Below are 71,045 nucleotides of genomic sequence, written 5' to 3' on the forward strand. Positions count from 1 at the left end.
TCTTATGGAAGCTCTGGCTATGTGTCTTTGTGCTTAGATTTAGTGATCTCACTGTGTACAATATTTTGAACTTTGTACCTTGAAAAACTGTCATTGCTAGTAGGAAGTGGGTTACATAATGGAAGTACATTCATAGAGCTCTAGTTGTCTGAAAAATACTTCATTGGTAATAGATTTATCCATGTTTATAGATTTTTCTTGGAATATACATCTTACAGATGCTGGAATATAGCTCATACTATAGTAGCTGCCAAGTTCCTGTTGTGCAGAAAAGCTTTTTGAGTGTTATCAGAAGTGTTAATTTTTAAGATACGGGGGGCTGTATTTTGAAGGCTGAGGGAAAAATATGTTTTAGATTAATCCTTTAGATAATGTTATGTATTAATATCTTATATTCCTGGAACTTTTGTAATATTTTAACTATCATTTGTGAATTCTATTATTTATTAGATTTAGGACTCTTCTCTACTAAGACATTGGTAGAAGCAAATAATGAACACATAGTAGAAGTGAGGACACAACTACTGCAGCCAGCAGATGAAAACTGGGACCCCACTGGAACAAAGAAAATATGGCGTTGTGAAAGCAGTAGATCTCATACAACAATTGCTAAATATGCACAGTACCAGGCCTCTTCGTTCCAGGAGTCTTTAAGGGTGAGTCCATTGTTCAAGTTAGAACTTAAAAACTGTGTACTAACTCTGGAACCAAATTGTATTAGTAATGGCTATTGGGAAAAAATGCACTAGTTCTAAGGAAACAGAGGCATTCCCGTCAACATGAAGAGCACAAATAATTTTACAAATTCCATTATGAATAGACAGTCAAACGGTGTTTAGGGTGTTTGTTCCCACCAGGTTCTTAATGTAGACTTAATTTTCTTAATGTAAAGCTCCTGGCTGTTACATGTTGTAAAAGCTTGTTACCTTTCAGCTTTTGTATAGTGATGTCAAAATGCATATTAAAACGCATAGAACTTCAGACAGTTTTCTTATTTGTATTGCTTCTAATTTCACACACGCTTTGAAATGATATTTCTTACTTCTTCATAGCATGCTTAATTAATCTATGCTCATACTTCTCTTTCAGCAAAATGGTTTAAAATACTGTATTAACATTTCCCCCCCTCAGAGTGTCTGCTTTGCGTATTTGTTACAGCTGGGCTCCAAACATAACATTTTCTGTTTAGTATAGAAGTTGACATACATTATACTTTATTGATACTAATTTTCAATATTTTTGTTGAAGTAGTGAGTGCATCCTTGTAATTAGCTGTGGGCATTCATCTAAGGCGTATGTTATTGAGTGTTGTGAAAAGATTAGGGTAAGGTGATACAAAAGAAAAGGTATTATTGACCAGTTGTTGATTAGATAATTGGGAAAACACAGGGAATCAGTTGTTGGTTGCAGTTTTCACTGCTGTTATACTAAAACAACAATGGTTTCATAAAGGGAAAAAGAGAAATTCTCAGTTCAAATTTCATGAGTTTGAGGAAAGGATTTAAAGCAAAAAAATGAATCTGTGGTTGAAGAAAAGAAAAGGCAAGGTAATTACAATTTGAGTGAGACTGGTATAGGATGAGGAAAAGGCAAAGGAATACTACTGGGAGGTGGAGAGCACTGAAATCATTAAGAGTGTGTAGATTGGCCTAGCTTGGGACTTGCATGGGATTTTCTGTGAAGATTTGTACCAGCGTTGTATTCTTGAGCATCAGTTCTGAGGAGCTGGAGAACATGGCATATGTATAATGTTACAGAAAAGTACGTTTAATAAAGTATGTAATTGGTTATGTACGAGCTTGTCAGCGGGAAAGTCTCAGCTTTGATTTGGCACCAAGAAGCGACTGCAGTATTTTCTGGTGTTGTGGTGGTTGTTGTTTATTTTTTCTGTTAGAAATTGGGAGTAAAAATATAGCATGTAAAATAATTTTCATAATGACAATTTTTCATTTTTCCTTTGGAAATCAAAACGACGTTGTTCTAAGTGCATGTGCTTCTTTTGCCTAACACTGCTTTGTCCTGTCCTTAGGTGACTTTTGTAGTGTTCAAATGAAAGCCATGTTTCTTCTTTCTACTGACACAATCATGTTGGCTTGCCTTAAGTGACCTTCTTTTTTTTCCCTCTAACAACTATTACATTGCTTTTCTAACATGTCTTTCAGGATTTCATAAATCCATCATCACTAGGTTCCTTTTTGTTTCTCTTTGTCCTTCATTCAAAGGATGAATAAGACTTTCTCAGGTACATAGGGCACTTTGAGACTTAACAACAATCCCATTCAGAGACAAAGATCTTTGGAAAGCATCCAGGCAGTTCTTTCCTACTTTTCATCTTACTCTTTCACCTTCTTTGTCCATCTAGTTGTGAAAAAAGAAGGTTTTAGAATAGGATTTTGAGCCCTCTCTGCTAAAAAGATAAAATTACATCATTTAATATTAGTTAGACTTTTTCCAGTAGTCATGGTCCAAGTACTGCAGTGCTAAAATAGCAGATGGCTATTAAAAATTCAAAAGACTTTGTATAATGGATATTATAAAATGAATTTTATAAATATTAGTCATCCTAGTTTCACGTCAGGAGACCTGTTTGATTTTGAAGGTAGATAAATGTTCTCGTCTAAAAAAGTTAGCAGTATTCATTTAGATTGGTTTCCTTTTCACCTGCATAATGAAGCAAACCAACACATTAATTTGCCACTCTAATATAGGCTAACAGAAATATTTACAGTGTAGAAACTCCTTGTTTCCTGGCCTGAACTTGACTGAATTTTTAGTTATGAAGAATTTTTTTCAATGTTTTTGACTAATAACTGGTTCTTATATATTTTAACAGTAATGCTCATATAATATTCCAGAAATAAATATTTTAAAAGTTGCACGACCATCTTGAAACAAATGTACTTAAGTCTGTTAGCAGGCTATCACTTCATACCTTTATATGCCTATATTTTATATATACACTTATTTTATATTTAAGTTATTTAAATGTTATCATTTATTTAAATTATTAAACATTTTCACAATTGTATTTTATAGGAGGAAAATGAGAAAAAGAGTCACCACAAGGACCACTCAGATAATGAATCCACATCTTCAGATAAGTAAGTGTGGTATTAATATGATAATTCTATAGCTGGTTTTATGTGCTGTTTTTTCTTTTTGTTTGTTTGTTTGTTTTTGATTATTTTTTTTTAAACACTGTTCTTACTTTCACATTCATCTGTTACATTTTTTGTATTTACAGCTCTGGGAGGAGGAGAAGAGGACCTTTTAAAACAATCAAGTTTGGGACCAACATTGACCTGTCAGATGATAAAAAGTAAGTCTGATTGCAGTTTCTTTTGCTCACAGTGGTATTCTACAGTGTGATACTCCTGGAAAACTAATGCATTCTTCTCAGAGGTCAGTTGGTTTGTTGATAAACCCAATTCCATTTGGAAGCCCCATTACTGCAATTAAATTGTTACCTTTAGTATTAAAAAGTTGTTATGAATCTGTCTTGCCTTAAAATCTTTTTTCAAACTTTTCTTTCCAGGATCTTTATTTTTTCAGTAAGCAACTTTAAGCATCCATCAGTCACTGTTCTTTCTAGTAATCCTTCTAATACATTCCCTTGTTTCATTCTGATGTTTTAAATTGTTTTCCTCCCTTCTCCTCCATCCCCTTTTGTTCCAGTGCTCATTCTTCTTGTTTCCATTTTCTGTTAGCTCTTGTTTCACTACCCAGGAACAGAGTTCAGTATAGGTAGCAAAAAACAGACTGATGCATGCATGTAGATAAGCCATGATACTCACCCAGAATTAAACACACACACACACAAAGGGGACGGGTGGAAACACAGAGTATTCTTTAGACTAGAGATATCTTTGTGAAGCCAAGAAGTGGAGGAAAGTAGCACAGAAAAACTTGAGAATGTATCAGAAATACCCTGAAAGTCCTTTTTTTTTTTTTCAATCTCTACTTGGAAATGTATGGAAACATATACTATTACATATAGGCCGTCAGTCCCACCAGCTGCAGTAGAAAAATTCTGATGTATTTCAGTAATTATAGCAGGAGAAAATGTTATAGTGTCGGAAACTGAGGAATAAGGCCTGCTTAAGATGCTGATAGGTCTTTTGTGGCGTCTTCTCTGGAATATCATTGTGTATACAGATGTGTGTTTAGAGATTGTTATGAAATTTTAAATATTGATTGTTTTTTTTTTCTAAAGAAAATTCCATCTGTAGGTACAAAATTGTTGCCAATAAACTATCCCTGAGAGCAGTGCTTTGGGTGAGAGAGACTTTAATCTAAGCACGACTAACCTGAGGCTCATAGGAATTGGTTTTGATACTTTAAATAGTTCTTGAAGGATCACAGACAGATGCAAGATCATCTGATCTGCAGTCTCAGCTTTTGCTACAAAAAAAATTTCCCCCTCAACTAACCTGTCATATGTGTGATTACATTTGGAAATATTTTGGAATCATGAGAGTAACACAGATACCTGGGTGACATTACTGAGCTCCACACTTAAGTTAGGAGATTTTTGTGGTTGAAGATATGTTTTCACTAATACAAATATTCTGTTCCATAGCATGTGCATACGGTTAACTTTATTCTTCGTCACAGCAATAGTGTTTGCAAGTTAAGGTGTGTTCAGTCTTCCTAGCAAATGCCATGTCGTCATTATCATTGGGATCTTGGAAGTATTTCAAAAACACTTCCTGACTGGGTTAGAGTGTGGGGAGAGCAAACTTGTGGGTTTGCTTGGAAAAGATATACACCAAGCTGTAAATTGCAAGCAGGATTTTCCAGTGGTATAGCAACTGATTGCATAACTACAAGATTTGGTTAGGTCACCAGGTCTTCTAGTTCACAAATAAATAAAAATTGCCATCTAAATTTCTGTAGCTATCAAGTAAGGTTATTGCATTCTGTAAACTTCCTTCTTTAAAGATGGTAAGTTACACAGGTTGTCTCCTCCTTCATCTCTAACACTAATAATTTTTTAAAAATATTTGTCTTTCCCAAACTCTTAGAAGAGTTTTAGGGATTCACAGTTTGTCGATTTGCTATTTTGCTGCAGGTGGAAGTTGCAACTCCATGAACTGACAAAACTTCCTGCTTTTGTACGTGTGGTATCAGCAGGAAATCTTCTAAGCCATGTTGGTCATACTATCCTGGGCATGAACACAGTGCAGTTGTACATGAAGGTCCCAGGAAGCAGAACACCAGGTGAGTATAATCTTTGCATGGAAAAACAGCAATAGAAACAAACAAACAACAACAACAACAACAAAAAAAAAAAACAGGTTCTACTGTTGTGGTGTTAACTGCACTGCAAATTTTTCTTATTTTCTAGCAGGTTTGAACAAGATAAAATAGCACACATTCAGAATTTTTTAATTTCTCATTTAACTTAGTTCTGCATGTGCAAACCACTGAATTTCCGTGTAGTGGAAGTTTATGGATTTCTGCAGTGCTTGGTGGTTGTACTTTTTAAATTCTCGGCTGCCTTGAGAATAAGACCCTGTAATGAATAGTGTTGTGGTGGGGCACTGTTGTGGGTTAACCCCCAGAGGTCACGAAGCACCACACATCCTGTCACTGCCACCCCTCCCAGTTGGATGGGGAAGTGAATCACAAAGGTAAAAGTGAGAAAACTCTTGGGCTGAGTAAAGACAGTTTAATAGGTCAAGCAAAAGCTGCGCACACAAGCAAAGCAAAATAAGGAATTCATTCACTACTTCCCATTGGCAGGCAGATGCTTAGCCAAAATTAACTCAGTCCCAGCCAAAACCAGTACAGGCACTGGACTGAGACTTGTGGGATCTGGACTAAATTTCAGAATCTCTTTGTGCTGAAGTACTTCTTTAGATAATTCTATTAGGGATTATGGTTCAGTTTTCCAGCTGTCAAAAGAAGATAAAATTCTGGTATTTCTACATTGATTTTGAAAGCTCTTTGGGACAGATTTTCTTGCCACTTGTCTGTTCAGTGCCTGAAGTCATGGAGTTTTGCTCCTGACTGTCAAGAGCTGTCACAGAACACAAAATAGAGGTTTTAGCATCTTGAAGCATTTATTTCTACTAAAGGGGAGTTGCTTATGTGTTGGCCAGTTTCATAAGATTGGTAATTCCAATTTTGCATTTTCCACAAACTAACAAAAGCAGAATTCTCTTGTCATTGACAACTTAATTACATTTCTTAATACTGTGAAGCCCCTAAACAGTGCAACAGGTATCATATAAAAACTTAAACTGTTTTTAAACTGTTTATATAAGTATATATGTAAATCTATGTAAATATATAAAAATAAATAAAAATTGTAAAACTTTTTTTTTTAACTGTTTTTTTGTTTTGGTTTGGTTTTAGTAACTGTAACTAACTTTGCATTTTCATGGTGTTATTTTGATAGCTCAGCCTTACATAACGTGTATTTCTTTTTCTCTAAATTTCAGGTCATCAAGAAAATAACAACTTTTGTTCAGTAAATATAAATATCGGTCCAGGTGACTGTGAGTGGTTTGTTGTCCCTGAAAGCTATTGGGGTGTCATGAATGACTTCTGTGAAAAGTAAGCTGGGCATGCTGTTCTCAATTTTTATTGAGTTCTCTGTTCCTTTATCAGACCTAGTGGGAAGGGGGAAAGTACTCACTGGGGGTGTTAAAAGTGGGTATTTTATGGGTTTTCCATGTAGTTTGAAAAGTCTTTAAAACAACTCAAAATGCAAAATCTATAATGTCAAAATAGAGCATTTGTGCAACGTACAGAAACATGGATTGCCTTAGGTGCCCTGTGATAGTTTTTCTCTCAGAAAATAATGTTGCCACATCAGATAATCTGTCTCAGTCCTTGCTGTTTATCTGGACATTTTATTATGCATGTTAAAGCTAACCCCTACTCTTAACAAATGGTGATGCTTTCATAATGGCTTTTAGGGCTGTTGTAGTAGGGTAACGGAAAAGAATTGGGGGGTCAGGGAGCTGGGTTTTTGGTTTTGTGTTTTTTTGTTTCTTTTTTTGTTTGTTTGCTTGTTTTTAGGAGTGATGGAGTGAAGTATTTTCCTGGTGATGCATGCTGTTAGTCTTGATTATGATTAATGTACATGTTGTACTCTAGCAAGTACCCGGCCATGCTATTTGGCACAGCTTCTTGCAGCTTCTAATGGCAGAGCTTAGTTTACCCAGATTCTAGAAGGCGTCATGGCATGCTTTACATACACTTACGAGTTTGTAACTTGCTTTAAAAAGTTGAGGTATACTGAACATTGGGTAATACTGGACTTGCTCCAGAATTAGAGCTTGTATGTCCTGCTTTGTGTAGAGTGCGTGCTTAAGGAGAAGGAGAAAGGAAAAAAAAAAAAAAAAAAAAAAAAAAAGAGGAGGAGTAGGTGTGTCCCCTCCTCATGCCATGTTCGTTTGATCTTAAGGGAGATTTTTTTTTTCTCATCTTGCAAAATTAGCTGATCTAAACTGTTGACATTTCTTCAGAACTTCTTCAGAGCTCTGCAAATTCTTCTCAGTGTCTGTGTATTTTCTGCCTGTACACTGACAACTGTTCTTATGTCATCCACCTTTACAAAGATAACTCGCCTCAGAACTGTAATTCCACTGATGCAATTGCAATGTCTCTGATGGCAGTATGCTTGTTGCCCTTATGGCAGTGCCCTTCTAAGCGTGACAGAGAATCTAAGACCTTGGTAACCTCTTAAACAGTTCAGAGTGCCTGATAGAGGCACTGAATGGTCATTGAAAACTGAATTGCCAATGTGCAATAGAAAAATCATCTAAAATTGAGATGAGAAAGGGAGAGAAATGTGTATTTTGCATAACCATACTAGAAGATAAGATTTCATTGTTGGGAAATTCATATGGAGGCCTTTTTGTCCTGCTTCTCAGGACGGGTATAGTATTTCTTGTCTGAACATAGCATAGAGTTGTGCCTAGCAGTTGAGGTAGTACCAACAGGTCATTCTTGTGTGCATGCTTGCAGTGACAGCATGAGTACATGTTTAACGTTGCTTGAAACAGAAAGCATTCATAAGATGTGTATATCAAATTAGTTGCTCTGGTTAAAAAGAAAACTACATGCTGCACCGATGTCACACTAGATCTAACCAAGAATTTCTCTTCCTCAGCATTATTAATACTGGGAAATTTAAAGGAAAATAGAACTTAACTGGAAGCCAGGAACTGACTTCACACGAGCAGAAGGTTAAATATTTCAATATATGGCAGGGTGTAAGACGTTGAATTAGGATCTGAATGAAACTTTCCATTTGTCTAGTCCTACTGGGTCGGTAATTAGTTGCAGATAGCATTTTTGATGGTGATCACTTTTTACAGGTAATTTTATTGTGGTATTGACTACTAATACATACGCTGATAAATGCTGAAAGTTGTTTCTCCTCTCGTTTCAGGAACAATATGAATTTCCTAATGGGGTCTTGGTGGCCAAACTTGGAGGATTTGTATGAAGCCAATGTCCCAGTTTATAGGTTTATTCAAAGACCAGGGGATTTGGTGTGGATAAATGCTGGCACTGTTCACTGGGTTCAGGCTATCGGTTGGTGCAACAACATCGCTTGGAACGTTGGCCCTCTTACAGGTATGGTTGAATAGTGTGTGTGCTGAAGTAAGGTCATACTATTCTATATAAGCTGTGGAACCTGCCATTTCTTAATAATTTAACAAGTTTGCTAGATTAAAAAAAATGATTTTTTTTTAACATTTTGGTGTCTTGAAGCATTAAATAATTTCATTGGTAAGAGGAAGTGAAAACAGCAAGAATGCAGTCATTGCACTCCTCTATCTAATGGACTTCTAGAAATTACAATTGCATAACAAACACTAGCAGGACAAAGTGTTGAGATGAATTCATACACTCTGTTTTGTAGGCTATTTTCTTACCTTTCTCTCCCCAAACCTGTTCTACCCAAAAGACTGTGCTACAGCTTACTTACAAATTGAGGATTTGTCTAATCTCATTTTTTCAGGACAAGAGATACCTAACAGCTCCTTAGTGAAAGCATCAGTAAACACAAACAGTTGATTAAAATATATATATTTAAATGAAGGAATGTAAGATTTTTCAGGCCTGCTGCTCTGGAAGCCTTTATTTTTGAACCATGGTTTAGGTAGATTTTTAGGTGTGAAGATGGGAAAAAGTTCACAGCAAAAATAAGGAGATTGTTAGGAATTTGGACAGAATGTAAAAAAAAACAACACACAAAACAAACAAAAAACAACAAAAAGAAACACACTGTTTTCTTGAATAGTTTAAGTTGTATCTTTATTTCATTATGGTGCAATAAATAGGGTGTCTCCAGGATTATATGATCAATTGATACAGATATCACATGTTCACTCACAGTAAGTTTTGCAAAACATTTTTTAAAAAAGTGTGGGGTGAGTAGGCTGCTTAATGAAAAAGTCTGACTCACTGCACAAACCTCTCAAGGTGCAGTCTTCCTTTTCAAATTATATGCTGTAGCACTGTAAAATGATAAAGAATATGCAGACATTGCAAAAGTCTGCAAGGTGTAGATATTTCAAATGTAGATATTTTTTATCTCAAATGTTTGAGAAATTATTTAAGTAACCCTTTTTGAATTCGTGTTCTTTGTTCAGCATAGAAATCAAACAGTTGTAAATTCTTGTTTTCACAGGTGGTTGTTGCTACTGTGGTATTATGTTCTTTCAGCTTCTGAAATATAATAAATAAATGTTTTAGAGATTATTGTTTTTTTTTTTTTAATTTAAATATAGTTGCAGCGAATAGGCTGTTTAATCTCACCCTTAAAAGCCTAGATTTTAAATATAATCAAATTATTTTGGATTAAGTTGGCTAATTACTTCTGTGATTTTCTATAGCCTGTCAGTACAAATTGGCAGTGGAACGGTACGAGTGGAATAAACTTCAGAGCGTAAAGTCCATAGTACCCATGGTTCATCTTTCATGGAATATGGCTCGAAATATCAAGGTCTCAGATCCAAAGCTTTTTGAAATGATAAAGTAAGTTTACTGTTAACATTTCCTATATCCATTTCCTCTTCAACCATAAAACAAGAGTTAATCTGTAAATAGTCCTCTGTAAGACTTCTGTTCCTGAGAATCAAGCCAAAATGATTTCACAGTCTGTTTTTTAAAGAACCCATTTTTAGATACTGATTGTAATACATTATATTTGATGATACTGTGACATAGCTTGAGAATGATCTAATTAACCTCTGTTGTTAAATATGCAATAGACTCCAATACAGCGGTTTACAGAAGCAGTTGACTTAGACAACAAAACTTGTTCAGAGTATATACCATAAGAAATAATAAATTTAGGTTATCAGTCGAAATATTAGAATCATTACTTACTTTTACAGCAAAGTTAAATTTAATTTTACATTTCTAGAACCTCTCTTTAGTTAAGGCTCACACACTGTCATTTGGAAATCCAATATAAATTTTTAAATAAGGCCAAGTAGGAATTGGAAGCCTCCTTCCCTTTGCTCGCTCTTCTGAACAATGAACTGATCTCTAAAATGATACTTGAGTATAGGCACATTTCTCATACACTTACTCCAAAATGCAGAAATATTCCTGACTCAGAGCATCTTTAGTAATGTTTTTAAGAGTGCTACTTCAAGCAAATATAAATCATTAAATCCAGGGTGAGGAATAAATGGACATTTCAGCATATATCATAGGCTTGTCCCAAAGAAACTGGAGGAATAAATTCCAAAATGAATGATTCATCATGAGAATGCTATGGTTACAGCTCTCTGTTTTTCTTCAACCAACCAAAAGAACTTCTGGCTTAGGTACTTAGTCCTTTCAGCATACTGGATCAACAGGCATTGAATCCTTCTATCATTTGACAAGTAAGATGGTAACTATAAGGCACAAGAGTGTTGCAGGTTGAAGACAGGTTTGTAGTAACTGCATAACTAGGTTTTGGAATGGCACTTAAATATGAATACTTTTTTTTAAAACACATCAACAAATATCTAGATTGAAGAAAATATTTTTTGAATGTTTGACAGTCTTTCCCCTAAGTTATGAGCAATCGTAGTCAGGATGCTAGCTGTTAAAAAGGGAGAAGAGAAATTGAGTAGTCTACGGTTAGAATTGAGAAATGGGAAAGGAGTAAGTGTTGGGAAGGAGGAAACCAAGAAGTCCATTTTAAAAAACAAACAAAAACTTATTTCACAGGTTATTTATCTTCCCAAGCCCAGCAGGTATTGTAAATGTCAGAAGAGCTCTGGAAGGTTTTTGGCAAAATAAGATTTTACAATAATTTGGGAACTGTATTTTGCATTCACACAAGGGTGGTGGGATTTTTTTGGCCATGGTTTAGGTTTAAAAGGAGAAAAGCATTACTAAGCTAGGCATCTTTCTCCAAGAGAAGATCTTAAAATGTTGTGAAGAAATACAGGGAACAAAATGGATGTTTCCTACTGTCTTTATTTGGTAGCAGCTGAGATTTTCGTAGCAAGGTACCTACATTTTGGATGTACTTTACAAATAAGGTTGCTGAGAGCTGATTGAAAGTTTGGTCTTAAGTACACTTGGTATTTCCATGCTACTGGTTTACTTAGATTAAGCTCTCCGTCTAAGTTGTCAACCAAATCCCAAGTTTCATGCTTTGCATGCAAAGGAGGGGAAGAAGACCCAATGATGAGCTCTAGTATGTTACATCTAGGAACAGTAACCTCAGATAACTCTTCACTGTGGTCTCTGCCCTACTTATGATATAGCTGTAACTAGAAATGGGTGTCACCAGCACACACAGTCTAATATACTAGACTGTGGCCTTACACAGACAGTGGAAATGCAGGAATTGTCACAAATCCCCATACGATAGGAAAGCAATTGCATAATTTTCCCTGGAAATGCTTGTATGGAGGAGAATAGTACCAGCTGGCAAGTAGCTATCATCATTTGCAGCCTAGATTTTACTATATACAAAATATAGGCTTTTGTGTGTTTATATTTGTGTCTATGTATGTGTATAAAAACATCTAAGGAATAGTGGTTCCTGATACAGCTGATTCAATTTTAAGTGGAATAGCTAACTGTTCATTTGTCATCAGGAAAAAAAAAATGTATCAGTGACATGGCTGTCATCTTTTCTACCGAAGTGGAGGTCCATATATCTCAAATTATGACATTGAAGATATCACAAGCATTTAGATAGCTTGACTTCTGTCTCTGGGGCTTCTTAGGTATCAGAATATCACAAAAGAACAGCTTTTGGAAAACGATAAAAAGTAGTTTGTAATTCCAATTTGAAAGATAAATACAAGTGTGTCTCACTAGGTTATCTGAGAAGAATATATATAAGTATTCGGAATTAGATTAATGATGAAAAGAAATAGAATAGCAGTAGGAAAAAAAATCAAAAAAAGCTCTTTGCTTTTCGAAGGAATTTGTAGTCTCCTTGTGTTTTTAGGTAATGTACATTTTAGTGCTGCCTTGCTCTAGATAAAAGACACAGAGCAAAATCTGAAACTTTCTCATGAGATGTTTTCTAAAAATTTTATGTTAACAGTAAAATCCTGGGTGGGAATGCAGACAGATAAAATGATATAAACTTGACTGAGAGAACACAACCCTCAAAAAAAGAAAAATTAACAGCAAAACTTAAATGGAAAGACAGAAGGACTTCCAAATGCCTCTGAGGAAGAGAAAAACTTTAGAGAGAGTGGGAACATAGCAAAAAGGCATAAAAAATAATTTCAAAGTAACTGAAATACTAAGTTCTTTTACAAAAATAGTTTTATAAATGTAAAACACCAGGACATGGGAGAAATGATTTTGCACAGAATCATAAAGCCAGATCACATTTCAGTGTCGGTAGGGAAGCCAAATAGCTGGAAGATACAAAGAGGTCAGTTTTGCAATGGTCTCCACGCATCAGAAGCTTTACTGGTTATCTAAATATTAGAACAGGCTTCTCAGCACACTTTCAAAATCTTCTCTTAAATATTTGAATTTGACTGGACATGATTTACTCATACTCTTTATGCCATACCTATTAAGAGTATTAAGAGTATGAGGTCCAGGTGTGGCAGAATAAAGCAAGCCTACAATACTAAAAGCCTATCCCACTTGCACACCATGACTCCATTATGCACCTTTTTTGCTTTCTTTGGGCTTCTCCTACTTTAGGAAATCATGGTATGGAATTTCAAAGTGATACTTTGTGTGCTTTCTCCCATTCTTTGATAGCATGAAATAGTTAATATCTACATTTTCAAGTGCCATTACTCAGATCTGAATTTCAGCCAAGGAGGAGTAATTCACCTCCTAGCTATTGTTTTTGGCTTTGGTTGCAATTTTGGCAAACGTTGCAGTGGTGTTGTTTGTGGATTACATTTTGAGCAATTCTTTCTTCGCAACCGTAACTCTAGAAAGGTCTTTGAAAATAACACTTTGAAAACTCCTTGGGAGTCACGAATGGAGAACAATGGCTGCAAGTGGGTAGATGTGCTTCTCGTTGCTCTTTGACGTACCCAAAGACTGTTCCAGATGACAGCACAAGAAAATGGTAGCTTTTAAGATTATTTCAGATTGAGCTGTATTGCATAAAAGAATACTATACCAAAGATACTGAACTTGTCAGAAGCATTTCTAGCTTAGTCTAACATTCAAGTGAGTTAATGCATGATCTATCTCATACGGTTGGCCTTACCATCATGAGTGCCATTAACATCAAACTTGAAAAGTGCTGAAGGAGTTACATCAAAGTGAACTGTTAATTTCCTTGAAAATCGGTATATGAAAATAAGTTTAACTTAAAAACAAGCTTTTAATTGTGCATTATTCCTACAGTAAGGGTATAAATGAAGCTAAAGACTTGTTTTTAGTGAAGATGAACAATCTGAATGTAAAACATTGAGAGGAAAGTATCTGAAAGTAAGCCTAAAATTCTATTAACTACTTGGAAACACATGAAAGAAACATTTGAAGAAATACAGAACATAGATATTACATGTTGAAGGCTTTAGAATGGGAGAAGGATCAAGTTGAAAACATTTTGATAGAACTCTTGAGCACTTTGTTTTCTGTCCAATGTTTATTCTTCCCCTTACATTTTTCAATCTTACTTCTGCATCTAATGAGCATGTAATGTAACCACCCTGTGGAGGAGAAAATTAAAGGCTGCAAAGGCAGTGGCTCAAATAAATAAGATAGCTGAGAGCTAAAAATTACTGTAAATAACATTGTAATTTAGAAATCTGGTGACCTATTTTGCCAGCTTGTTTTTCAGTGAATGTATGCTGCTCATACAATGCTAGAAAACAAGTTACGTTTTCTGTATACAGTTCTCTTCTGTACTTTCTCTCTCTCTGTCTCTCTCTCTGTCTCTCTTAATCCTCAGCAGAAGAATGGCAGAGAATTGTTGGTTTTAATTTGGCCAGTTCTTCATTCATAAGATGTATTTAAAATTAATTTTAGTACATTTTAATTTTTTCTTTCCTTGAAGGAACTTCCTTTTCTAATACCAACCTGTCCATTCCTGTTTCTTTTACATGGATGATGATGGCTTTTGCTAGATTTTTTTCATACTGTGTGTAGAGTGATTCATGTCAGAACCTAGATTTCCAGACTTTGAATAACTGAAAATTTGGTACTGTTCATGAAGTAATTGAGTTTTTAGGACGTTAATTCTTGCAGGCTGTTTGGATAGGCTTATAATCATTTACGCAAATGTCAAGTTGGTAGTTCAGACTAACTTTTTGCTGATACATTTATAATTCAAAATAAGTTGCATGCATTTTTAAGACCACAGTATTTTATTATGTTTTAAAACGTCCATTCATTCCAGTCAAAAATGAAAGATACATACTGTTGCAGGGAAAGAGCCATTACAGAAATTAAATAAATTTACTAAGAGGTCCATAATCATGTGGTCTAACTTCTGCCTAAGTTATGTGTCCAGGGATTCTTATTAGCCAGGTGTTTTCTGAAATCCCCAAGGAAGAAGAAACTCCAGGTACGGGGTCTGAGATGAAATGTAGTCTGTTTGAATCTTGCTTATAAAATGGAACGCTAAACTGAATGTGCAACTGAATGCCAATGTAGTCCTCCCTCTGATCCCGATTTTTGCTTGCAGGTATTGCCTGTTAAGAACTCTCAAACAGTGTCAGACACTGAGGGAAGCTCTGATTGCTGCAGGAAAAGAGATTGTCTGGCATGGGCGAGCAAAGGATGAGCCAGCTCATTACTGTAGCATTTGTGAGGTCAGTAAAAGCATGTTGGGCTTGTGTACTGTTGTAACATTTATTGAAATTTTGACCCATCTTTTGTTGTTGCTGTAAGTTGCAGCATCTATTGTGTGCTCAAAGCATACGTGTGATGCAGTGCTATCTTCAAAGGGTTTATTAAGCTATTTTGCTAGATACAGGTTGTATTTTACTTCCGTCTTTTCCGCAGTACATAGGGACTGTTATTCACTAGGTCAAATTTCAATTCTTAGTTCTAAAAAGTTGTTACCCCTTCTTGCCTATAATTTGATCTGCTGAGCTTCAGTTTGAAGGTATATCTGTCTTTATGTCAGAAGTCAACAACAGTCCCCAAAAAGGGAGAATTTAAACTTATTTTCTTTACAGGACATACCTTTTTATTGAAGTTTTTGATTCTACTTTTCTGTTACTAGTTCCTTTAAAGTATTGGATAATAGTTCTCATGAAGCTTAAAATAAAAAAGTTTCCCACTCCTTGAAATTCAGTTTCAAGTTATTTTCTGACCGAACCTGTTGGGCAGGATGCATGTATGACTGAATAGTAGGGGAATAAATCATGACTTTTTGTGCAGGCAAATTTAAAAAAGGAAAACTAGAGATAATTGTTATAAATACCCACGATACTGAGTGACCAGTATTCAGAGCAAATCCTGCTTTGTTAATATTGATCAAAAAGATTCCTATAGAGCTGTTAATGCACGCATCCAAAGTGTAATGTTAGCAGTGGTTTTGGAATATTTCACCTCAGTGCAGGAGCCTTAGGAAGATGGACTTTTCCTGAACAAATGTAATTTTTCTCACTATATGCTCAGGGTAAGGGTGTATATCTTAAACCATGAAGGCTGTATTTGCTTTAACTTCTTAAAAACGAAATTGTAACAGTTGACTTTGTTTTCTGTCTTAATAGGTGGAAGTCTTTGATCTGCTTTTCGTCACTAGTGAGAGCAATTCTCGAAAGACCTATGTTGTACATTGCCAAGACTGTGCAAGAAAGATAAGCACGAACCTGGAAAATTTTGTGGTGCTAGAACAGTACAAAATGGAGGACTTGATGCAAGTCTATGATCAATTTACATTAGTAAGTCAAATTAATAAGTGGACACATAAATACATTATTTGTAAAGCAGTTGTAGACTGTCTTGGTACTCCTCTGTATGAGTACCGTGGACTTTCTGATTCAAATGGAGGTATGGGTTGTATGTGATATTTACAGAACAAAACGCTGCAGAGTCAGATTTGTGTGAAATAGTACAGTAACTTACTGCAGAACATAACCACTGAGTTTTCAGGAAAAGTATGATGTTACAATTCATAAAGTTGTGGCTTTAAAAATCCAATAGAGATCACCTGAAGACCATAACTGGATCAGATGGAGATGGGAAGAATCAGGACAGTGAAGCTTGGAGAAACTAGCACCAGGTTCAAGAGCATCTCTAATACATTGGTTGTGGTATGAAGTCAGTATAGCAGCAGAGCATCCTATGCACTCAGACCCCTTCCTCCCCCTCCCTCACCCATCCCCTCCCAAATCAGCACTGTCCTTCTGCTTAGCAAGTGGATGCTCTCAAACAGTTCTGTCTTTGGCTTGGGGCCTCCTTTGCATTTCAATTTAAAGCAAAAAGCCTCTTTGCCATTATAGCTTCGTGCTATACATGGCAGCCTCCTGCTTTGAACTGTGTCAGCACAACTGTCCTAACATTTCACCCAGGTTTCATTGTTTCAGGCAAAGATGGCTTGTTTGTAATCAGAGTGAAAGCGATGCTGGATTTATTTACGATAAGCCTTGCCTTCCTGTCAAAGGAGACAAACATTGGACAAAGCGTTATGAGAATTTCATGTTGAGTTAAATACAGCAGCCCAGAAATGGCTGTGCCTTTTGATTCATTTCCAGGTGCTGCAGAAAATGTATGTTTAGACAATTACTTCATGTTACACTAGCATGATTAAGTTGCAACCTTTGAGCTAATGCCTCGGGGTTCAGCAGTAGAGGCTGGTGAGAGCGCAGGACCATGTCCTCTGAATTTAATTCTCTTCATCGGTCCTGCAGAGCCTGAGGTGGTTGAACTTCAGTTCGTACTTTTAGAAACCCATTGTCATTATAGTTTGTGAAATACTGCAATTTTGAAGCGATGATCTGTTACAGAAAAGCAAATAAATAAACACCTGCTCTCAAATACACCATCCAATTGAGTGGAATGGGAAAAGAAGGCTTCTGATGGAAAAGGGAGAAAGGAGGGAGACAGGGAAGGGTATTTTGTTGTCTGTGTTGATAATATTATGTAGGCAATGGTGGTGATATAACTGTGCCTAGAACAAGGGTTCTCAACCTGTGAGCAGCTCCCTGATCTACCAAAGCCTATACCTGCAGCCCTGAAGGGCATTCAGAAGTGTTCTGCAGTGAAATTGATGCACACTATCATTTCTTTTAAAGGGGGTTACAGTTTGATTGAGAAGAGTCATAGCCTTAAGGTAGCATCTCCCAGATCTAGGAGGGAGAAGAGTAGAGGTCTGTGGCAAGTCACAGGACAAAGATCATCTGAGTTGACTCGATGATCTTGAGGTCTTTTCCAACCTAGAAATTCTGTGATTCTGTGAGATGGCACAAGCCTAACAGGCTCTGTGTTTGGGGTAAAGTATCAGGAGTGAACACAGAAATTAACTAGTGTCAGTGTTTCATAGGTGGATACTAGGGTACAATTGACAGCGTCCTTAGGGACTGTGAGCAGCTTTCTAAAGGGTTCCCACATCATGACAGAACCGATGGGCAGGAAAAGAGAAGAAAGGAGAAGCTCTATCAGAGGTTCAGTGTTTTTATGGTAATGCTACAAATTGCAATATTGGGAAATAGGTATCTTCTAGACCTCGTCTCCTGAAAGCAGGCAGGAACAAGACACCTCACTTCCTTCACTCTTAAGGCACTCTGGTTTTGAGTTTCAGGATTAAAAAAGAAGCTTTGTCCCCATGCCAGAGAATCCAGAGACCCTTTCCACAGATATCCTAACTTCAGGATTATATGTTACTGTGTAGGTGGGGGGTAAAAATGCAGACCGCAGAGTTTTTGGATAGCCACAGATGGATGACCCGCCCATCCCAGTGGTAAACAGGTTGAGAATCCCTGTTTTAGAGTACATAGCCAGACCTGTAGAAGCCCACATGGAGCTCTTTGCTGCCACAACAGGACTTGTTCTGGCAGCTCACATAGTATCAACTCAGACATCCTCCCAATCTGCAGTATAGGCAAAATCCTAGTGTGAAGCAGTCATAAAAGTATACATTTTATTGAGTTAGTTGGGAAAACGTGCCAGTACCTACTTGATAAAGTCCAGATGTATAAAAACAGTAGTGTTTGACTTCAAACTCTCATGGCTATCGTTTGGACAGATCTTGGTTAAATGACTGAGTTCTGCACCCTTGTAGAAAAGGTAATTTAATGTTTTCTTTTTCAGGCTCCTCCATTGCCATCCTCCTCATCTTGACATTTTTTCATGGACATTAAATGAAAACTTTTCTGATATTCAGGAAGTGACCCAGTTCTGCACCACTGATTTTTGTAGCTATCCCGTAAGGCTGCTGGCTGAAAGCTGTGTCTATGCAACCTTCCAAGTGCGGAGTGTCAACCAACTGGACAGGAGAGAGCACTGCCTCCTACTCCAGAACTCAAAACAAATAAAGCTCATCCAGCTGTACTTCAAAAAAATAATTCCATGTTTTGTATATATCTGACAAAACTGGCAACATTATACAGACTACTGACTTGAAGACCACCTCTTTTGTATTTCTCTGTTTCTGGGCTGATGAGTTGGTTTCAACCATTTTTTCCCCTTCAGAATTTCCCTTGGAAAAAGTACTAGCTTAGCTGGTCATTTCTTTGTAAGGTAGTTAGAAATTTTAAGTCTTTCTTTGGGCAACTTTTTTTTTTTTTTTTTTTTTTTAATGTGAAGAGTTAGGTGATATAAATTTTTTACTGCTTTTATGTTTTTCTGTCTTGTTTTGAAACCATGACGGTTACACTTTTGGTTCCTAAATAAAATTTAAAACAATTAACAGCCAAGTCACAAAGATAAATGGGTTGCACATAGACTAAGGAATAAACTTCAGATTTGTGATTTTTGTTTCTAATCTTGATGTAAATTTACACTATTTATAAATACATATTTATTGCTTGAAAATATTTGTGAATGGAATGCTGTTATTTTTTCCAGATTACCTGCCATTGAAATTTTAAGGAGTTCTGTAATTTCAAACACTACTCCTATTACATTTTCTATATGTAAATAAAACTGCTTAGCATTGTACAGAAACTTTTATTAAAATTGTTTAATGTTTAAAGTTTTTCTATTGTTTGAGTTTTAAAAAGATTTTATGTACAGTGCCCAGTTTTTGTTCTTTTTTTGAATCTGATTATATATATTTTATATATACTCTTGTGCTTGTGTATATATATAATATATATAGAAATTCGAATATAAATATGTGTATAAAGATTTAGAGACTAAATTTTTCTCGGTTTAAGTTTTACATCTATGGTAGATTTGAGGTGTCTACTGTAAAGTATTGCTTACAAAAGTATGATTATTTTTAAAGAAATATATGGTATGTATCCTCAAGACATAAAATGACCTTCAGACTGGTTTATTGTTAAATTGCACTTTTTGCAATAACAGACCAATAAATAGTTGCTGCCAAAACATAGTAGTAGAAAATAAGTAATGGCTAAACTTTAAAGCTCTTCGAGAAAATGCCGGGTTTGACAGGAAGTTTGGCACTAGTTTCAGAGGAGAACTGAAAAAGGCGAATTTGAGTTCGGGTGGGGATGGTATCTAGAATTCAACCAAATTGCAACTTATATATTACAATATGTTCTATTAACAGTTTAAGAAGTTAAGACTGAATCACCTTGGTGTCATTGCTGACCCAGAAAAAGGACATTGTTTTGTGGTATTCTATTGTATTTTCACATACTTTGTAATACAAATTCACTGGTAAATTTTTGAAGCACTAGGTTTATTTAGGACAAGTTTATAATATATCATTGTAACAGTTTGCAGTTTTAATTATGGTATTTATTTTAAGTTGCTCCTTTCTCATTAGCTTCTTGAAAATGCATTAAATCTAAATTTCAAAATTGATAGCTTTCTTATCGATCAGAGTTGACTGATGCAGAAGGTTCTGCATCAAACGATTTCTCATAATTTCTCATTAGTGGGGTATGTTAGTGATTGCATTGTTAAATTTTTTGTAATCAATGTGAAGTGTTAAAGGCACAGAGCATGCTAATAGTTTATTTTGAACAAAAAGGATTGCCTCTTACCTTTGTAGCTTCAAATGAAGGGTGTTTTAATGAAGAATCAGTACAGCTTGTCTAATGCTGTTACAACAGTTTAGTTATAAATGACTTTTTTGCTAGTTCATACAACAGGTGGACAAAAGGGTATAGAGATTCGAGAAAAGTATAACAAATGCTCTTTCCAGCAAAATTATCAGCTAGCAGTTAGGAAGCCAGTATTTACAGTTCTGTAAAGATGTAAGTCTCAGCTCTTGATAACAAACTCTACAAATCATAATTTTTTACTTATGTATTTTATGCAGTCATAAATATTGTAATCTTGACAAACCATGCTGCAACTGAAAAGCTACTCCTTTACAGTAGTCTTAAACCCAAATAAAAGCAAGATAACTTACCTCAACTAATGGTAAACAAACAGTCCTCATTTCTCAGTGCTATAACAGAGTATTGCTAACTAGGGAAAGAGCTATTGCGTGCTAATCAAAAGGGCTTTGTACCTTTCCTCCCCTTTGCAAAAGAGGATATACCATTACCAAGGGAAAAAAAAAATAAAATCATATTTCACCAATGAACAGGTAGACCAAATCAGTAGAGCATCAGGCAGTATTGCTCACTCTGCATGAAGGTTTTGTCATGGATTTGAATTGCTGCAGGGCTTTAATATTTTGCAGTTTTAATACTTCTTAATTACACTATGCTCCTAAACTATGGACAGTTTTGATCTATAAGCTGCTATGATTTAGAATGCTTTTGTTTCATTTTATTAAAAAAAAAAAAGCACAAGTTAATATTTTATCAATTGTAGTTATTGTGAAGCAGTTCTGCTTCTTAAATTATGACACACATGATGCACGCGAAGCATTTGTAATCTCTGGATATTTCCAGCAGTTTGGGGGTGGGAGGGGAGGGGAAGGGAGGTGGGATTCCTAAGCAAAATGGAGGGGAATAACTCACCCTAACTCACCTCTTCAGTGAACCTTAGGCTGTTGTCCATGAGCTCCACAGCTGAGCCTTAACTGCAGGTGAACCTGATTTGCTTATAGCCACAAATTACTGCAGCAGGCAAATTAAAGATCAAAATATAAAAGGATGGACGTGGCCAAAGATGTGACACTTGTTGAATTTTGGAAGGTACAAGACTAACAGAAGAGAGGCATTATTAAGATGTGGTTAAAACTGATGAGATAAAAATGGGTGTTTATACACACACACACAAACAAAAAGTAATGAAAAGTTGGATTAAGAGGGGAATTAGAAATAAATAGCAACATTTGCTACACAACTCCAGATCTGAAGTATGTTCTGGGGTAGCTTGACAAAAAAGAGATCCCGTATATGGGGAGGAAGGGATAGTCGCATCTTTCTGAGCTTCATTTAAGTTCCTCCACAAATACATTCAACATAGCATTTGATTTTTAAGTTTTCCTTCAGATAAGCAATTTGGGATTAGCATCTCAGCTTTTTTGGAGAAGTGAAGTCTACAGGTTTCCATTTCAGAAGGGATGTTGGTAGCTATGTAAGTGAGACCAGTGGTGACAGGGCTTCTGAAAAGCCCCTGTATTTATATGGCAGGTAACTTGGTGATCCCAAAGATAAGGTATTGTGAATCTGTACCTTTCTACGTGGAGGAAGGATTTTGGAAGTTGTACTAAAATGGTTGCTTTACTGAAATTAGTGCAGGTTACTTCATTTCGGTATGGTATAGGATAGATTCGTGGAACAGAGGTGGGTAAGGACTGGGGACTCCCCAGGTGATGACGTCCAGTCAGAGGAAAAGGTAGCTGATTAAGGAGGTGGAAGATGCAAGGATTCAAACGGGATGTTTTGGAAGAGAGTGCTCAAGTACAAATTTTATTTGGCATGGGGGACTAGCAAGAGGGCTTTTAGGCCCAAGCACACATAGGTCAGCGCCATTTTGTCTGGATCTGTAGCAAAGGGCCAAGGCCCATCAATCCAACGACAGGGATGGTGCCAGCAGACAAATCTACGAGGTGGGGAAGCCTCGTCTCTTCCACGGCCACGTTATACAGGGTGGGAACCAGGCGGCGGAGGAGCTCAGAGGGTGGATGTTCACTTCTGGGGGAGGCTGATGGCAACCAGCGTTGGCTGCCTGGGTTGTGGCCACACTGACAGGAAGGAGAACAGCAGGTGATGATGCCCAGACAAGTCCAAGCTGAAGCTCAGGTTCAAGCAAGCTCAGTGCAGGGCTTGCTACCTGCAGGGCCCCGCGGAGGAAGGCACGGGGTGCCAGGGAGGAGGCTGCAAGCAAGGCAGCAATGTGGGCATGAGGCCCACTGGGGCCCTGGGCAGCCTCATTTCGAGGAAGTGTGACACTTTTACCTAGAAGTTGGGGAACAAATGTGTCCTACACGTTTGGTAACTAGGGAGAGGGTGTTGTTTTTTTTTTTTGAGGGTGGCTTTTTGGGGGATCAGGTCTCCTTGTCAATGCCAGCAGCTACGTGCAAAGCTGCAGAAAGCAGCAGGTGGAGAGGGAAAGCAGCCTCCCCGCTGCACCGGGGGCCGAGCAGATGCTGTGGGGGGTTACACAGGGTGCAGCACCGCTGAGTGAGGTTCACCAGGCCTAAACAAGGGACACGGGGACAACAACTGATCCAGCAGGAGCTTTGGCCCTGGCTTCGGGGTGGTATCACTATGCTGGAAGAAGTGAAGCGGGTGTAGGCAGCCTTGCTGCGGAGCAGGCCGGGCTCCCCCACTGCTGTGGGGATGGGGATGGGGCTGTGGGGGTTGTTACGAGGAGATCGACCATTTAATGGTCCAAAAAGAACAGGTATGGGTGAGGTGCGTGCATCTCTGTTTACTTTGGGAAGCCATAAAGCAGGGAAAAGGCACCTCTTCGTGATGAGAGCAGGAAGGGCTCGGCTTCCAGCATCACGGTATGGCAGCAATGGCAGCGGTTTGCAGGTAGCTGCTGGTCTGCTGATGCCAGGGGCCTCATTAAGGCCTTAAAACACAACTGCTGCTGCCCCTCCTAGGGTACAGTAGGGTGTTGGGTATGTGCAGACAGAGCAAGTGTGGGGAGGGTGGAGGTAGGATGGAGATGGGTCTGGTTTTAGAGCCTGCTGCCTCCCCCCGGTCCTTCTCTGAGCTCCTGAAGGACAGTGGTTCCTCTCTGGCGGAGGGCAGCGTGATCAGGTTTTTGACCTGATCTTTCCCAAAAGTCACACCCGTCCCACCATTTTTCTTGTGGAGGGTGTTGTCAGGCCCAGGTTATAGGAAACGGCGCACAGTTTGGGACTGAAGCTGGTGAAAAGAAAATCCAGGTCAGAGCAGGCAGAGGAGAGCAAAGCTGGGGCATCAGTTAATTGACAGGTTGGTTAGAGGTTGAACAAAGTATTTGAAAGGGAATTTTAATCTGTTCTATTTAAAGACATGGAAATTTTAGGTTTCTGGGGTTTATTTTCTCTAAAATGCCAGTGGGCCACCCCACAGACTGTCTGACCTTCGCAGCAGTTCCCTGGAGGATGGTGGAGGAGGTGGGTGGCTTTGGTCACCTCCTGTCTGCAGGCAACTTTCGGGTGGCTTCGGAAATGACCGGACCCAAACCAGACCAGGAAGGGCATCACTTGGGATGTGGGAAAAAAAAAAAAAAAAAAAAAAAAAAAAAAAAAAAAAAAAAAAAAAAAAAAAACCTAATGCACTTCACTGAGAAGTCTAATGCCAACTTGAAGGGCCCACCAAGGTCCACCACACACTCACATCCCCTGGGACCAGATCAGCCCGAGCTGCAGGCTGAGCTGGAGGGGGTTTAGGGCTGTTGCTGCTTCATACTCAGCCCAGGCTTTTATCTGATAATGCTTCCCTGGCTGGTGCAACACTGAAAGTGTCGTGAGAGCACACGGGAGGGTGGTTTTTAGGTGGTAAAGTGATCGGTTGTGCTCGAGGAGGCAGAAGTTCCTGGGCAGATCAGCCTGGGGATGTTGACACAGAGCCACCAGAGAAGGGTACAGATACCTGATACCCAGCTGGCAGATGTAAAATACATAAAAATGGTTTCAGTGACAGGTTGACAGAGTATAACGTTACTGAGAAATGCCCACGGGGATTCAGCACGGTGGTGCCCTATGGGGGTGCCCTCCCAAGCACTCACATGGCATGATGCTATCATGCTTTGTAGTAAGATACTGTACTTTCCCCAGGAACCAGCCTACAACAGACTGTGGGCTGCAGACCCCTTGGGAGAGAGAAAAAGACCTCATCTCCACATGGGTTATCTATGTGGACAGTCATCATTATCCATCACGGTGCTGAAGTGCAACATAAGATTTTGGTATTCCCGAGCAAGGATGTGAGAAATTGCTTTGTCTGTGTGCACTGTGTGATGCTAGTACAGTGTGGTTATAAGCTAAGTTGCACTCTGACATCTAAATCCTATTTCAGCATCTTTCAGCTTTTACCTGTGTGCCTCAGGCAGGACTTCTGCAGGGCTATGCCAGAGACACAGCAGAAGACATCTCCTGTGAAAAAAAGAAAACGAAAAGAATGGGAAAAAATAATCACTGCTGTTATGAGATGTACTTAGAGGTAATAGTAGAACTTTTTATTTATTTATATATTATTTATTTATTTATTTATTTAAAAAGGTAGGAAACCAAGAAGGAAAGGAACAAAGTCCATCAGGGAAAAAAGTCTGGGCAGGCAAAAAAATTATTTGAATGAATGCTCAGTGAACCTCCCTCCATCTTGGTTAATGGATAAACAACTCATGTATTTGGTAGTTCACAGTAACTTTGAAAAACTGCTTTGGGAACAGCTACAAAGTAAAAGGCAAAGGTGGGATGAGCTTCCCAGCATAGAACAAAATGAGCTGGCAATTATCACAAGTGCAACTTCAGTTCCTAATTTTCAAAATCAGTGTAAAATGCTGTTTACAGAGATTGATGGAGTCTTCAGCAATTATGGCTGCGCTATGAAGAATGCCACAGATAATGCTATCGATGGCTTATTTACACAGTTACAAATTGGAGAACACAAGACGGCCCATGAATGAAGTGCTGCTGGGTTTGAATAGGTACTTGATTGCCCTGTGCACGCCAGGAGCTGGCTGCAGCCTGCCAGTCCTCTGGTCCCCGCCGGGAAGCTGCAGGTGAGAGCCCGAGGGCCTGCCAGCATCACCCCGGCTTCCTTCCCCTCTGCCTGCAGCCAGGAGGTGTTTTGGGCATGATGCTGGATGACGCATGCTGTGTATTGGTGTGGAGACTGCGTTAGGAGCAAAATAAAAATAAAAATTAAAAAAAAAAAAACTGTGTTCTGCTGAGAAAGGATCTTGGGAAGGGATAAGAAGGTTTGTGCTGGCAGATTTTGGCACCTGGATGGAGGGGTGGAGAGTTTTGCTTTGCTCTTTCCTTTCCTCCTTGCCAGTTATTGCTCGTGTTTGGCACTTCTGCCTTTGGAGCAAAGCCCTAGGGAACTCGTGAGCTGCATGGGTGGTGGATACAGGGCAGTGGTGGATATATGAGTTCAGAAAGGGGGGGTTCTATGGCTGGGGAGGAGGGAAGCGCATTTCTTCCCCTTTTCTGGATGCTGGGTGGTGTGTCTGCTGTCAAAAACTTGAAAGCACAGAAGAAAATCCTACACAAAGCAGGAGAGCTGCTCACCGCTCTCTTTTTTTTTTTTTTTTTTTTTTTTTTCACCTCCTTCCTAGTGCAGTTGCTTTTGTAAGCTATTGGTCTGTCATAGAAGAAAGTCTATTTCCTTCTCTCTTCTGGCAAATCTTCCCAAACATCTTCTATGCCTTCTGTGCTTTTTAGTGGTTGTGCTCATCTCTCCTCTCCAATATACACATCACTTTGTCTTCACTTTTACCTCCGTGCTTTTACCTTTCTCTCACTGCCAAGCATCCTTAACATAGGCTTTTAACATAGGCTAAGCCTTCACTTAGTGCATTTAATGCTCAAAAGGGAGCTAGAATTTGGGTTTGAGGAGCAGGTTGGCATCAAGAGAATGCCAGGCCAGAGGATATGATGAAGAGGTTATCTCAGTACTGTCCATAGACCTGTGTCTGTCACTGACAATGGCATAGCCACTAGGGTAGAAGACAAAGAGTTTGAGGCATTTCTGCGTCTGTTTGCAAGGTGACTCACTCAGACAGGCTGCCTGACAAAGCATTTGGTGCTGTGAAGTTTTAAAGCCATGAGGGCTTCATGTCCCTCCAACTCTCTTCTACATTAGTTTCATAGAATCACAGCACCACAGACTGGTTTGGGTTGGAAGGGACCTTAAAGCCCACCTGGTTCCACCCCCCTGCCATGGGCAGGGACACCTCCCACCAGCCCAGGCTGCCCAAAGCCCCATCCAGCCTGGCCTTGAGCACCTCCAGGGATGGGGCACCCACAGCTTCTCTGGGCAGCCTGTGCCAGGGCCTCACCACCTCTGAGTAATGAATTTCCTCCTAACCTCTAATCTAAATCTGCCCTCTTTTAGTTTAAGACCATTCCCCCTCGTCCTATCATTACCTACACAAGTAAAGAGTCTTTCTCCAACCTTTTTTATAAGATTCCTTAAGTATCAAAAAGCTGCAATGAGGTCTCCCTGGAGTCTCCTCTTCTCCAGGCTGAACATCCCCAGCTCTCTGAGCCTTCCTTCGCAGGAGAGGTGCTCCAGCCTTCTGAGCATCTTTGTGGTTCCTTCATCAAGACTCTGTTTTAAATGTTGGTTTAACTTGAATTACTGTGCAGTTCTGTATTTATTTTTCATGGTTTGGCTCTTGATGTGCTCAAATGCTCTGAGGAGTAGAGTTCCCTTCTCACTAGACACTGGTCACATCTTTATCTGCCTCCATCCTTTCCCCCATGTTATTGACCTGAAAATCTGTGCTCTTCACCTTCCCTTCTTCATCTGGAGCTGTGTGCTCTTTCTGCACACGTCTGCAGTCTCCCTGTGCCCTCCCTGCAGGATGTGCTGTATCCTGCACATCAGCCCTGCACATGAGGCTGCCCCTTTTGTACCACGCTCCCCCTGCACTGGAGAGCGTTTCATGCCAGTGTCATAAAGCCACCGCTGAGCAGAAGAGACCCGAGAAACGTGGTCAGAAAGGACAGACGTGCGGTGACAGGTTAAAAGAGTGAGGGAAGAAAGCACCAGGGAAGGCGGGGAGGTTTCTGAGCCACCAGGTTTCACGTGAGAGGAAAGCATGTGCTGTGAGCCTGAGGTTAAACTCCAAAAAGCAAACAGACAGCTGATGGAGACCCTTGGACCAGTTTGAGTCTATCAGAGGAGAGAAACTTGGTTTAATCCAAGTGAAGCCACCTTAAGCTGTTTCAGATGTTGAAATAACAGGTCTCTTGAGAGTCCCTGCCCTCTAAAACTATACCAGATTCGTTTTCGTGTCACTGCTTGCTTTTGGTTGTGGCAAAGGTTTGTTCTGAATGAAAATTTCCAGACACGCAAAGTGGCTGTGCTGGCAAACCAGCATTTTAATAGATCCGAGATCTCAAAGCTCCCATGCGCTATTACCCAGCTCTTGCTGCCTCCCACTCCCAACACTGATATTAAGATGATGTCTCTGGATCAGGATGAGCTTTTTTCTCTCAAGTTTGGTGGTTTTCTTTTCTTTTGTTTCATTTCTTTTCTCCAAAAGGAGGTATCAGTGGAAAATTAGGGTGTTTCCATGAGAAGGCAGTGAGTCATTAGTAGCTGTGTTGCAATGGCTTTATTCATAAATACTGTTAAATTATTCACATCTTTAATTTTATGGACATCACTGAACAAAGGACACTTTTTTCCACCCAGGAGGATGTTTCTCTGGTCATCGGAAGCGTGTATCCAGCCCTGAATGGGGCTGTCACCTCAGGAGCCCCCACTCCAGCCCTCCTTCCCAGCCATTCCTATGACCTTTAAAACTCATTTGGGCTGACATATCGGGACAGATCTGTGTTTGGGGAGGAATATGAGAGCAAAGATGAAGAGAGTTCTGCTGTTATATCCTCCCACCTCCATACAACCCCTGATGCTGGGATTTCCTCACAGGGAAGTGTTTAAGCCACAGTTTTAGCCTCCTGCTCCCTGCCTCCACAGGTGCCCCTCTTCAGGCTTACAAATCCTAGGGATTTCCCCCAGGGAAATCCCATGCCCGTGCCCACCTGGTGATCTTGTTTTCCTCTGTACTACGCTGAAAAGCCAGACTGCTGCTCTGCTCCTGGTTTTCTCCATGTGATGAGCAGCCCCCTTCAGCGGGGTCATATCCACCCCATGCGTCCCTGCTTTGGCACAGAGTCTAAGCACAGTTCCTCCCTTGCACCTTATTCCCACCAGACCCCTTATTTGTTAACTTCCCTGCAGAGCAGCATCAAAGTCAGTAGAGGTGAGGTTGGTGACATCTGCCACACCACAGCCTCCCCCAAACATTGGCTTTTTACCCCCAAAACTAGGGAGGCAGCAGTAGGTTTTACCTGATTTCGCTTTAAACAGATGAGCTGAAGCTACTATTCCTACCTCCTCTTTGAGGCACTGCTTGTGAATATTTTTGCAAGAAAAAAACTTGATTGCACTCTCTCCCACAGCCTTCTCTTCCTTGAGCCTCCCTGTGCTGGGATTGCTGGCTGGCCAGAGCAAGCCTTTTGGCAGTCATTCTGCTTCTAGTGTGTTTGAGAAAGGGTTTATTATCAGCCCCCATGCTGTTAGCAAGTAGCTCCTTAGATTTTTTTTATTGTTTTTTTTTTTTTTTTTTTTTTTTTTTTTTTTTTTTCTGGGGCTGCTTTATTGTAGTCTTGCATCTAATTTGCCTAATTTCTGCATTTGATTTCTGCTATTTGAAGGGTGTCTGTTTGCTTTGAATCGCTCTGTTGTGCTGCTGTTTAGCCACCTGGGGTATGTGTATATTTATTTTTTTATTTATTGCCGGTACACATTTACTCTGAGCTTCTAATGTGGCTTTAAACAGATCCCACTGTTGCAGGGCTCTTCAAGGAAAACTTGGGCAGACATCACAGCAGGCGAGGCTTTCCTGCTGCGCTCCACAGGCAGCTCAGAAAGTTAAGTCACGAGCAGCTCACGGATTTCCTTGCAACCTGTGTACCCATCCTCGGGCTCAGATCACTGACCTGCTGCCTGGTATCCCTCCATCCCTGCCCAGCACAGGACATGGATTTGGGGGCTGCATCTAGGGCACATGCCCCAGAAGAAGCCAGCTGCTGTCTCAGAGCAGGAGTGGGATCACTCACAGATCCAGGGCTGGGAAAAAAAGGGGACTTTGCAGCCTCAGCTTTTCCAGTAATTCTTGATTTTTGCCTCTCTAGTTACTAGTGGACAGTGACAGAGGACCTCTGGGTTTCTGTCAAATTTGTGAACAATCTTTCTCATAAAATCCCATGAACACATGTGTCCCTGGGTATAACAGTCTTTTGAAGGCTCTGTTCCACTTAGAAAAGCTCTGATTGTTTCTATTACATTTGGCCTTTTTTACTTCTTCCTTGAATTGCCAGTTAGAATATTTTTAAGGTAAATATATATGTATATATATATATATATATTTTTTTTTTTTTTTTTTTTTGGTGGAAGCTCAAGGTCAGATTTTTGTTTGTGGGCTCCATTCAGAAGCTACTCTCCTCAGCCTGCCTTCCCCTGTAACTTTATATTGCGGTAAATACAATCCTTTAGTCATGCAAAAGCTGTATTTTTAGCATGCTCTGCTTGGCTCCTTTCTCAGGGAGCACAACCATGAAGTTCTGTCCAGCTTCACAGGCCCTGCCCTGCTCTCCCTCAAGTAGCATGGTCTCTCCCATTAGATGACACACTCGGAAACTCCAATGCTACTGTTGGAAAACAAAACAAAACAAAACAAAACAAAACAAAACAAAACAGAACAGCCTTAACTTCTGAGAGCCCTTCTCAATGCACTTCAACAAAGCAAGCTGTGAGATTTCCTCAGCATTTTGTTCTTGGTTGCTTTCTTTCAGCCACCCTTGTAGACACAGAGGGAAACCCGTGCAAACATTTGTCCCCATGAGTGAAAAAGGGAAGCAATACGTAATTGGTTTCCCAAAATCTAGACAACTGTTCCCATCCTTTGCCCACCTGCCGAAGGGATTTCCACTTTGAAAGGCCAGTGGTGATACAGAGGTTCCCTTCTAAAGTGACTCCTGAAGTGGTTACGAGTGCTCTGGCTAGGCAAATGTTTAATCCCAGTACTTTCACCCAGTGGCATCATTCTTCCAGTGCCTTTTTCCTCCTGTCCCTCAGCAGTACCTGCATTGTACTCAAATCCCTGTTTTGTTTTTCTAGAAGAAATAGTGAAAACATTTAAGGGCACTTTCTTTTCTCTGTCTCCAGCTTGAGGAGGTGGGAAAAATGAGTCAATGTTTACAGCTGCACTAGCCAGAGCAGAGTGAAAAACCAAAGGCGAAGCTCTCTCATGCTCTTTGTATACCAAGAACATGAAGAGAGGAAGGGTTTTCTCATCACCGTGGAAAGTCTCTGATTATTCGTAGTGGCTTGATTATTTTTTTCAGAACAAGAAAAAAACACTATTTTAAGACATCACTAGAGGAATGAGTTTGACAAGCCTTTATTCAGGTGAATGTTTGAATTTTGAAAGGAAAAAGAAATGTGGCATGACTGACAAGGTCCTTTTAAAACACATAATACATTGAACTTTACATGACACTTCTGTGGGTGTTAGTCTAAAAAGATATCTTTACGTGTAACTTAGCAAATGAACTGTGTAAGGCAAGGGTTGTAGCTATATGCATTGTCGCTGAGTAGTACTATAGGAGTGTGAAACCTGACACACTTGTTCTCTTACATCCCCACGGAAGAGGCTGGTGTATTCTTGTTTAAAATACCTAAAAAGTTTGCTTTAGACTAACCACTGCCATTTATATTTTGTGTGTTGGAAAAAATAGAGCGTGGTATTAAAACCACTAATCCCAGCCAGTCGATCCCTAAAGAAGTGAGGGGCTCAGACCTGGAGAGGTGCTACACGAGGAGCTGGTGGAGGTGAAGGAGGTGCAGCTGTGGCTCTCACCACAATTCATTGCCTATTTTCCTCGTGAGGAAATATTTGACTGTTGGCTATCCCTAAGTTTAGGAGAGGGCTGGGGGTCACATAACCAGGCCCTGTCTCAGCCTGCTGGTAGGAAGAGGTGAGAAACTCAGTGGTGGGATTTTAGTAGCCCTTAGGGCAGGAGCAAGGATTGCCAGCATCACTGGGGGCTACTTTACAGGGCAAGCAGCATTCTTCAGCCCTAATTAGACACCTGTGGAGAAAGGATAACTTCTAATTGCTCCAAAGAGCAAGGATGTAAAATGCTGCAAGTAGATCTATCCCAGAAACCCAGGGTTTCTATCTGTAATGAGAAAAATGGCTTATTCCTGTTGCCTTTTCTGTTCTAGTGGTCTATGCGCAGATGGGTAACCCCACTATTTTCTTCACTGGATTCAGACACCAAACAGCTACCTCCAGCCTCTCCTTTTTCAGGAGGTCTTGTCTCCATGTGAGATGTGTGGACCAAAACTCTAAGGGCTGACACCTTGTTACACCTGGTATACATAATATAATCTTCACTTTTTCTGGACATCTGGGTAAACCTTGCCCTTCCTAGCAGGTCTCTATTCAAGTTTTTCAACTCTTCCTTGAGGAGTGGTGCTAAAAAATAGCCAAACACCGTCTTGCACAGACAATCCCCATGCAGAGGAGAGCAGATGATTTGGCCATTTTCTCCAACTGATAAGGAAGAAACTGGGTACCTCCATCCCCCTTCAATGGACTTGCCATGAGTAGCTGTTTCCATTTCATTTTTCTTTCATGTCTGTTTGCTTGCTTTGAATTTCAGGATGACTACCAAGCTCCTTTTAGCACTGAATTAAAGAAACATAGGATACAGTAGCAGCTAGACTCACATATTAATCAAATTAATGTGTCTTGGTAAACCAATTCAGAATACCTTGGTGCTTGCTGATGTGATTTTGTAATGTCTCATGACATTCAGTATTTTTGTAAAGGCCTTTCTTTCCAGATTCATGTTATAATGGGGGAAGCTAAGGTTTCACTTAGGAAGAATTAGCAATAAAGTATCTAGAGCACCTGGCTGTAGAGAGTAATTGGCAAATGGGACCCAAGTGCATCCTAAAGTCTCAGAAAACCAGAAGGCAAATAAAAAGCACGTGCAAATAACTGTTGTTGGCTGAGCTCGCTGGAAAGGCCCTCGCATGAAATGTGCTTGTCTGAAAGCTCCTGCAAATAGGAGTTGTTGAGCACCTATACCAAGTTCTCCAAGATGCTCTGGTGCTTTCTGGATGGCACCTTGTGGGAAGCCAAGAGGGACAGAGGGTGTAACCTGGGGTAAGAAACTGTTGCCCACAAAAGCTATGGGTTAGGAAACCATTCCTCTCTTTTACAGGATATTTTCTTTCTGTTGGGGCATAGCCCTGAGCCTCCAAATGCCAGGACCAGTTGTAATGAAAGTGCCCCTGCTAGAAGGTTTAGGGGTGCTCTGTGGGACACGAGATACCTTGACCTCAAGTACCTGCTTGGGTTTCCCTAGTCATACTCCTCATGTCCCTTGCCCTCTGGATGTGCAGTGTCCTGGCCGAGGCAGCAGGCTGGGGAGGTGCCAGGAGGTGTCTGAAAGGACAAAGCTCAGCAGGCACAGATGTGATATTTGGGAGCACAAGGCCACCTCAGAGGCTCTGCACAGCCTATGATGAGGTGCACGACAAAGTGGCCTCATTCAGCACATGCTACCAGGTGCTCTCGTCAGCAGAAATGCATGAGGAGGACAATTTAATGCCATTCATGGCTGCCATTCCTTCCAAAATGGATTTTTTTTGGGGGGTGGGTGTGTGGGGTGGCAGCACTGATGAAATGTGTGAAGGCAATGACTGAACATGATACTTAGAGCAGTGGTGAGCTGCGGTGGGAAGATTGCTTGCTATGGGCTGCCACGCTGAGAAATGAGAGTATTAAAGTATGCCACTACATGAAACACGGCAGAATATACAGTTTTATGAACCAGGACTCTCTTGACATAAAAGCTTAAAAATATGCAGGGTATTGGACAGCAAGAGAGACACCTAATAAACACGTGGACATAAAGGCAGCTGCCAACTACCCACAGATAAAGGAAATATTTGGGCTGCTTGTGGGACTGGTGGAGGACCAAGGATGGCCGCGTTTCTTCTCCTGCTGTGGAAACCAGCAGGCCTGACGCGCTCTACGTCGTTACCAGGAACAGCGTGCAAAGACTTGCACAAAGCCTCTGTCAGAAATAACTCAAATGCAGAGAGGAAAAAATTACTTGAGAGTTCTTTTGGGGGGGATTAGGTTTAAAATAATTGCCATTTATAAATTAATTTCACATCCTTTTGGAGCGTGGCCTACTAGCTTTTCAAGGCCTGACTGAAGCTGGCAGACAGAGTGGGCACTGCTTCCAGGGCCTAACTGCCAAGAGAAAAGAAAATATTAAAGGGAAGAATTGGCAAATAAATAAATAAAAGGCCAGGGAAATACGGGGAAATAAGTTTTAGTTTAGGAAAATGATTGCTTTCTGAGCCATGGACTGATTTTATGGCTGGTGTATTAGTCACGGTCTTATGTGAGCCTGGCCTTTGTAATCTATGTCTGAAGAGAAACGGGTGGTAAGCACAGCTTCCAATGCTGTAATATTTTTAAATCCATGATTCTGTTATTTTTAATCGCAATAAAAAATATAAATAAAATCATATCAAAGCCTATTGAAGCCAATGGGGAGACTCCTCTAAGCTTGAGTAGCTTTGAATCAAGCCATGTGAAAAATGGATGCCTCTTGCCTGAAAACCCCTGCTGCCATTTTGCCACCTGCATCCAGTCGCAGAGCAAGACAACGATTCCTCCATTTCTCACACCCAGCATTTTAGGGTCACAGGATATTGGGGCCTACTCAAAGCACATGTGACACCCTTTCAAAGCACATGTGACAGTCCTTTTGCCTGATTCCAGCTCAGACTGGAGTCATGGGGTAACTGTGAAGACTTCTCCGCATGCTCATGGTTTGCAAATTATTTCTCCTGGGGCATGGGTGGAGCAGAAAAATTCTTCCCCTTAGAGCATTTTTTTTGTCATTTTTGGTTACCATGAACCACACTGCCCTCAAGCACTGAGTGGAAGATGACAATGAACCACCCAGGGGGAAGCAATGTGTTATTAATTATTGAGAGTGGTGGTAAAGCAGGAGCTTTACCTGCCCCGGCGAGGGGTGGCTGACTGGGAGGACTCACTGGAAGGGAAGGGGCCCGGTGCCAAGGCACAGCTTTAGGTAAAACCACAGACTGAAAGATCGAAGATGCAGACGGATTCCAGAAAAACTGTTGAAAACAGATTGTTAGTCAGCCTTATGGATCCAGCGAAGGACATGTTTTTTGTACTGGAAGAGAGCCATGATGTAGAAATAGACTGAAATCATGAAAGAGGGCTCAGGCTGTATATTTAAACATTTTTGCTGTCGGACCATCTGGGCCTGAAGCTAAATTTACTTACAAATTATTTCCAATGTTTCTGCTTCTTGAGAGGTGAAAGGTGTATTTGATATTTTATGCCAGGAGGAAAAGCAAAATAAATGTCCTGGGGCAGATTTTGCCAGCGGCAGAGCCACATGTGTTTTTGGATGCCTGATGTGCCACAATACCTTGCTTTAACCCCAGGCCTGGTGCTCTGCACACACTGAGCCCCTCCACAGCCAACGCTAGATCTTGTCTTGCTTTCCTGCTCCCGGTAACTCTGCACAATGATTAGCAATGCAAATGCACTCACATCTTTTTCTGGTTTTAGGCCTGTTACTGATTTCTTTTTTGAACCATGGATACGTGAAGACTGTTTCCGTGATGAAAATACTTACAGGGGGATCCAGAAAGTCTAGTTTCTGACTCAGCTGAGTCAAATTTTTGGTGACTCTTGCACACCTGAATCGCAGGAGACAAGCCCCAAACCCCGGTGAGGTCTCACAGCCCCCTGGACAACAGGGAAGTGTCTCTGACACCCCACAGGGACCACATGGGATGGGAACCAACAAAAGCTGTGTTGTTATCAATGTAAGGACAAGAGGCAATGGACACAAACTGGAACACTGCAATTCTGTGAAAGCATGGATTTACCAAGGGGAAATCATGCTTAACCAATCTGACAGCCTTCTCTGATGGGATGACTGGCTGGGTAGATGAAGGGGAGCAGTAGATGTTGTCTACCTTGACTTCAGCAAGACTTTTTACAGTGTCTCCCATAACATCCTCATGGTCAGGCTCAGGAAATGCAGGGTAGATTGAGTGGACTGTGAGGTGGATGGCAGAACTCAGAGGGTTGTGCTTTGTGGTGCGGAGTCTAGTTGGAGGCCTGTAGCTAGCAGTCAGTACTGTGTCCAGTCTTGTTCAATTTACACATCAAAGACCTGGACAGTGGAACAGAGTACACCCTCAGCAGGTTTGCTGATGACACAAAGCTGGGAGGAGTGGCTGATACCCCAGAGGGCTGTGCTGCCATACAGGGGGACCTCGACAGGCTAGAGGGATGGGCTGAGAGGAACCTTGTGAAGAAGAGACATGGAGCTACTGGAGCGAGTTCAGAGGAGTGCTACGAAGATGATTAGAGGGCTGGAGCATCTCTCATAAGAGGAGGGGCTGAGAGAGCTGGGCCTGGTTAGCTTGGAGATGGGGAGAGTGAGAGGGGATCTTATCAATGTGTATAAATATCTGAGGAGAGGGTGTCAAGAGCATGGGACCAGACTCTTTTCAGCGGTGCCCAGCGACAGGACAAGAGGCAAGGGGCACAAGCCGAAGCACAGGAGGTTCTGGCTGAATATAAGAAAACACTTATTTACTCTGAGGGTGATGGAGCACTGGGACAGGTTGCCCAGAGAGGTTGTGGAGTATCCGTCTCTGGAGGTATTCAAAACCCGCCTGGATGCCATCCTGTGCAATGTACTCTAGGTGACTCTGCTTGGCTAGATGGACTAGATTATCTCCAGGGATCCCTTCCCACTTCAATAATTCTGTGGTTCTGGGTGATTCTCTGGTTTACTATTCAGGTGGTCTCACACTTAGGGTAGACTAATATATCATCTTCTGGACATGTGGTTTCTACCCTTAAGGTAGTTTTCCATTTGAATGGTTTTGTTCAAATGGTTCCCTCCAGTTTTCTTCAGAGAGAAAAGTGTGAAAATATTTTCTGGACAATCACATCTAAGAGTTGTTAGTTGTTTTTGTTTGTTTGTTTGTTGTTCTTCTTGTTTTAATCCTAAAACCTTTAAAGAACCTTTATTAGACTCCAATTATTGCCCATCAATTTGGGAAAGACTAAAAGTAACTGGGGATTAGAGAAATTAAGTCTCGAGAAATGCTGGGTCTTTCAGCTTTTTAATGCTGCTGATTGTATCTTTCTGTTCTGTGTTCCATAAAAGTAATAAAGTTTAAATATTCTGTAGAAGTGATCTGTGATGGATGGTGGTAAGGAACCGATCAGGTGGCTCAGTTTGTCTATAGCATTGGAGCATTAAAAATCCCCACAGGAAAAGTCTTAAATATTTCCATCCATCTCACATTATGTATATATCATCTCGATCAGAAAGACATTCTTGGTAATAAAGCTCCCCTATCTAGCTAGCTGTGAGCATGCTGCCTTCAGAGGGTTTCTCTTTAATGTATGGCATGGAAAACTCTTCCAAGGCCAAAATACGTGAAGGAGATTTATTAATCCTGTAGCCCTTGTCATTCATGATAACGTTTATAATCCATAAGCCTTACATCACATCTAACATCCCAAGTAACAAATGCATCTCTGGGAGATGAACAATAAATCCTGCGTGCACTCGGCTCCCTCCTCCTCCATCTCGATGAGGGTGTCCTGGAGTTGGTGCAGCTCCATCCAGCTGCCCTGGCTCCTCCTTGCTTCCTGCACTGGAGCCAGGAAACGTGTCCCATCCTTCTTGGGCAGCCTTCCTCCAAAGCCATCAGTATTTGTCGCTGTATTTGCAGTCTGGGTAGCGGTAGGCAAAGCGTGAATCACAAGACCGCAGAGGCTTCAGGAGCTCTGCCAGCTTTGCCAACGCCTCATTGACACCCTGGTCATCAGCAAGGCCATCCGCGCAGTGCTGCAGGAAGCTGTCTATTTTCTCCTGTACAGGTTGCAGGAATTTCCCCTTCAGGAGCTTAGGCAGAAGCTCTTGACACACCATGACAAGGCTCTGCTTCTCTCTGATGGAGTTACAGGACACAAATGCAGACTGGCAGTCCACAGTCAAGCAGCTAAATATATCTTTGTACTCCTGTTGGCCGTCGATCAGTTGGCTCCCTGTTAAAGACCATGAAAATTGTTGTTAGAAAGACGGGAATAAAATCTCGGATAATCACATATGTCTGTGCCCCTGTATTAATATAGGGTTTGTTGCTGTCTAAAGGATACTACTATCTTTCACCACAATGTATGCTGTGCTGTATCTGTGTAAGGGCTACTTTTCCCCTGAAATACATGTATTTTTCTGAATGACAGAGCTCTGCTGAATTGCCTTAGAGAGGAAGCAGAGAGGGATTGTTGGGTCAAACTGGTGCAGAGGAAATGAGAGGAATCAGAGCAGCAACCTAGAACATGGAGTTCCTACAGAAACTACCACAGTCAAACCTGTAATTTTTACATGTTACCCAAAGTCATTAAATCGCAAAAACAGCTCATCTGGCTGGAGCCAAGACAACCATAATAGCTGGTGGGACAAGAAAAAGAAGTCTGGTGGAAAATCCTCTGACAACTATTTCTGCATATTTGAGATGTGCTCAGCTGAACGTTTGAGCTGAGCAAAGGTCTTCTGAAAAGTCGAACATTCAAAATGAAAGTGTTAAATTAGTGGAGGAATGTCAGTTAATAAATAAACAACAGCAGGTGAAAGATCTGTTTTGCCTGTCACACCGAGCTCTCGTACGACAGACGCGCAGCCCCAGAGCCTGCTGAGTACCTTCCTCCTTGTCGATGATGCCCAGCGTGCTGGCATCCCGGATGAACAGATGCCCGTTGCTGAACACGCCGAAGGTGCCAGCGTCCACGTGGGTGAAGTAGAAGAAATAGTTGAGGTCGTTGGTGCCCATGGAGCGGAGGACGGCGAGGAGCTGGAGGGCCAGGTCGGCCGCCACCTCGGGGGCCGCCCCGAAGAAGTCTCGCAGGGGCTGGGTGCTGGCGCTGACCACCAGCCGCCCGCAGGAGCCCAGGTACCGCGGGAAGGGCCACCCCTCCACGTCAGGGAAGATCTGCCGGGAGAGGGGAAAGTGGCATCAACACCTGGCCCTGCTCACTGCACTCTTTGCCATGAGCCCATCTCCCTCCCAGATGGCTTTGAGCGCATCCTTTGGACTTCCCAAGCAGCCGTGCTGGGGTTGTGCTTTGGTTTCTGGAGCCAGCCCACCACTGACCCTCACCACAGCGAGCCCCAGCAGCCAAGGGAGGCACTACTCTGCCCTACGTTTCTCCCTTTTTCTTTTCTTTGGGTGATTAAGCAAGAAGAATCTGATATTTCAAGATCTGTTCCATGAGGGAGACTAACCAGAGAGTCCAAGGCAATAATAGATTTTAAATTCATGAAATTTTTAGGCAGAGAAGAGCTAAATTTAGGTTTCTTTATGCGACCTTGGATGGCTCCTTTATGAGCACTGCATCGCTGAAGTCACAGCCTGAAGGTGAGGTGGGGCCAGAGCAGTTTTTGCTGATTGGCAAGACCGTGCCCAGCCATTTTGGAAGTCAGATGTGCTGGATGTTTGCTGCTCGGGGGAGGGTTTACCACATTTTTCTCACTTCTGCAGCACTGAGAGCTGCACCCTTGTGCCCCAGTGGGCTGTGGGCAAAGTGGCCAAGGGACCCCCAGGAGACTCCCCCAAGCATGAGCACCATTCCCCTCACTGGGCACAGTGTGGGCCCTCAGTGGTCTCAAGAAGAAGGAAGATGTTGCCTTCTCTCTGCTTCATCATATCTCAAAGGGTTACAAGCAACAGCAATGAGGACTGGATGTGAGGTGGCCGTGGGGATGCTCCCATGGAGGTACTCACGCAGTGAGAGTGGAGGCCACATGCCAGGAGGGGACCAGAGAAGCTCTCTGCCTTCAAACTCAGAGCTCAGTTGTATTCGGGATCGTACCAAACACCTCCTCAGAGCTGCACCCTGTCGTAGAGCCAGCTACCAGAGGTGTGCAAACATTAATAACAGCTGTGGCACACTGAGACTGGGAAAACCATGCTCCCCGAATCCACGTTCAGTCCCAACACTGTGTCTCAGTCCTTATGTGTTAATGTGTGCTCTCTTGTGCTTTGGATTTTATAAAAAGGCTGTGATTTTAAGTAATACATTAGCAATGCAAACATGACACTGAAACATCAGGGATGTGTAAAAACCTGGCTTTCACAGCGTGCTGCTGCAATAACCCATCTGGGCTCTGATTTATTTCAGGGGCTGGGCATCCGTGTCTCTCAGCAACTTCACAGGCTGGTGCAGGGAGTACTGCAGGAGCCTGTGTGTCTTCAGCCACCCATCTCCTCAGAAGAAACACGCTTCAAGAAGGTCGGGGAGCGTGCAAAGGGCAGTCCTGGCAGCAGCGACTGGGGCATGGCTCATGCTTGCAAGGGATGATGCTTCCAGCCAGGGTGGTACCTACCTGTAACAGGATGGGGTGTGAATTCACCGACAGCGTGTACAGGAGGCGCAGCTTGTCCCGGTCGGTGAGGTGGTCCATGTAGATGCTGCCGGCGTCCGGCACCTCAGCGTAGCGCCGCACTATCCGGTCCAGGAGGCGCTGGGATGGGCAGCGCAGCATTGGGCTAGACAGGCCCTGGAGAGGGAGCAAAGCACAACATGGGCATTTATTTTCCAGCCTGAGATATCAAAAGGTGTTCTGGTACGGGGGCAGCTCTCTGCTCTGCAGCACCACTAATGGGCACGGGCACATGGGGGACTCCACAGCAACTCCCTCCCAGGAAGAACTGGGGCAGCATCAGCCAAAAATACCCATTTGAGACAAATTCTGGAAATGGCTCGCAGTCTTCACAGCATGACCCTGGCCACCACCAGCCCCTTGTCCCTGCCTCACCAGGCAGCGCCAGCCCTGCCAGCCCTGCCGGCCCACGGCGGCCTCTCCCATTGCTCCTCCAGTGAGTCACTTCCCTCTTCAAATAATGTCTTCAGATTGCTTCCCTCTTTGCCTAGCCTATAAGCAGCTTTCTTGGAAATGCTCCCCGTTAAGGTCAGTAAACACGCCTTAAAACTGTAAATAAACATTGTACATGGGCACAAGCACAGGGTGCGTTATCTCTCTGATAAACTTGCGCATTAGCTCTCAAAGCCAAATTTGAGTATCCTGAGCATGTTTTCTTGCAAATGCCAGCAACAAGTAAAGAATTGTTGGGCCAGTGGCTTCAGCCATCACCATATTTCACCTTTCAAATTTGTGGCCTTGATTTGTAAAATTGTAACAAGCGGTCTACATCTGGGATAAATGGCATCTATACTTAGAACTTTGTTGTAGAAAAATACCTTTGTTTTAAAGTTTTAAAAACCAAGGAGAGGTGAGACGGGGAGGAGAATTCCCGACAGCAACGCAGAAATGCTGCCCTGCCTTTCCTCTGCTGGGGAGGGGAGTTGGACTTGTGCAAAACCTCTTCCTGCCAAATGATTCAAGTAGCCAAATTTGTTCTTTTGGATTTAGTTTCTCATCTGATGTCTGTGAGGCATTCGTCAGAGGACAGGGCACTTGAGCTCACGTTTGCTGCCTGCCGTTCTTCACGCTGGGAGCAAAGATTTGACTCAGGATCTCCCCAAGTCATTTGGTAGCTCTGAGGTAGGTCTCGCGCAGCCCTTCCTGCACGAGCTGTTCATTTGGCATAAAGCATTGATTAACCAGCCATGAGAAAAAAAATAATAAGAAGAAACAAGAGAAGGAGGAGAGTGCCACTCTCCTGTGCAGATGCAGAAGGAGGGACAGGACCTCCTGTGCCCAATCTTTTGCCTCCCTGCTGGTTTCAGGGGGGCCCAACCTCTCTCTCCTTGGCCATCAGTTGCATGGAGCAAGCCCTGAGTGGTCAAAACTACCTGAAAAGCCCAATCCCTACTAGAGTGTTGATTTGCCAAGACCAAAGAACACTTTTTTCCTCCCACTTGTCAAAAATAATGTTCCTCAGTTCTAGCTAGAAGCCTTCGTACAGTTCTGTACGTACACATACAGTGTGGCCTTATGAAGGAAATACATTTTCCACTAATTATCAGAAACCATAGGGGGAGGGAAGGGATGGTTATGGATTTCTGTCTCACTGCACTTGCAGACACATTATGGGTGACTCTGTCACTTTCCCTTTGGAGGAGAAGTGAGAAAAAATGAGCAGAACAGAATTGTGTTAAGTAAGAGAAACGGTGGAGAAAGTCTCTAGCAGCTCAGCGTGTATGCAAATATTTGCAGCCAAAGTTAGAAAGCTTCACTAGCTCCAGGAGTTTGTCATGCAAAAGCTGAGACCCTTAACAAGTGTACAGTAGGAACAGAAACCACGAGAACGCATAGAAGCTATAATTAGGATTTTTTCCAGGGTCAGAGCTTATCCTATGAACACATGTGGACATGTGCTGCACACAGCAATCGTGACTGCTCCTTTCCCATGGAACTGTTTTAGGGTTTTCATGGCTAAAGCAGTGACCGACACCTGGCTGGGGCTGAATGATGGCAGCATCCATACAGCAGAAAGGCAGCCGCAGTTGTAAAACTGTCAGACAAAAACTGCCAGCGGAAGAAAAATGTGAAGGTTGTATACTTGAAACACTGAAGATACTGATTTATCTCAGAACATCTCAAGTCCTTTCCAGCATCTTATCACCCTGGAGAATAAGACCTGACAGGCAGCCTGACATCTTGTTTGTGATTGATATGGAAAGCTTCTTATTTACTTTGATTAAATTCCTACATTCTTGTATCTGATAATGAGTAGTTCCTACAATGCCTACCTGCACTCAGCTATGATTTTTTTCCCTACTGCACAATATGTGATGTGTGTTAGACTCCTGTCCATGTGTACGTACGCAGATCTCATGCAGACATGCACAGAATCCAGTGGGACACAAAGATGACCTCAGGAAGACAAATTTTCTCCACTTTGCTGTCTTTTCAGCCAGCCTGAGGAAGGGCAGCACAGCCCAGGAGCACTGCTGCCTGCTGCCCCATGTGCTGCTGCCTGGTGAAACCAAATGAACAAGTTTGGGATTGGACCCAGGAGGAGAGAGCTGGATGTACATATTGAAACACTCACAGCTCCTGGCTGTTTGAAGGCAGGGGTTTCATTCACCCCCCCAAAAAAGAGAAGCTGAGGATGTCCAGTGAAGCCATGAAGCTCATCCCCGCTGCAGACACCCTTGCTGATGTCCTCGCGCATTTTCCAGGCTGCGCTTTGTAACCAGGGTTATAACTTTGCCCTGCAGGCCATCAGTGCTGAAGTTGGCCCACATTTTGTTGCTGCTCACCTCGAAGAGGGCAAACAAGCCCTGTATGGCTCACAGTGACAAAATCTGGCCCCAAGACATGGGCAAAGCAGCGTGTGGTGGTGCTGCCATGTGCATTACAACAACACGGGCAGCAGCGCACAGCCCGAGCTGCGCCCAGCTCCCCTCCCAGGCCAGCGAGATTTTAGCAGTGAAGGCTTCGCTGCGTCTGACAAGTATTTTCATTGTGGCGGGTGAAATAATCAGTGTGGCAGCTCGGATGGGAGCTGGGGCAGGCAGGGTAGGCAGCGCAAAGTGTAAAAGCAGCGCTTCATGGGCTGTCATCCCGATTCAGGGATGCGGAGGGCTGTTGTAATTCCCTGTTACAAAAGACAAAATTACTCGAGTCATTAGTTTTCCTCAGCGCCAAAACTGGAGGGAGGGGAGCACAGACACCCCTGGGTGACCACAGCATCATGAAACAGGGGCAGAATCACGCTGGGCATCAGCAGCGTGCTGTTAAACACCTCCAAAAACACCAGGAGAGCAGTGGCTGCCAGTAAGCATCTGCAGTGACTTCTTGTATCCACAGGAAGCCCCCTCCGATGGCTCGTGCTGGGTTGCCAGCTCGTGTTTGCTGGGTGCAGGCTGAGATGCTCCGTGGCTCTCAGCTGCAAGGAGGTGGTGCCGGGTGGGCAGGGAGGCACGGGGGGCCTTGGGCTTGGAGCATCACCATGGGCTTCTGCAGGAGCTCACGCTCATGCTGTGCTGTGGAAATGTCACTGCTGCCGGCTGCTTCTTGTTTCAGGCCACTGTGAGCCCAGCAGCCATGTTACAGAGCACACAGTGCTTCATTGACACAGCCAGAGAGCCATGAAAACAGGAGTTTTCATGCAGTTCTGGGGCTGGCATGCACTGATCTCGGCCTTGCTGCAGCCGGCTGTGCCCTTTCTTCACTTAAAAATCCCTGAGATGTCCCAGGGAGCTCGTCCCTGGGTGCGTCCCCCTGGGCTGGCCCTTGGGGCTCACCCAGCCGCTATTTTAAACCTCTCTTTCCCCAGCCACGTAATTACGTGGGAACCTTCACCCTAAAATACCTATGCTGTTAGCTATAAAGAAGACGTACATAGAGTACAGATAGCATTGAGACATTTGGGTGGAATAACTGAGGGTGGGGCAGAAACACCCTCAGCCTCCAGGAGCCCCACTCTTGCCCTCCTTGGAGACAACCCCAACCCTTTGCCTGTACCAGCGTTGTCCCACCTGCAGCACAGGACACTTTGGGAGTCCCCTTTGAGCCACGCAGGAGCCCATGGGCTGCCCTGGTCTGGTTTTGGGGCCGGTGGTGGGGCACTGACCTGGACCAGGTCGGGGGTGAGGCGCTTGGCCCGCAGCCACTTCTGGAAGCGGTGCGTGCGGCGCAGGGCGCGCTCCAGGCTGCAGGTCTTGGTCTTCAGCAGGGAGGTGCAGATGCGCTTGTCCGCCTGGTCGTGCTGGTACTTGGTGGTCAGGCGGGTGATGTCGACCAGCCGCCAGCTCTGGGCATCGTCGGTGTAGTTGCCCGAGTAGCTGAGCAGGTAGCTGGGGGGCAGCTTTAAACGAGAAGAAAGCCAGGTGTCAAACCTGCCAAACCAAAACGAGAGCCCCACGGAGAGCGGGTTAACAAGCCTCGACGACACCCACCGCGCAAGCACCACACAGCGTCACGAAAACCTCAGCAAGAGATGGCCCAAGTGATTTTGGGGGGTCCCTTTGGCACCGCTGGGGAGCCGTTTCCCACCCCAAGGACCACACGTGCCCCAGGTAAGAAGAGTAGGTGCAGTAGAGTAGGTGATTCTCCAAAAATGGTTTGGAGAAAATGCCTGCATTTGTTCCCCAGTTATGATATCCTTTGCTATGCCCAAATATCGCTATTTGGGCCATGTGAACAGCAAAAGTGAAGGAAGAAGGCTCGGGGCTTCAGTTCCCTGGGAACTCCTGACATTTTGAGATTTCTTGAAGCCTGTGCTGCAATGAGAGAAGTGTCCCCCCCAAAAAAACGGAATAATAACACTTTAAAGTACCCTGCAGAACAAAAACTCCAGAACATAAATATGTTTGGAAATACCAGAATAGGCCTTTCACTTTGAGGTGGTGGCTTTACTCTGTGTTGATGCAGGAGAGGCCAGAGTATTTTTTTTATTATTTTTTTCATTAATCAAAATGCTAACGCTGAAACAAAGCTCGTGAAGGATATTTTGTTTGAAGTTTTCAGTGGTGAGTTCCAAGGAAAAGTTTAATGCCGTGACGTAGTGCTTTCCTTAGCTGCAAAATCTTTTCTGGTGAAAAATGCCAGCTTTCCTGGCCAGGCTGGTCCAGGCAGAGACCTGGCTGCCTGGTGTCACCCCACGTCCAGGTAGGAGGAACAGCTGGAGCGAGGAGAGCAGCAACACCAGCACCAAATGCACGCTGTGACCTCCACCTGCATGGGCACAGGGTCTCCACAGGGCACCCCCAAGGCGTAGGTGGGGGGAGTGTAGGGTACGGGATGGAAACAGGCGTCTGACTGCTTTGCAGGTTCCTCTGCGAGATGCAAGAGCAGCTGAGCCCCGGCCCTCAGCCAGGCCAGTGGCTGCAGGGGCTGCCTCCAGGCTCTCCTCATTATACACTTGCCCAAGTGCGTAAGAAAGCGTTTCTTAATTTAATCTCACCATAAATTAAAGATGATGATAGCTCAAAACTGAAACAGGAGAGGCAAGGGGTACCCTTCAGGAGCAGCTAGCTGCCAGTAAATGAAAAGGCGTTAACGAAGCCGAGGGTTGAAGCTGATTTTTCTTTTTGACCTCCAGCTGGGAACTCCACGCAGAGAAACTTTGAGGGGGTTAATTAGATTTACTTCCCTCTACATCTCCCCTTCAAATATCAGCATGTGCAACCTTGTCCTGATGCCTTCCCCAGCTCCTCTTTAGGATTATGCAGGTGCTGGGCAGCTCAGCTGTCCCCAAAGGGGAAAACCCCTCTCCCCAAAATGTTCCCAGCAAGCCCGATGCAAACACTGCAGGACATTTATTCATTATCCCAGGCTGTTGCACCGACCTCATCCAATGCAACCGCTGGTGCTAGCCCTGCTGTGGCTCTTGCTGAGGGCCTTTTGCCCAATATGAATTCAGAGCTTCCTTATGATCAGAGCGTCTGATATGAAAATAAACCCTTTCTCTCTCTTTTTTTTTTTTTTTTGCCTGGTTTTGAGGCAGGACTACAGAGTATCTGCTGTGCCTTACTTTGGTTTGCTTTGCACCGTGCCCCCTCCCAGCACCTAATCTGCAAAGCAGGCACACAGAGCCAGGCACGTACCGGAAAGGGATGGGTATGGGCTGGGGCTTTCTTTCTTTCCTCCCCCTTTTTTTTTTTTTAAGTTAAGCATAAATGTGCCTTGTGACTTGGCTCCATGCTCAGGGGAGCTGACGCCAGGCAGGCACCAGCACAGAGCCACCACTGGTGCTGGGATGTGCAAAATGCCACACCGAGTGTTACTCCGGGCACGAGGGGAGCCCTGAGGGGGCCGCAGCCTCCCTGTGCCTGGCACCACTTCCAGGCAGCCCAGCACTGGCCTGGCACACGTGCTGGATGCTTTCAGGATTCGTCACCGAGCCATGCAGCAGCAGTAATCCAGCTTCGTGTGGAGCCGCGCAGCTCAGGGCCAGGTTGGGCTTTAATGAAGGTGCTCCGTGAGGTCTGCATTGAGGACCAACCCACCAGCTACAGGCTATAGATTGGCCCAAATCTGAATGCTGGAGAAAATCAAACTTGGTATCACTCAGAAAAGAGAAAAGCAAGTGTTTTGTTTCAGCCAAAATAACCTTGCTTGTATTTGGAGAGTTTTACATTTTTTTTTTAATCATTAACATTAAATAAATTAAGTCTTAAATAAAAATAAATAAAGAAAGATCACATTAACAAATTGAAGCAATCCACTTTTTTCAAACTTCCTTCCCAATACTCTCAGCCAAGGCTAGCCGCCAACATTGGCGCAAGACCTCAAATAGTTTTGGTCGGCTCGTTTTCACAGCGTTTTGAAAATCTGATATTTCAGTGACAACGTCTGCCACGCTCTGCTTTTGGGCCAGCTGGTGGGCAGGCTCTGGGAACGAACCCCACGTCCCGGTGCTCGCTGTTCAAGGGCATGCCACAGCTCCTGGAAGCGGTGGGGGGTTAATGAAGCGTGCCCTGCTGAGGACCAAGTGCCATCCACCTTTGTGAACACGGAAAAGGTAAACATGGAAATGGACAGCCCGCATCCCATTCACTTTGAGGCAGATGCAACTTCTGCTGCTGCCTTCAAGTTCTCACAGAAAACTCCCCAAAGCATAAGAAGATTTCAGCCCTGCCTGTGCTGTAGCACACAGGTACCCGATGTGCAGGAGCCCCCGTGCCTCAGGCAGGTGCACGTCACTTTTGGTCTTGGTTAATACGCACGTGAATTTCTGCACATTGGTGCTGTTGTGCCTGGTACAGGACTACATAGCACGCCCGTATGTTTGTAGCTAACACAGCCCATTGGAACATGCAAAGTTAAACCCCCTCGCCTTTACTCAGCTGCTCACAATCAAATCCGTCCAGTGACATCAAAACAAACTGATTTCTTCCTCCCCTCTTCCCTCCCCCCACCACTGCCTTGAACTCCTCCAGAGATACTCTCTGTGCAGAAAGTTGTGCCTTTTACTCCTGCCTTCAACTTACAGTTCTTGTCAGGTTTGTGCGGCTTTAAAAGCAAACAGAGTCAGAGCAGCAGTGCATAGACATTAATTAAAATACCCGGTGCTGTAACAGCAGCCCAATGATAAGTTACTTTTTGCATCGTCTTTCCTTAAAGCACTGGGAAACGCTAACAGGCAACTTTCAGGGTACCATGCAGAATGCCCTAAAAATCACTGTGCCGAGTTTCTGACCTTATTTCTTCTTTAAAGAATTTCTTGCAAATGGATGTCCCAATGCAGGCGTTGCACTTGTCGAGTCCCAGGAAAGTCCGGCCAAAACTGTAGCTGGGCTTGACGTGGGGCACAGACGGAGACGCCGTCACTGCTGCAGCAGGGCTACAGCTCAGGGCCAAAACCAGCAGCAGCAGCAGCCACGAATCTGCAACTCTGGAGCAAAGGTGACATATCCAGCGCCCCATCTACAGTCACGGAGAGCTCTGCCTGTTGCAAGCCACCCCTCTCTACACTCCTGGCCCTGCTGCGGTGAGCCCCGAAACGCAGCCAGATGCGCTGGGTGCTGGAGCCCCGGCCGCAGCCCCCATCCTGCCAGCTGGTCACTGGCTCTATTGGCTTGAGGTTTGGGTGGGAAAGATACGATGTAGGGTGGGGAGAAGGAAACGCATGGAGGATGCAGATAACTTGGGTTGCCATGGCTACCTTTCCTTTACTCGCCGCAGCTGCTTCGGCCCCTGCTGACCCTCCCGTCAGCCGGCTGGGAAAACAACGCCAAGAGGTGCTCATCTGCACTTTGTGCAGACAAATGAAGGATATCCTGCCGCTGGAGCAGAGGGCATGTGCGGGACACTTGGTAAAAGCTCATTTGGGAGGAAGAGCAGCGTGGCAGGAACGCACGCTCGACCAGAAGCCCAGCCCCTTGCGGTGCGTTATTCCCAGAGCCACATCTCAGGGCTCCTCGGATGCTTGCTAGGCTCGGTTTTCCCTCAGAGAAGCACCAAAAGTGCTGCCTGGTGGAGTGACCTCTTGACAGAGGTGTTTAAAACCGATCACACAGCTGAGTCTCCTGCTGTGGACAGTAGGGTAGCCTGGTGCTGTCTGCAACACCCAGCTCACCTAACGCCCCTGTGGCCATGTTGCTCCCACTTTTTGGATGGGCTATGGAGGAGGGTGACCCTACCAGCGCGAGGCAGGGAGGGAGGGCAGCTCTTTGAAGCACAGTCATTAATTGAGGCACCTGGGAGATCTGGGTTCTCCCTTTGGCCCTGCAGCCTGGAGGAAGTTGCTTCATCTCCCTGTGCATCCCTTTGAGCAAAAGGGAGATGCTGACATTCAGGGTTTGTCCGCAGGGCACAGAGCAGCCAGGCAGGGATGATGAGCCCTGCTGAGAGGGCAAGGGATGCAGGGCACCCTGCCAGAGCTGCAGATGAAAGGGGCCGTGATGTTCTGGGACACAAGCGAGCACATCCAGCACGCAGCTCTGCATTGCACCACATCCACGTCTGGCCTTGTACTCTGGTGCAAAGCTCTTTGAAATCCGCTGGTGAGAGCGGCCACACCAGAGCCAAACACCCACATCCAGCAGTTTATCCTCTTCCCTGGCCTTTCCTGTTGCTGGGACGTTGCCCCTGATCCCACTGCAGGAATCGTCCCTTTCCACTGCTCCCTGCCAGCAGCTCTGCATCACCAGCCAGCTTAGCACTGCTCCTACTACCCCGCTATTCCCTGGATGTTACCAAAATTAAACACCAGCAATCTGTTTTCATCTTCACTACGTAACATATAAAAAACATACCCTTCAGTTTCTTAATATTCTAATTGCCTGCCTTCAGTCTTCAATTTTCCACTGAGATTTATGAGCAGCAAACTGGCTCCTGGCTGCCAGCTCAGCGCAGGAGCCCCGGCCTGCCCTGCCCCACAGTGACCCACAGAAAAGGGGAGGACTTTAACACATGCCCTTTCCCACAACAAGCACCATGTACATGCCAGTACTCTGGCCAAAAAAAAACATTAGATAGACAGCAGAGCTTCTTTTCAGTTCACAGTGTCTTGAAGGCCATGGTGTTCTTGCACTATTGCTTGATTTAGGACTACATAATGCACAATTATACTTTCCTCTGGTGCATCACACCTGCATCACCTTGAAGTGTTATAAAAACCAACTTTTTACTCAAGGAGTGGGAGCTGGCACACCATAGCCACATCAGGAGCTTGCCATGGGCATTTGCACTTGGCCCCAAGACAAGTCATTCCTTGTTTCCTCAAGAAGATTTGCCCAACCTGAGCTGTCCCTGAGTACAGCTGATGTGCATAGGAAACAGCCTTGAAAACAAAGCATAAAAATTAGTGCACATACCTCAGAGCTAGCCTAAAAATGGTGGCTGGGAAACTGCAGCTTGCTGTATGTTGAGAGAAGAGCTACATCATTGAAAGAAACCTCTTCTTGAAGGAGCTTTTTCCCTGCCCTCCTCATAATATGGCTTGTAGGTGTTGAGGTTGCATGGCTGTCTTGTAGATCCTCTGTCTGTGCCAGGTAGAAGTTGCAGGCTGGATCTTCCTTGCAGGGCCCCCAAAAAGCCTGGTCACTGCAGACCACGATGCAGGTCTCTTTGGAGGAGTACGGCTGAGTTTCAGAGAGCCCGGATCATGGCCAGGCGCCCAACAGCCTGTGGGAAAGCATGGGCCAAAATGCACAGAGCCAGTAACAATGCTAGGATTGCCGAGCGTTGTGCCTCCTGATGACCCCACAAAGCAGTTTGAGATAGGCTCTCTTATCCAATAGCATATATTTGCTGATGTGCCTAAAACTGGTCTGTTTTCCCCAAGTAATGATGGGGTGAAATGCACACAGCTGGTGTCCACCCAACCCACCAATGCAACCCAGCTGTCCACCACCGCCTCTTTCCACCCCCGTCCCTCATCCACCTTCAACCAAGCGAAACAGGAGATGGCTTTGCAGAGCAGGAAACCTTGTGAACTAATTATATTGGCTGACTGATGAATTTTGGGTCACGGCTGCTCACTCCTTCAGAACAGGATGGGCGCAGAGGAGCAGGAGATGCGGCCCCACCGCCATTCCTCAGCTGATGTCCCCATCGGGGTCCTCACGGCTCCTCACCTCCATATGCTGGTAGGGACCTGGCTGCTGGGGACACCCAGGAGGTGGGTTTTGGGTGCCACCTCACCTCGTTTTCCTCACCATTCCCTCACCAGGTTTGCTGCTGCAAAAGAGCCCTCTCAGCAAGCACAAGGTTGCTCAGCAACAGAGCACTGCCTGGCGGGATGCAGGACGGCTGCATTGCTCTGCCACACGGGAAAGAGAGAAACACAGGGAAAAAAAAAAAATCAAACTTCTGCTGGAAGGGGAGAGGCTCCTGCTCTTCCTGAGGTCCTCAGTAGGTTGTGCTGCTCTCAGGGCCCCGGCAAGACCTTGGCGGCTGCACCGAGCGGTGGTGCAGGACAGGGTGGAGGTCAGTGTAGGGTGTGGTGCAGCAGGGCTGTTCTTAATAGAGGTTTTCATTAATCACATCCAGGATAATCGTTAAGCTATTGCCAAGCAACCAGTACGGACTTGATATCGAGCTGCTTATCATTTCCATCCCAGTTCAGGCTGGATGTGTGGATTAATAGCTAGGACGGCTTGACACATTTTCAATTCTTTCAAAATGAAAAAAAATACATCTTTTTTGAATGCTACAAAGCTCATAATATTTGGAAGGATGTGATCATTTCCTTTTTCTGCATTTTCGTGATTATGAAAGAAACATCTGTTTTGAAGTGATCTGCAACACAGAATTTTTGTTCCAGTTGGACTGGAAATGGACAACTTCTGTTCTACGCTCTTGCTCTTCCAGCCCCGTTTCTTTCCCTTTTTCTTCTGAAAGATAAAAGAGAGGGGGAGAGGAGGAGAAGCAAGCAAGCCAACCAAAGCCACTGCCCACACTGTAAATGAAGGCAGAAAAAGTGGCCACCGAGGTGTGGGTGGTGCCGAACACCAGGGCTGAGTGGGTAGAGTGCGTTTTCACTTCCATTCGCCACGAGAAGATTTGACGTCATGAGCGTATGGATTTTTCTACATTTTGAATCAATGAAGATAATAAAACGCAAACAAAAATTTGACCCTTTCTTTGCCTCACCAGGAAATAGTGCCTGTTGTTTGATAAGCCTAGATATGATTCATCAGAATTGTCAATAATCTATTTTATTAATAATAGAAGAAAGCAGCTGCTGCTCTGTACCTACAGGATTTGTTTGATTCTCCCTGGCTCCGTTCTGCTGCTGCAGAAGAGGAAGCCTGCTGTTCAGAAAACCCTGCCTCTGCACACTGGTAGGCAGCTGGAAGAAAAAGTCAGCTACAAGAAAAGCCTCAGGCTCTGTGGCCGGCAGATAAGGGCAGTTCTTGTTTGTGAGAGGCTGAAATGTCAGCACAAAAGGCCACCAAATGCTATCAGCTACTGTGCTGTCTGTGGCATTTAGGGGAGATCAGGCCGAGCAGCGAAAATTGTGGAAGAGGATCCCGGATTTGGGCGCATCGGTGTCCGCAGGCAGAAAAAGAGATTCAGGGAGCTTGAGCCTAAGGGAAAATGACGGTGGAAAAAAAAACTGGCTGCAGACCAGATGCCTTGTCTGGGGCTGGGTGGTGCTGGTCACTCCCGGCACTACCCATGCGGGAAAGAGGCGAGGAGGAGCTGCCTGGAAAAGGAACAAAACTCCATGTCAAGGAGCATTTGTCCTCTGCTGGTGGTGGCCTTGCACACCCCAGCCCAGCGGCTGGAGCACGTTCAACCACGCGGTGCCTTACGCGGAGCCCGAGCACACAGTGCCTGCAGCCAAAGTGGTGGCACACGTGAGGCGTGATTTCCTTTGGCAGCACTGCAGCAGCGAAACAAAAGATCCCTCCCAGGCGAAATACATAAATTAAAAGGATCCTCTTCCAAGAGAAAATGAGAAACATTTTCATGTCATGCAGTTTTCCAGAAGAGAAAGACCTACCCGCAATATTTTTCTTGGAGAGGTGCTATTGAGTCTGTGTCCCAGAAGCTAAAAGGATTAAAAATAATGCAGACTTTTTGGTGTCATAACTTCAGATTTTCTATCAAATTCATCTGTAAGGCAGATGCAGGACAAAACAGGGTCATCTGAAATAAAAGTGGCATGGCAAGCAGACACGCCTGGAATGGGCTGGCTAATGAACCATGGCTTCATAACAGCTTCATTTCCAAGACTAAAGTGAAAGACATTTAAAATATGGGTATGAAAGGATTCCTTCTGAACTAGTTCACCGGGAAAAGAAAGAACTACAACAGTAACCATGAAAGAATAAAATATGGCAGATGCTTAATCCAGTGGCAGGCTGCTAGCCTCGTCAAACCACATTATTTCCTTGTAGATACTGATTGCTTGGCCCCACTTGGTTTCTGTTTGCCAGATTGGAATCTCTGATTTTTTTTTTAATTTTTTTTTTTTTGAGTGGGAGTACATTTATCTGTATTTTTCATCAGCTGTATTACTCCAGCTGTCTGAATGCAAGGAGATGTGAATGAGAAATACATGAAGACTGCTTTGGCTAGCCTTGGGAGTGGTCTTGACCGATACCCAGTGTTAGGAAGAGGGAATTCAGTTATGAATTGAACTAATCTTACGAATATTAATGTATATAGTACAAACACTACATGTGCACTCTAGGCAGTAAATTTTATTTTTACTGTGTACCAAAGGATACAATCTACTAGTCTTGAATGTTTTTGTCACCACACAATTGCCGTTTGCAGGCTGTGATAGTTAAGACACTTTTCCTGCATGCATTAACCCTTTTTGATATTTAGGCAACAGTTACTGGTCTGTTGGGATCTGAGGTGGTACAGACCAGGTGCTGATGTGCACTAGTGCAAAAATTAACAGGTTCATAAAATCTGGCTAATCTGGGGGTGTAACTGGAAGGAGAAACAAATCAAGACATGAAAAAGTATAGATTTTCCTTGTATTTTTCATCTCTCTCTTAAAAGTCTGGCTTCTATTCTCTTCTGTCAACAAATTCGGTGTGTTGATATTTTGGTAGCTGGATGTGGGACCTAGGCCACCTCCCTTCTCTTTAACCATTTTGTCCCATCAGCTTCCTTCTTGCATTTTGTAAGAACAATTGAATGACAGAGACTCCCCCAAAGCCCAGGCAGACTGTTACAAGCTGGAAAGACTTTTTGTCATGTAAGCATTGGTATCTGTGGCTTCTGAGAGTGTGGAGCAATTGAGCATACACATACATTATATTTGTTTGGGCTTATGGAGGACTCAAGTATGTGATTCAGTGCTTTACTACATTGGGGCTTACGTGTCTGGATCCAGATTTTCTGGGATTGGCACCAAAACCTCTGTTAATGAAGCAGGGTAAGTGAACCAATTCCCTAACCGTGACTTAATCTCGGATCAGGTTCAGTCATTAGCTCAAAGCAGATCTGAATAGCTCATGCTCCATGAGCCATGCTCAACCCCAGCCTGTACAAACTTTGTAACGTAGTCCCTAATGCTTTGGCTGCACGTTAAATTGCCTGTGTTATCAGGCACCTTTAAAGGCTTGTGACGTGTTTTCCTATACCTTGGCAGACTAGGAGGAGAAAAAGAGAAAAAGGTATATTCAAATCTGAATTTCAATAGGTTTCTAGCCAAGAAGGGGACCATATATGGCATCGGAGGAGAAATAGTCTAGAAAACTCCTAGAAAGAAATTAGGAAGGAAGTGCCATTTCTTCTCATTGAGATACTTGGCTCCATGGCCTCTTTTTTACTTCTGTTTTTACCCTCCACAGGGAGCAATCCTGCATTTTAACCCTCCAATGTCACGCACTTCTTCCTTCAGCTGCTGCTTTTGCTGCTCCCATCTCTGCTTTCCCACTTGCCATTTTCCCTGTGAAATGCCCGCGTGACACCACAGCCTTCACGCTAGGTGGGTTCCCAGGGCACCAGCAGAGGTGGCAGAGCTGATCCTTGTGGAGCCCCTTTCAGATGAGATGCCTCTGTGAGAGGCATGGCCAGGCTGCTCCAGGACTCAGTGCTCGCCTCCATCCCGGACACCCAAATGCAGGAAACAACAAAGAAGGGTGTCCTGTCAATGAAGGGATATAATCAGCTGCTCTTTCCCCCTCTCTGTTAACTCTCCTTATTTAATTATTTTTATCGTGACTTTCAGCGTCCTTGAAGTAAATCAGTGAGCAATTTGATGATCCCTGTCAGAAAATGGAGCACACACACATGCACACACGCATGCACACACACACCTGCACGCGTGCACAGATTCACGAGGGTAGGTGGGCTGCTCTTGCTTGCATTCCCAGTGACTTTGTATCCGCAGTTCTGGCACCAAAGGCATCTGGAGGGAGGAAATCAAGGAAGAGTTAATCTAAAAAAAAAGAAAGAAGCAAACTTTGCCTTGTTTGCAGTGATCTTACATCAGTTTCCATGGAAATGGAAGTAGAACAAGCCAAGAGCAGTGGTGTAGCCAACTTCAGCTGCTGGCTTCTAGTTCTTGCTTCTGTTTCCATGGAAATAGATGCCAAATCAGCAAAAAATAAGGTAACTAGTTTTAAAATACTAGAGTTTTAAAGGCTTGTCCTTATTTAACCTCAGTCAGGAAGATAGCTGGTGAGGGGAGGCAGCCAGCAACTGAGTGAAAACTTTCAGAGGCTGTTTCAGCTGCTGACTACTTGTTCAATTCTGTAGAGTGAATTCACAGAACAGCTACTGATCTTTAGGAACATCTTGCAATTTTTAGCTGTGCTGTAAAAAAAAAACACAGTTTCCTATTGGCTTGGATAGTCCCAGTTCCTAGGAGGTCAAACTGACCATCAACTCCTTGCTGAGCAACCATGCAGCTGCCTCCTTAGACCTTCTTTGCCTCCAGCAGTTCAAACAGAGCCATGCTTTCCTCAGAGCTGCAACACACAAACTACCACCACTCCAAAAGCAATACTGTGTGCCTCAAAGATCCAAGACAGGAGCAAAGGAGGATTGGCTTGGGGAATTCCTGACAGTGTTTCACAACAAACATCCAACTTTTTTTTTTTTTCTTCTAATCCGGGAAGACAAAATTTTACTGAGATAAAAGAAGTTGACCATAACTTATTGCTTATAGCAAAATGTGGATAGAAAAGCATGGAAATATGAACAGAATCCAACCAAAAAAATCTCCTGTAATTTTACAAACTGAAATTTTATCCAGAGCTCATTTTGTTAAAACCAACTTTAATAGTAAGCTGTTTCAAGGGTGGGGGGTGGTTTTTGATCCTGAGCTGTTGCTTGTGGTGGAACCATCTGCAAGGAAGAGCATTTCTTGGTGGGAAGTTGTCGAGGACAGGGATGAGAATCGCGTCCTCAGCCCCATTGTTCTTTGAGCTGCTCATAAATTGGGATTGTTCCCAGATATCCTCCACCTCCTTCTCCCCCCCACGTCTCCTTTGTTTGTATGTTCCTCAGATATCTCTTTGACAAGCTGCAAATGCACCCTAAGACAATGGATTTTCTCACAGGTCACTTGTGGGCTCTTTTTTGGTAGTAGCATATATTTAGAAGCCAAAAATGTAGGTATATATTTGAAGAAAAAAAAAAAAAACAAAACAACAACAAAAAAAAAACACCTTTTGGCTGGCATTTGTGTAGAGAGAAATGCAATTCTAATGAGTTGTTTCTTCATTTGCAGTATTACATTTTCCCCTTTAATGACACAAAATATTCTCTTGCAAGGGCACGTGCTTCACTTCACATACTAAGTATATTCCCTTGGGCTGCTGAGGGAGTAAATAAATGAAGAGTGCAGGCCAACCTAATTTTAAAGAAGTGGATCAGGCCTGGACTGGGGCCTCACTGTTGTTCATTTTAGGTATTATAAGGAATGTGCTCATTTTCTGACTGGTTTCTGTTGATCTTCTTTGAAGAAATCCCAAGAGACATCAAGACCCTCAAGAAATTGCCAAAAAAAATAGGGTTTTTTCGTTTTGTTTTGTTTTTCTTCTCCTTTTTCATAGGAATCCTTAGGTTGTGTTGCAAGGGGAAAAAATATCAAGGAAGCAATGGATAGCCAATTTATCCATTTTAAGGGGGGGCTGAGAGAGCCACTGCATGCTCAAGCGTTTTTAGTTCAACTTCCAGTGTACCTTTTTGATTCTTTTTACAATACAGCTCGCCACCCTCCAGGCTTGCACCAGTGCTTCTTGGCCTCCCAGTTACTAACCCAGGTGAATGTCATGCCCCTCAATGACTTGTAATGGTTAAATCACACAGGGAGTGCAAGCGGGAGCTATTTGCCAACTCCTCTGCAAACAGCTCATAGCACCATAGCATGACTCAAGGGATCACGAGAACAAACTTTAAGAACAGCACGCTTTGGAGCCAAAACTGAAAAAAAAAAAAAAAAAAAAAAAAAAAGTGCAGGGTCTGACATGCGGTCCTTGTGGCAAAAACCACAAGCCCGCACTTTTCTATGAGTTTCGTAATGTTGGCACAGTGACCCTGCTCTGGCTGGCCTCTCCCACGAGGCATCTGATGGCTGGTTGGTGGCTGAATTACATGTAAATGCAGGATCACATTCTCTGGGCAGGACTTAGGGAAACTCTGTCGGTGAGGTGGGTGCAAGAGCTAAGCTGCCATCCCTGGCACCCCATCGGGGCTGGCACCCAAGGGTGCCTCCAGCTGACCCTGCAGTCCTGATGGTTCTGGTCCAAGGTTGTTGCCCAACTCCTGTCAAGCCCTCTTGCCAATGGACCCTGAGCGCTGCTTGCAAATTTTCTCAGTATCTGCAAAATTTAAAGCTGTCAGCTGTGATCATATCAGAATGAAAGGCGCGTCACCTCTGGTCTTTGCTCCTTCACCCGCGACTGGATAAAGCTGCCTTGCATATGGCTCACATCATGTACCTGTGCAGCTTTTTAATCTTTTTATTATTTCTGCTAATGGTTTTAATTCTGGAAGTTTTTGCATTTTAAGTGGAAAACCCGTGGCTTTCACAGCACAGATGGGAGATTAAAGCATCATAATCACAAAGCAGGGTCAATGAGACTTTTTCCAGGAAGATGCTAAAGGCATTATTTGGCATTAACAAAGAAAGGGATAATTAGAAAATATGCAAAGAAGGCTTTATTCCTGTAATTAATTTCAAAGTTGGAAGTTCCCTAGTGCTCTCCTGTTAGAAAGTGACAATACATGAGCCATTGCAGAGGAGAAATATCTTAATCATAAATCAAAACCAGGGAAAATTGAAACTTGTGTTTCCAGTGACTGTAAAAAAAAAAAGCTGCAGACAGGAGTTAATGTGTATTCTGACCCTACATGAAGAAAGTACAATTATAAATAAGTATTGACACGATATATGAAAGGCAAGAGGAGGATGTATCCAAACTTGGTTTCCTGGGAGACTGGGCATTCCTCTCCAGAGAAAAATAATGCTCAGAATTAACTCTGATAGCTTGAGGCTGTGCCCATGTTTGCAGCTGCTTTCTGGAACTAATTTCCTACAATTACTATCAGCCCCACTGATGGCAACAATGATGGGAGAGGAGTTTAGTGAACTTTTTCTATCTCCCATCATTTTAACACTGTCAGAAGCATTTCTGAACAAGTCTAAATAGCTCTTCGTGAGGAATACCATCAGCCACAGACATTGTCTTTATAGCATTGCTCCCATCTGGATCATCAACTTTGTAACAGGTAACCTTAACAATTTGATGTTCAGTGAGATCAAGAATAAGCAAAGGAAAATGGTTTGCTCAGCTCTCTGTATAGTTTTCCCCTTCTGCCCCACAGTCCAGGGAAAATCAACCCTGTTAGCAGCTGCAATATTTTTTGGTGCAAAACACCCCACTTGTGAAGGCATCAGCCTTGCTGTGAGAGATGTGGTTAGATAGCTTTAGCACCGTTGTTTTTACATAGAAATCCTGGATCCCCTCAAGGCAGATGATTTTGCACACAGAACCAGGCATTTAATATGAAATTGTTTGGGGCTTTTTGTTTACATTGGCAGCTTTACTATTAGGCCTTTTAGTTTAATCTGGGTTGAACTGATATTGCTGGCTTGATTTTGTGGGTAGTGCTGGCTTGGTGGGTGACTGGTGCAGGTGAACACAATTCTCATCCTGTCTTCTCATACCATGAAGAATTCATGTCCCGCACAAGCTTGCAAGTTCCCATTTGTATACATACTTTGGGGACTGACTGTAGAACAACCAATGTGCCAGCTGCGTGTAGTGTATAAATATTTATATATACCACCACCATTCACTCAGCAAAATTTTTGCACACATGCACACACATGATCTTTTTGTAATGACTTGTACGCTCGTTTGCTCATGAGGTTGGCTAGGACTCCTCTCATTCAACTCCAGCTCTAGACCTTCCTCTTGTTGGCAGGTGACCTTGGCATCTTGCTTTGCAGTTGGAACAAAATGTGCATAAAGGTAGGAAGATTACACACAGGTTCCACATGGCTTTTTTTTTTTTTTTCATATTCATTTCAAAAACGATTGTTCTCTTTTATTTAGTAGCTTGTTTTAGCTCCTACTCTAATGTTTCTTTGCTTAATTTAAAAAACTGTATGCATGACCTTCACACAGAGTTACTCACAGCAATTCAGAGTATGCAGTTAGTGCTTACCCATGGCATTGGTACATTGAGAGTGTACTTCTCAACACACAGATAGCTTGTTTTTGAACAGCAGCTTCCTTTTCTGTTACTTGCTAACTTCTGAATTCTGTTTTTAATGCATGAGCTCCAACGCTTAGCTCTCAAGCAAGAGTTGCTATATAAATTCTCCTAGAATTATTTTTTAGGAGTTACAAAATTATTTGTGTGTCCCTTGAAGAAATATCCCATGGAAATGCCAATGCTTTTCTTACCTCAGAACTGCATCCAGGGAACATCCCATCACTACAGTGATGGCTTAACTGAAGATGCGTGAGCTCATTTCCTCCTTCCAGTGAAATGATTTTCTTCTGACATATTTGGTTCTGTCTCATTTTTTTAATGCAAATTGTGAAAACCACCCTGCTCGCTGCCATAAGTTAGTCCTTGGCCAGTGGCTGGTCCATGCATTTGCTGCTTTGGGTCTCAGCAGATGCCACAAAGGACCAGGTGCTGAGATGCTGCCTCCACCTCACAGCTGAGGAGAGCTCTCACCCCAGCTGGGGGCCACCAAGCTGTTGGAGACCCCTCCATGAGGAAGGGGACATCCTGCAAGGCCCATGGGCTCATCAGTAGAAGGACTCATGCCTGTGGTATCATGGGGCTGCTGTACCTCACAGATGCCTTAAAACCCTAATTTTTTCAATTTTGGATCAGCAGCTTTGCCACATGGTTTTGGATTTCTCTTGAATACGCAACTCTCAAAGGTGAATTCCTCACAGTAACTTTTATTTTTATTTATTTATATATTTATTTTTGTTGTCCTCATCAGTTATTTTGTATTTTGTGAAAGACCTTATTCCTCAGTTTTTGTTGTTTTGGAGAGAGTTGTAATATAAATATATTTATTTCACTGTTATTCATTTGTATCTTCACTAAATATATTTTACTTACATTGGCAGAAAAAAAAAAAGGTCTTAAAATTTAAATATAGGATCTATTTTATGAGGTAGCACCAATTATCTTTCAGTTATAATAATAAATCAAGTTTGCAAAAAGGCGTTAAGTATAAATGTCAAGTACCAGAGATATCTTATAAAAGTACAAAAGAAGACAAAAGGAGCAAGAGATCTGGTAGAAGAAGTATCTATAGCAATTTTAAGGCTAAAAATATATAGTTTTCCAAAATATTTAGATTTTATGCTCACACAGGAAAATACCTTTGTTTAGAATACAATGTAAAGGCACAATAGGATGCAATGTCATCCTTTTACCATCCATGTAAGGCATGTTATCATACTCCACTGTTGTTCTAATGCAAAAAGCTTCAAATACAACTTAGTAATACAATGCTTAGCATTCAAAAAGATGTTAACACACATCAAAGTACAGAATGTAAATTTTCCTTTGGTGATTGTAAACGTAAGAGTTGGATAAATCGCCTTTGAAACCCCCACATTTAGCATCTTCCATCAGTTGGTCGGACTGTGGGGTGAATTTTTGCATAAATCTTCTCCAACCTTTTGATCGCCTTCCAAGTCATCACTGGGAATTGATAACCAGAACTGAAGCTTGAAAGTATATGAGGGGAAAAATAAATTTTCAGATCATTTTTCCTTTTAGTTGTTGTGCTGTTCCTGCTCTTTGCCCTTCCAGAGGACAGGGCAAGGTTTTGGCTGCCCGAGACAAATGACTCCATGCCACTCCTGCTTGCAGAGGGACCCAAAATAGACACCTGGCTTGCACCCAGGCAATAGTTTCCAGGTGAACCAGCTCACAGCTCAGCCTCAGCAACCGCTTACACAGGCAAAATAAAATTAAAATAAAAAATAAGAAAAAAAACACCTCCCTGCCACCTTGTTCATGCATGGTAGCACCTTGCTTCTCAAGAAATAACACAGGCTGCTTCCAGAATAAAAAGTGTTATTCTCTGTGAATAGGCGTAGCATGCTGTAGACCTTTGAAAGGGCCTTTAATTGAGGAGAAAGTCCTCATTTACTCCAACCTCCTTGACTGTGTGATAACCTTCTCTGGGGCTGAGCCACCCTGGTGCTGCCGTGGTCTGCAGGCAGGATGAAGGTCTGTGCATGAAGTCCAGTCCGTAGGCTGTGGTGGGCTGCTTCCACCCCCTTCAGAAGATCTGCCATACAGACACAATTTATTGGCAAGGTATTTTGGACCTCAGAGACAAAAAAAAAAAAAAAAAAAAAAAAAAAGAGAGAGAGAGAGAGAGAGAGAAAATCAAATTCATGTTTTGTGAAACTTTGCTGTGAAAGAGAAACTTGTTTCCTACCCACTCCTCCTTCCAGACAGGAATATGGCTCAGCCCCTTATACTTTAAAGACAGTAAGGGTTCATTTTGTTTTTCTGGGGGGAGCTCTGTCATTGCTGTACTAATACGCTTAGGATAAAAATACCTTCTGCTGCAGTCTGCCTCTGCACTGGGAAACAAACTGAGCTTCTTCCTTTAGATCGCATTATGTATGTGGAGGTAGACTGCTCTTCATCTAGACTTCATTGAAATTTATAATTTTAGGGCTTCCCATCTAATAGAACTGAAACTAATCATTAAAAAAAATACATAAATACATACTTGTGCAGTTTGGGAAGTGGACATAACTGGGGGTTAGATATCATAGGCAATGTTTTGAGTTTTTTTTTTTTTTTTCCTGGGCTTTAAAGTGAGAACTATCACAAGGAAACACAGGTTAATTGTGGTGCTAACAATGCATATTTTTGAGGGTCTCTGGTTTCCTGCAGCGCCTCATCCTTTAATGCACTTTATTGTGAACATGTTGGCACACATCCTTTTCCCAAACCAAAAGCCACCTGGCAGTTGCAGCAGGAAGAATGAAAAGCAACATCCCCCATTCAGTGTAACTTCAAAACCTAAGTGTGATTTGTCTTAATGATCTACTCATTTACTTTCCTGAAGTGATAAATAACTTGTGCCTGGACAAAGCTGTAGAAGGATGATTTCACAATACCCCCTAAACTTGTACTCCAAAACATGAAAGTGTCTTCATTATTTTAAAACTTGAGAGTATCTAAAATAAAAATTAAGTATTTTTGAAAACCCGAGTTTTATTCTGCCTCCAACTTTACTTTTAAGTCAAATTAAGAATTCAAGTAAACCTTCTTACAGTCAATAAAAATAAAAAATAAAAAATAAATAAATCAAAAATAGTCATTTTGGTTGCCTGGTTTAAAATATTTTGGAAGTTAGTTTATATCTAATATTCAGATGGACGGAATTGGATGCAGTTTGAACACCAGGTATCTCCATTTTGAGTAGAGTATCCCAAAACAGAGCACTCAGTATTTTTACTTGCTTCTGAAAATCTTGACAGGGTTGGCATTTCTGTTAGCTAGATCCCTTAGCTCCAAGCAATACAGAGCAGAGATGAGCTGCATCTCTGTACGTATGTTCATGCCTTTTAAAAACTATACATTAAATATTAGGTGCTTGAGCTCACTAATAATTCCCCAAATACTAGAAGTTCAGTCAACATGCTAGTCCTTAAATATAGCAAACCTCAAGATGGCACTCTTGAACTACAGAGTTTTTCAGGGAAGCCGATTGTGAATTTCTTGCAAGGAATTTGAAGAAAAAAAAAAAAAAAAAAAGAGGGGGGGGAGACCTACACTTTAGTGGTGTGTGAACCTTTGCAGGAATAATGAAAGCAAATATCAAGCATAACAGCAATATCAGACTGGAACATCAGAGCCTACAGGAGTTCACATGGCAAAAGAGATTTGAAAGCATCAATTGCAATAAAAATAATTGTTGATAAGAAGTTGCAAAAAATTGTTTTCTCAAATTCTGTTTCATTATTTTTTTTCCTTGCTCATTGTCCCTACTCTCTTATTCAACACTTCCTTCACTGCCCCAGAGGGTGCTTTCACATTCCCCCATTTCCTGAGTATTTTGAGTTGTGCTTAAGAACTGTTCAGGTTTGGTTCGGGTGTGGGATAGAGCACATTTTGGTCCAATATTTATGCCAGTGGTAACAGTATATAAAGGCTGTGCCTCTCTGTTCCTCCTTCCACAGCTGACTCATCAGCCCCTTACATGCAACTGAGGGTGCTGTTCCAGTGCCTATAGCAAAAGTCCCTGTCGGTTTCTCCCTGACTTTTTTCCTTGCTCTTTAGAGGCCACATACAGTGTGGCTGCAGAGGAAGGGAGGAAGCCCTTACGACCCTGATGGGGAGGAAGGACACTGACCTGCTCCTCGTTTGGGTGCTGTAGAGCTAACCCACTCCTTGCTGGCCCCACCACGTGAGCCCTTTGCATTTCATTTCTGATATTTCACATGCTGCAGCACCACTCCCTGCAGCTCCACCAGGCTCCTGATTGGAAATCCTACGTGTGGCTGCGGAGAGGCCATCTCAGCAACACTGGGGCTTGGATGTGGCTGCTGTGGAGTTGCTCTCATGCAGCTATGGAGCAGCGGGCCCCAACCCAGGCACTGCAGTGAGTGGAGTAATGTTGGCATGGGTAGGCAGACTCCCCTGTTTTGTGGGTTATAAGTGGGCTCCTCCACCCAGGTTTTTGTGAAAGTGGGGCTGAGAAGGAATACGGCAACCCCCAGGCCTGCCAGAGCCTTCCTGCCTCTTTTCCTTCTCCTCCTCCTCAAGAGGAGGTTGTGTGGAAGTCAGAGAGATGCAAGAGGGAGCAGCCATGGGACAGAGCAGGGAGACCATCGGGGACATCTCCTGGCTTGCAGAGGCTTTTAGGGTCTTTGTCCTGAGGTGTTCACTCATTTCCAAGAGCCTTCTCTCCCTCAGCAGTTTTCCTCAGCTGTTGTTTCTCTCCATGTTGCCATTGCAGACTTGTCTGTGCCTTACATGAGGTTGGGGCCATGGCTGCCCCCAGCCAGCCCACCTCACGTGCCTCCCTCATAGCCACCACGTTGGAGCTGGCTGCCGAGGGATCTTATGAAATCTTCTGCTGACTCACCCTTCCCTTGCTTGCCTCGGTGAAATCATGCCTGCCTTCCAAAAAAATCACAATGCAGCATTGCATGACATAGCCATCCAGCTCTTTTGCTGTCATGAACTGTTTCAGATAAGCAGCCGTGAGTTTTTTGGAAAGATAGTGAGGTGTTTTTTTTTTTTTTTTTTGCTTCAGGCCCATTGAAAAAGGCAGGGCATTTGTTTCTGCACTGTGTGCTGGTCTAAACCTGAATCTGCTGAACCAGCAAGGTCATTCCTGGAAATGCTGGGAACTGCCTCCCCCGGAGCTGGTACAGGAGGTGATCAAGGTGGTCAGCTCTGTTATTTTGCTGGTGTCTGCGTCTCTCATATGCAGTCTCTCTCCACTGTGTTGTGTGGGCACGGTGGTGTGGCTGCTTAGGGCAGCACACTGATGCCTCCGAGGATGCTGCATTCATGTCAGCATCCTGCTCTATCATCACCTCCCACTGCAACTTAGGCTCACACAGACAGATATTTCTGGGCCAGGTTCGGTTTGGGTACTCGTACTATGAGTTTTTTCAGTTACTGGACCTAGATCAGAGACCTGACTTACTTGAATCCTACTTTGCAGAGCTGTCATGACATCCCTGTCATGCATTGAGCCTGTGTCCAAGCAAGGCTCTGGCACAGCAGGGAGGTTAGTGCCCCAAGGCAGGAGCTTGATGAGTGATGGATTTTAGAGATGGACGGATAGGGGAAAAAAAAAAAAAAAAAGTTAGTGCCTTTTTTTTTTTTTTTGATTACTGAATAAGCCATTATACTACATTTTGATCAATCCAAATATTGGTGTTGATTCTGATTTGACTACTCTTTGATTCAGTATTGCTTTTGATTCTGATTCATCTGACACTTTTTACTTTAAACAATATTCGTTTGATTTTGTTTTGGGGAAAAAAATAAGAAAGTTTTGCTGTTTGCTAGAGTATAACAAAAAGAAGGTTGGATTTTTTTTTCAGCAAGTAAAACATTTCAATCTGACATTAAAGAAAATATTACTTTTTTTTTTTTTTTTTTCTCTAGGAAAAACTAATGGCCAATTATGACAAATTCTCAAGGAGTTTAAGCTTTCATATTTTTTTTTTTTTTTCATGAAATTATTTATTTCATTGCTAGCATTACTCAGCTCTATTTACCCTGGTTTGGTGGGCAGAAAGCAAGAGAGTTTTTATTTTCTGCAGGAATATTCTTGTGTTAGTGATGATCTAACGGATCTGTTTCCCCTCATCCTGGATTTTATTTGATACTTCAGCATGTTAACTGTTCCCTCAACAGGCATTTTTTTCTTCAGCTATTCAAGATCTGAGGCAGAATGACCCCAGAATTGTAAGAAACATGTCTCGAACAGTAGGCTTTAGCATGAACTATAGATGCACAACATGAATGGGAAGCAGCAGGGACTAAGTGATGCTGATTTAGCCCTAGTTTGGCGGATACAGACCATTAAAGCCTCTGTTATTTTTTCACTGTTTTCCTGCTCCTGTGCTGAATCCATGTCCACCCTGCATCCCTCCACACACGTACTATGGCTGTTCACTGTACAGGGGAGGTCAGATTTTATTCACATTTGCTTCCATCAGTGCTGGGACTATGAAAGAGGATTCTTTGCATCACCCAAATGTGCTGTGTTGCCCCTCGCTTCCCTGCACACAAAGCCAAAAAGACCCCTCCCAGAGCTGTTTAGTCCACACCACCTCTGAGCAAGCAATGAAGAAGCACATATGGAGAGCACAGCACATTGCCTGCCCTGAAATCTTATTAGCCGGCTGCTTCTAGTAGAACCGTGCTGCCAGCCCATGCCTTCCCCAGGTTGACTCTCCAGCCCCACCATCATTCCTCCTCTGCCAGCACCAAAGCTTGGCAAGCCAGCGATGAGCTGGAGGGAGACTAGCACACATGCAGTTCCACCAGAACGAAGGTTTTCTGCCAGTTTACTCTCTTAAATCTGCTTTTACCTGGAAGCCCAGCCAGGCACCAATGCCAGTAAGGGAAAAGGACCATGAGCAGGACCATCCCTCCAAGCAGCATGATGCTTGGAGGCTGGCTTTGCTGCAGCAGAGCCCCATAGCTTGGAGGCAGCCAAGCCACGGAGAGAGAGGACAGTTACACGCTTGGAAATGGAAAATCTTCCATTTGGAAAATATTTTAAATGGAAAATCTTCCATTTTCCCATTGTGGTGCCGCATCTCCCATTTTCCCATCGCCTTCATCAGTCACTTTGTATGGTTGGTGCTGTGATATTTATGTATCTCAATAATGTTTTCCTTAGTTTAAATGCACCCTCAGAAACATCCAAATGCTGTGTATTATCCATGCAAGGGTGCGATTCATGAGTTTCAGACTTTTGACTTCTTGTGTGTGTGTGTAATGATTTATGTTTCACATCTACAAATTTAAAATGGCATTGAATAGTCTTCCAAGTGAAAAGCATCATTTTTCTATCACTTCTCTTATGCTGGTCACTGACAGATCTCACATCTCCATGTTCCCCCATGTTTCTATCTGATGTGAATAAATTCTGCTTCCTTTTCCTGTATAAACCCGAACAAAAAATTGCAAGCACCCCTTGATCTTTGACACTGGAAGTTTTAGCTTTCACTGCTGCAAGATGAAAACTAACACTTCCCTCTACCCTAGCTTGGAATACTGATCTGCAAAATTTCTCACTGGAGAACACGGTAGATATTTTTAAATCATGCTTCCTCTTTAATGTAGAAAGCCATGTCTGGGAAAAGTTTGCAAGATCAGGCCCATGGTCATCGTTTAGTCAAACTGCATAATTCTTAGGTCTTTTAATCTTCCCTCATAAATCAATCCTCCAATCCCCTTAATCGTATTTGTTGCTCGTCTCTGAATTCCTTCCAATTTTTCAATTTACATTATAATTAGAGCTTAGTGAAACTGATGAGAAAGTGATTTTTGGGGCCAATTCCTATGCTGCTTGTAAATATTCAAAATCTTGCTTTCCCCAGGATCATGAGGGCCCCCAAACTGCGTGACAATGGCAGGGACCCGAGGAACTCCTACTCCTGGGGCAAGGACAGATGTTTTCCCAGATTCTCCCACTGTGACTTGCTGCTAATTAGTATTCATTATCCCATTGATTTCCCTGGTACTATAACTGCCTACGGCGCAATTCACAGTGAATAAGGACAGGAGGATCTGCCCCAGCCTGCATCACCTATCACTAAATCACTCCCTGATTTCACTCAAGGTGAGTCGTGTTAGATGGCAGGCAGGGCCATGGGTTTTAATTGGGACATTCTGGGGGAGCACAAGGCAGCTGGCAGAGGCCTTCAAGGAACAAATGGCTACACTGGTGGCAGACATTGCTGGGTAAAACACTTTCTCTGGGTGTTTTCGGCTGCAGTTGCATGCTCTGCAGCCAGCTGGGACAAATGTTGAAGTTACAGCCAGCACCCTGCTTTTGCTGCCCTCTTTATTACAAACAACAAACCTCTGGAATATCGTTTAAACAAACTCAGTGTGACTGAAGGGGGGTTGCAGCTGGCTGGTCTGAAAGAGAGGTACAACTGGCAGAGGAGCGGCTGCTGCCACCACTTTCCATGTGGGGACATCTGCCCATGGCCAAAGCTTGTCCCCACGCTGCACAGGGACTGGAGGAGGGAGTACACGTGATCCTGCCTGCTGAGGAGAGAAGGTGGCCATCATCAAGAACTGATGGGCTGGAGCTTTCTCAGACAGAACTGCTGATGGGTGGATGCTTGTCCATGGCTGAAGGGTGAGCTCAGGGTAAGGCCATCTGTGAACCTTTGTAGAAGAAGCCCATGCAGAGAGTCCTAGCCGTACCTCTCAGATCAGCTGCCATCGATGCATCCTAAGGAGCCAGAACTGGTTTCTGATTCTGTTTTTCTACCTTTTTTTTTTTTTTTTTTTTCTTTTCTTGTGTGATGGCTGCAAAGAATTGGAAATCTGCCCCACTGGCAACAGACTGAAGACTCCTGTGAGAGTCTTAGCTCAAACACAAGCTATAGAACAACCATTAGAAAATAAATAGCTGAATCCCTGCTGGCCTATCTTAAGCCCATAGCCATACCAGCTACACTGTCATTTTGGTTGTGCTTCCTCTGAGTATATACATGAGAAGACACCAAAGTATGTGTCCACTCTCAGCTACCATAGGTCAAAGCAAATGAAGAATTTCTTGTACCCTCTGCTCACTTTTCTTCAATTCTTTTTAGATTCTTGTGCAGAAATGTCATTTATTGCTATTTTAATATAGCTCCATAATAATTATGCCCTTATATTAATACACCCTTACAACATAGATGCTAGAACCCAAAAAAGAATGAATGTTCACATGTAAATAGAAAATAGGAGACAGTGCACTCTTCAATATACAGGCAACACTGGTAAGAGAGAGCAGCAGCATTATCACCATCCTGCAGACAGGGACGTGGAGGGATGCAGCTTGTCCAGCTGATGTGGCACATGAACTGGGCATGGGAAGGCAGTGGAACTGCATCAGTCCCAGATCCCTGACTACAACTCAAGGAAGTCATCTTATAAATACTTTCTGAAGCATCATGTGTGGTCCAGCCCTCTGTTCCTTCTCAAGCAAAGCAGTCACCAAATGTGCTGAATGATCCCCCAAATAAAGACTGCGTGGTTCTCTCTGTGTGCCACGCTGCAGGGAAGAGAGACCAACAAGTATATTCACTGTCCAAATATATCACCATGGCAACTAAAAATTACAGCCAGGAATACTGTAGTTCCTTGTTTTTATCATGGCCTTCAGGTTCTACTTAGTCATAAACGTGGTCAATGGTTTTAGTATTCAAGTATGCATAACAGACTAATGGCAAGAGCACTCTAGGCATGTGAAGCAAAGTGCTTTTCTCATTTATCTTTCTTAAGTCAGCCCCAGACCATAAACAAACATAAAAACAACAGAACAATATTAATACAGTGGAATTACAGGTTCTGCAGCTATAGAAAAAAAAAAAAAAAAAAAAAAAAAAAGAGGAATTTGTCCAAGAATTTTAAATGCAACTATTAATTTTGTATGGCTAAGTTTTCCTATGTCCCAGCTGAGAACTCTTGTTCTGAAAACCAGGTATCTTCAACATGCCTTATGCTGGACTCCCAGGAATCTGGTGTTGGAAATCATTAATATTTTTGAAAACTGATGACAATTTGTCACTGTGCTTTGACTATAACATTTGAATGGCATTTAGGAAATTTGAACACAGTTCTAGCTCTGCCACAGTCCTACGGCAGGGCCTTAAACAAGTCAGGCCATCTATCTGGGATTCAGTTATCAATGTGACAAAAAGCAAAGGTAGTATTTCCTTTTTGTTCTCCATCATTAACACACTGTAAATGCCCAACTATCTCTTTCTATATCGTCTATCACTAGCCTCTTTATTCTGCAAGGTCCATCACAATTAGTAAACAATTATGCAGCTCTGCACCTGATAAAACAGTTGAGAGAACTACTACCTAAGAGAACTACTTAGGTAGGTTTGGCAGACATCGTGCTTTGCACTTTGATGACTGCAACATCATCTATATCAAAGATATCTAGGTTGCCCTGGTTAAAGTATATGAAAAATGGCTGCAATCCTATTTTCAGATTCTGACATAGATATTAGTAGGTGCTCAAGATGAGGAGTACAGATTTGCTCTCAATCAGGTAGATTAACAGGGAGGAGACTGTGAGAAAGATTGAGAAAGCAGAAGGGGCAATGGCACACTCTACATCAGCATTAAACTCACCTTTATCTGATCCTACAAAAGACTGTACAGGTCTGTGTACCCAGTATTCCGTCGTTAACAGGGCAAAGAAAGCTGAAGAATCTGTCCCATGTTATTGTAAAGCCTCTCTCAATTATTATTGAAAGATCATGGCTATAGGATCAGGTTCTTGAGACCAGGAAGAAAGCAAACTTCACTCTTATCTATAAGAAGGATATGAAGGAGGATCCAGGAACTATAGGCTGGTCAGCCTTACCACAGCTTTTCCTGGGAAAGTGATGGAAAAAATACTCTTGGAAATAATTTCCAGACATGTGAAGGACAAGCAGATGACTAGGAATACCCATAATAGATTTACAAAGAACTCACTTTTAACTAACCAGATAGCCACCTGTAATGAGATGACTGTCATGATGGATGAGATTAGAGCTGTGGATGTTGTTTGTCTTGGCTTTGGTAATGCTTATCACACTGTTCCCCATAATATCCTCCTCATTGACAAACTGATGAAGTACAGAATAGATAAATGATCAATGTGGTAGACTGAAAACTAGCTCAATTGAACATCTTGAGGGAGTACGATCAACATCACAAAGTCCAACTGGATGACAGTCACTAATGGGGCACCCCAGGAGTTGATACTGGCACCGGTACCGTTTAACATTTTCATTAATGACCTGAATGTTGGGAAGAGAGGGTATCTTCAGATTATTTGCCAGTGACACAAAGCTGGGAGGAGTGGTTGACACACCAGATATTTGTGTGCTGTCATTCAGTGGGGTGTCAATAGGTTGGAGAATCACAGAATCACAGAATGGTTGATTTTGGAAGGGACCTCTGGAGGTTATCTAGCCCAATCCCCTACCCACTCATGCAAGGGTGCCCACAGCAGGTTGCCCAGGACCATATGCAGGTGGATTTTGAAGATCTCCAAGGAGGGAGAAATGTGATGACAGGAACCTCATGGAGTTCAGTAAAGGGAAAAGCCAAACCTTGTTCCTTGGAAGAAATAACCTCATGCACCAGTATATGCTGGGGCCAACTGGCTAGAATACAGATTTGCAAAAAAGCACTTGGAAGTCTCGATGAATACCAAGTTGGACATAAGCCAACAATGTGTCATTGTGATAAAGAA

At 43.0% G+C, this 71,045-nt stretch overlaps 2 protein-coding genes and 1 long non-coding RNA gene across 23 annotated transcripts in view; 2 read left to right on the top strand and 1 right to left on the bottom strand.

Annotated features, from left to right (window-relative positions):
- The window catches only part of KDM6A (lysine demethylase 6A), a 152,342-nt gene extending 131,426 nt beyond the window's left edge, over positions 1-20,916 (top strand). For 8 of the 21 annotated variants that reach the window (XM_072028018.1, XM_072028042.1, XM_072028037.1 and 5 more), the window contains 10 exons: positions 451-656; positions 3,037-3,101; positions 3,245-3,319; positions 5,072-5,220; positions 6,447-6,561; positions 8,408-8,595; positions 9,861-10,002; positions 15,101-15,227; positions 16,137-16,307; positions 16,570-20,916. In XM_072028018.1, the coding sequence (XP_071884119.1) occupies positions 451-656; positions 3,037-3,101; positions 3,245-3,319; positions 5,072-5,220; positions 6,447-6,561; positions 8,408-8,595; positions 9,861-10,002; positions 15,101-15,227; positions 16,137-16,307; positions 16,570-16,626 (1,295 nt within the window). In that variant the 3' untranslated portion in view covers positions 16,627-20,916. Of the gene's footprint in view, positions 1-450; positions 657-3,036; positions 3,102-3,244; positions 3,320-5,071; positions 5,221-6,446; positions 6,562-8,407; positions 8,596-9,860; positions 10,003-15,100; positions 15,228-16,136 lie in introns of all 21 variants that reach the window. The other 13 variants (XM_072028025.1, XM_072028053.1, XM_072028047.1 and 10 more) reach the window with 4 other exon arrangements.
- A 16,254-nt stretch (positions 20,917-37,170) lies between these two features.
- Positions 37,171-50,466, bottom strand: DIPK2B (divergent protein kinase domain 2B). The gene is made up of 5 exons (XM_027464448.3): positions 47,856-50,466; positions 44,286-44,550; positions 40,127-40,300; positions 38,444-38,732; positions 37,171-37,788 (listed from the first exon to the last, which is right to left on the bottom strand). Exons 1-5 carry the CDS (start codon positions 48,080-48,082, stop codon positions 37,448-37,450), a joined length of 1,296 nt encoding a protein of 431 aa, XP_027320249.3. The 5' UTR covers positions 48,083-50,466; the 3' UTR covers positions 37,171-37,447.
- A 49-nt stretch (positions 50,467-50,515) lies between these two features.
- Positions 50,516-52,686, top strand: LOC139999548 (uncharacterized). Its single transcript, XR_011805010.1, has 2 exons — positions 50,516-50,748; positions 50,832-52,686. It is a non-coding gene; the product is annotated as an uncharacterized lncRNA (long non-coding RNA).
- The last annotated feature ends 18,359 nt before the right edge of the window (positions 52,687-71,045 follow it).

Source organism: Anas platyrhynchos, chromosome 1, assembly GCF_047663525.1.
Source record: "Anas platyrhynchos isolate ZD024472 breed Pekin duck chromosome 1, IASCAAS_PekinDuck_T2T, whole genome shotgun sequence".
NCBI lineage: Eukaryota > Metazoa > Chordata > Aves > Anseriformes > Anatidae > Anas > Anas platyrhynchos.

Coding starts and splice junctions, on each gene's coding strand:
- DIPK2B (XM_027464448.3), bottom strand. CDS start 48,082: ATGGGGCGCTGGATATGTCACCTTTGCTCCAGAGTTGCAGATTCGTGG. Junction 40,301..44,285: donor TCACCCCCGACCTGGTCCAG/GTCAGTGCCCCA, acceptor CTCCCTCTCCAG/GGCCTGTCTAGCCCAATGCT. Junction 38,733..40,126: donor CACACCCCATCCTGTTACAG/GTAGGTACCACC, acceptor CTCTCCCGGCAG/ATCTTCCCTGACGTGGAGGG.